This window comes from Vigna unguiculata, chromosome 7 (genome assembly GCF_004118075.2).
Source record: "Vigna unguiculata cultivar IT97K-499-35 chromosome 7, ASM411807v1, whole genome shotgun sequence".
NCBI classification, from domain to species: Eukaryota; Viridiplantae; Streptophyta; class Magnoliopsida; order Fabales; family Fabaceae; genus Vigna; species Vigna unguiculata.
The window spans coordinates 23,354,889-23,426,977 of NC_040285.1; the positions used below are offsets into that span (position 1 = coordinate 23,354,889).

General features: G+C 32.5%; 2 protein-coding genes and 1 pseudogene across 3 annotated transcripts; 2 read left to right on the forward strand and 1 right to left on the reverse strand.

The window, feature by feature from the left end:
• The first annotated feature begins 986 nt into the window (after positions 1-986).
• Positions 987-2,897, forward strand: LOC114192503 (annotated as a pseudogene).
• Positions 2,898-4,371: 1,474 nt separating this feature from the next.
• On the reverse strand, positions 4,372-14,651 carry LOC114191546. The gene is made up of 8 exons (XM_028080771.1): positions 14,048-14,651; positions 13,881-13,948; positions 13,410-13,476; positions 13,113-13,267; positions 12,923-12,999; positions 7,128-7,196; positions 5,542-5,642; positions 4,372-4,843 (listed from the first exon to the last, which is right to left on the reverse strand). Exons 1-8 carry the CDS (start codon positions 14,297-14,299, stop codon positions 4,532-4,534), a joined length of 1,101 nt encoding a protein of 366 aa, XP_027936572.1. The 5' UTR covers positions 14,300-14,651; the 3' UTR covers positions 4,372-4,531.
• Positions 14,652-34,331: 19,680 nt separating this feature from the next.
• On the forward strand, positions 34,332-35,220 carry LOC114190794. 2 transcript variants are annotated; one of them, XM_028079831.1, is made up of 2 exons: positions 34,332-34,912; positions 34,943-35,220. In XM_028079831.1, the coding sequence occupies exons 1-2, from the start codon at positions 34,470-34,472 to the stop codon at positions 34,968-34,970; spliced, it is 471 nt and encodes a 156-aa protein (XP_027935632.1). In that variant the 5' UTR covers positions 34,332-34,469; the 3' UTR covers positions 34,971-35,220. The 2 variants fall into 2 exon arrangements, with proteins under 2 accessions (XP_027935632.1, XP_027935633.1); XM_028079832.1 differs by having other exon boundaries at positions 34,332-34,904; positions 34,935-35,220.
• The last annotated feature ends 36,869 nt before the right edge of the window (positions 35,221-72,089 follow it).

Sequence of the window (72,089 nt, forward strand, 5' to 3'; positions counted from 1 at the left end):
GCTTCTTGAGAGTAATGGTGTGAGCATTGTTGTGGACCTTATAACTATACTTGTATTCGAGTTTCAAAGTTGCAATTCCCATTTGTTCCACTTTATTTAGTTTTGTAATATGGGAATCTAGCATTGATGGAAGCAAATTTTGTAACATGTATAAAAAAACACATGTAGAAGATATACACCATTTTGAAACTCAACAAAAAAAAATGGAAAATGGAAATGATTTCGAATACTTAAACACAACACTAGAAACAGGACACCACTGGTAATAATTATACAACTTAAACACTTCTATTTCTCTCAATTGGTGTGTTTCTTTTGAAGCGTAAAGCTACGGCAGAAGAAAATAATAATAATAATAAAGCGTAAAAGAATTTGACAAATAGGACATTGAATTGTTAAAAAGGCATAAAAAAGAAAGTAAGTTTTAAATTTAAGGTTTGTCGTACACTTACAAAATGATTTACGCAAAAAATTAACACATAATCAATTATACAGTATAATTAATCAATTGTGTCTTATTTTTTTTAATGTTACACAACAATTAATTACATTTAAATGATACTGATTAGATTATTTAATAAATTTTTAGTACAACTAATTATAATATTATTGCTATAATTTTAATTTTATTTAAAATAAATACATAAATTTAAATTTTATTATTTTAAAATAAAATTTTATCTTTCAAAATTAAATACTGCTTTTTATTTTTACATCAATTTTAAAAGAAGTTATTATATCATTGATACAATCTTTTCTATATTTTTTCACTCTTTTCCCATCCAATCAATTCTTCTTTTTTTTTCTACTTGCTCTTCAATTAAAAAAAAGCACAAAAATGTTACGGTTACATCTTGTTTCAAGTGACAGTCTAAATAACTAAGTTAGTTACTGATATAGTTATTCTCCACTGATGACGTATCTGTATCTGTCGGTTTGGACTAAGTGAAACTATAAGTTTGGTAACTGACCCTGAACTTCGGGAAAGTGATATTGTTCCAGACGAGGAGCAACAACTTTTCATGCATTATTTTCAGTTCTATTAGCAGACTTGAACCTCTTGTTGTGCTCTTCATAAGATGAGGCGCAATTTGAGGGCTTCTCCTTACACTTTCAACCACTTCTCTTTTACTCCCAACAAATTTTAAAATTCTTACTTTCTCTAATTATATCTTATTTTCTTATTTTTTACTTTTCTTTGTACAAGTTAAATATTGCAGCCCCCACTATTACTTGTTTGATAATCCATCAACAAGAGACAAATAGCACTGCCTTCGCTGTGGCATGATCCCAGATTAACTGAGATGAATCACGCCCGTCTGATTTCTGGTGGAGGATGGCTACTCCGGCGACTTTTCACGGCGCTGAGAGTCCAGAAAAAAGACCAAACCTCTATCGAATGTTATCGGAGTCGTTGTACATGACTGGAGGAAGCGTGTCGAAAATTTTGGACAACTATATAAAGCAAGGCAAAGCCATAACAGAAATAGAACTCAAAATATGTGTGGAGCAGCTACGAAGGAATCTTAGATTTCAGCATGCACTCCAAGTATCAAATATCAACTTATAATTATTTTGTAATTTTGATGTATGTTAAAGTTTGTAATTTATGATTATTGCAGATAATTGAATGGATGGAGAGGAAGAAAATTAACATTTACCGGAGTAATTATGCAGTGAAATTAGATCTTGTGTGGAAGACCAAAGGGTTGGTTGCGGCTGAGAATTTTTTCAGTGGTCTTCCTCTTCCAGCCAAGAACAAGTATACCTATGGTGCACTCTTAAACTGTTACTGCAAGGAACTCATGAAAGACAAGGCATTGAATCATTTTGATAAAATGGATGAATTGGGTTATGTCACTTCTCTGGCTTTCAGCAATTTGATGAATCTGTATATGAGAAGTGGTGAACCCCAGAAAGTGCCTCACCTGGTGGAGCTAATGAAGAGGAGAAGCCTTCCCTTGTGTTCAGTCACGTACCAGCTCTGGATGAACAGTTGCGCCTCTTCGGGTGATCTTGATGGGGTGGAGAGAATCTATGAGGAGATGAAGAAAACCGAAGATCAAATTGATTGGCAGACCTACAGCAACCTTGCTGCTATTTATGTAAAAGTTAAGGACTTTGAGAAGGCTGAAATGATGCTTAAGGAGCTGGAGAAACAAGCGAAGCCAGGGCAGCGTGATGCTTACTATTGCTTGCTTGGCCTCTATGCTAGGACTGGTAATCTTGAAGAGGTTCACAGAGTGTGGAATTCCCTCAAGTCTGTCTCCCCTGTCACCAATTTGAGCTATCTGGTTATGCTTTGTACCCTCCGAAGGCTTAATGATATAGAGGGCTTAACAAAATGCTTTAATGAGTGGGAAGCTAGTTGTGTTAGCTATGATGTGAGGTTAGCTGGTGTCTGTGTTAGTGCTTATTTGGGTCACAACATGGTGGAAGAAGCTGCTTTGGTGTTTGAGGGGGCTAGCAGGAAGAGCAAAAGGCCTTTGTTTAAGATTGAGGAAATGTTCATGTTGTATTTCTTGGAGAAACGTCAATTGGATGATGCTGTGAGGTACTTGGAGGCTGCGTTATCTGAAGAAGTGAACGGTCATAAATGGCATCCTCCACGACAAGTTGTTGTGGCTTTTCTGAAGTGCTACGAAGAAGAGACGGACATGGATGGTGCTGATGAGTTGTGTAAGATTCTCAAGGCTAAGAATTTTGATGATTCCCGGATTAAAACTTTATTAATGCGGCCAAAGCAAATTGTGGGGAACTTGTAGGCGCAGGTTATGATGCAAGTGATTTGGCAGTTATCTTGGTTTTCATAAGATTTGGAAATAGCTTTAGTTCTTTACATGCTTCGAAGCGCCTCATAAATGAGGTGTTCCGTGTCCGACACGTATCGACACCGGCACTCGTACGATACTTGTAGGACAATGTCTAATCTGAAAAATATTTTTTTATCTTTGACATGATTTTAATGATTAAAATAAGGAACAAATCTTATTCTATCTACTTTTCGCATATTGGATATTAGATAGATTCATTGAATTCTTTTTTGTGTTAGTTGACAATGTGTTAGTTGACAGTTTCAAACTTAACATGTATATACACGACGTGTCCCGTATCCTATGTTTTTTCAATTTAGCCGTATCTCCGCATCCGTATCCGTGTCGTATCCGTACCCGTGTCTGTATCCGGGCAACAGAACTTCTTATCCTATTTTTATCGTTTCCGTATTTTCTATATCAAAATACAAGAACTAAAATAGAAAGTCATTTTTTCATTTGAAACATGCCACAAATAAAACGATTTCACTCTAATTTTCTTTTTTAATTTTTATCTAGGCCCACTAACATTTGGATGCCTTATATCTAGTTAATCTACAATGAACTGGGTCTTCGTTTTTATCAGCACTAGGCCAAACTAGTAGTACTGTGAGCACTAACGCCATCACTAGGGACTTAATTTGAGACCCTTGAAGTCTATAGTTGATCTTCCTGTTCAGTGATGTTTGAAGTATTTTTTTATTCTCGTAATGATTTTAATTTAATATGCACTATGCTGTACTTTGCTCAAGTTTTGTCTTTATTGCTGACATTCAAAACCTACAGTCTCAGTTTCTGCGAGTTAACCTGATATGATAGGGAGGCGGAAATTCATCGCTTTTTACGTTTGCTTCATAATTTTTTGAAAGAGTAGTTTATGCCATCGACGTGCTTCTCTCATTTTAAGACGATATCTAATTACTCGATCACAGTAACTTTTTTTTTTTCATCAAAGGAACCATTACAATTCAACAAATAGTAATGTAGGCATCGTTACTAAAATATTAAATTTTACAAAACAGAAAAATAAAAGACCCAAACCGTTGATACAGAAACCAACACGACTATACATTATATATATGTCAGTATTACGTCTGGCAGTGTCTTTTGATAAGTGAACATCTTCTAATTTCCTTTATGCAATTTGAACCTTAATACAGTAATAAGCAAAGGGTTAAGTTCAATTATATATCACCTATGCCTCATATTATGATATCAAGTTAACTTCCCTTTTGTATGCCTTTTGTATTGAACAATGTATCACTTAATTGAGACTAATTGAAGTGAAGATATACCACAACTTCAGGTAAAGTTTGTCTGAAATGTTAAAATTTTCAAATTGTGAAGTTGTTACCTAAAGAACATCACTTTCAACTAGAATCAGTCTCGAGAGTTATGCAACCATGTACCAAAAAGAAAGGAGTCATGCTTCCACTTTTTTCCCATTTTGTTTTTATTTATACCCAAAATCATCCTCTTCCTTTGAACGGGTTCCAATTGCAAATAGTACTGCAATTGCAACAACTAAGCCGAAGAGGATGGAACTCCATAATGCAGATAATGAATTAATACTTTTCTGACACTGCTTAAAATAACTAAAGTAATGCTTCAGTTACAATAAAAAAATAGAGCAAAGAGAAAGCACTACACAGTACAAACCTATCTAGTACAAACGTAATGAATAGTACAATCTCAAACTTAAGCTGTTGGTTCAATATTTAAAGGTTGTTGCTCTCTAACGGTGTAAAGGAAACAACACTCTTGGGATTGAACACCCGATAGCTCACAAACACAGACACACAAAGTGCTGCTACTGAGAGTATAACGGAAAAGGCACTAGCCACATTCCACGAGCTACTTGATGCTGCATCTACTGAGTTGCCACTCAAAGAACCGCCAACAGATATGTCAACGGGAACCCAATCACAATTAACAGAGTAGTGTCCAGAACCATGCCATGGCTGACCATCTACTGGATACCAGAAACCAACAGACATCTTACTGGATCCACCGATGTTAAATTGCACGTCCTGCAAGGTATTATTTTGCATCATTTTACTTGCTACTTATTTTATGAATGAAGTTTTGGAATACAGATATTATTACGTACAGAACTATTGAAACAAAAATACATTGGGTTTCCAGTTCTCTCTAATTAAGCTATAAAATGGGTTCTTAGCTAGTAAGAAGCTAAAAGTAAAAACACAATTTGTCAAAACAAAAACCACATGATTCAGAAAAATTCCTTCAAGCACATATATTTGAAAAGATCTTTTTCATCAATGCTCCCACCCCAAACAAAACCCAAAAAAGAGAGGCAGTGATCTAAATCCGATATGTTTTAGTTTTTGGCCATAGCCAATAAACATGTATTCAGAAGGCAAGTTTGCATTGTGAAGAATGTAAAACAAACAATACAGTATAGCAATCTCATCCAAAGCCAAAGTTGTTTCAACAACAAAACAGCATAGAAATCTATTGAAAAAATATTGTGCATGGCATGACCTGACCTGGGATACACCTTGCCAGAATTGATCAAAATCGATAAAAAATAAGTTCTTATGTTTTTCATCCACAAACCAATATTAGATTTACAAATGGCTCAAAGATTAATTGAGAGAGAACTTGAGAACAAAGAATTGAGCTGATGGGAAAAAAAATCAATTAATCATTGCAAGTTCTTAGCAAATAAAACTTGTGAATGTCATATTACTTTCTAGGTTCTAACCTGTTGAAGATGATCCATAGTCCTCAAAGGCCTGGAAAATTCAAAAAAGTATGTGCCCTTTTTTCCATTATCTGTATATGGACTCTCATCCTCTACGAAACCTGTTATAGACAAGCATGTGAGTACCAATACATAAAATAGAAGGGAAAAAAGATGCTAAAAAACTAAATGATAGGGTAAAAATAAAGCACAGTGATAAGATTTAAGATAATGTAGTTAAGGTACTCTAATAAAATAAAAACAGCTCGACCCAACAAATCAGAGGCGGTGATTGAACTGGTCTGAACCAGCAAGAAAAATAACTGAGGTTAATAAATTTTACTGGTTTCGTAAAATATTTAGTGTTATCCATAGGTAAAGAATAACGTGTGAATCTGTGAGCTAATAATTTGATCTTATTACATAATATAAACAAGAATTACACCAAAACTATGTTAGTTATTATGTTCCTGTTGTTATACTACCTCAGTTTTAAATTAACAGTCTTTTAAGGTACCCTGACTAAGAAACAACTAATTACTAATCAAATCATCTCACAAAGCAGTGGTATATCTATTGCTGTTTTTCATCTGTATAAAAAAGACATCAATTACACGAGACGCAGAAATAAAAATTTAGTAAAAAAATATCTTTAATTCTTATTTACTGTCATCTCTCTTTCAATATAAATAATAATATTTAGTTACTTTTACTTATATGAGTAGGTATTACTGGAAAAAATAACTTCAAAAGCTAAAAACACTGTTGTTTTGATATAGGGGAAGTATTTAGTACACACATATGGTTCAACCAGATAATCAATTATTATTCTTACCGTTGACCCAGCACCTAATTGAGTCCACGACTGAGTTTCATACACTAGAAATATAGAATACAAAATATGCTTTAACATAAAAGAGAGAATAAATCCCTACTTTTGTCCCACGAGAACATAGGTGTCGTATTTTTTGTACTCAACATTTATCATCAAAATAATCCCCTCAATAGTACAAAAAATCATCACTTTAATACTCCTTATATTTTAACATCAACATAACACCTAAACAATGCAAAACAATTTAGTCTCTCGATCTCAAGAAAAATGTAATCGAAGAACGGCTGATTTGATGATAACTTGAATAATAGAGACTAAAGTGACGATGCTTGTAACTATTGAGAACAAAAATATGGGTCTAGTCCCCAAAAAAGGGATATTTTGTATGGCAAGATAAGAAACAAAGTGGATTTTCTTCTTAATGGATCACTGAACTTTTGGCACTTAGTGGGAGATTAACCTACATAGACGGTACCAATTGAAAGCAACCGCCACTAACATGTATGAAAAATTTTCAAGTGCTGTTGACATAGCATAAAACAAAAATTATAAATGAAGCACAGTACAAGGCATGTTTTATCTCATATATACGAACCATTTACTTCATAAGTAGCATGTATATATAAGGAAACATATTTTAACTACTGCTCAGAAAATATTGTTTTGGCATTCCTGTCACTATCAACCAAAAATTCAGTCTGAATTCTGCTTCCAACTATTATTAATTGATAGGACATACTACTTGTTTTTTAATCTAAAATGAATCAGTCACCTGAGTGAACCGTGAAACTACTATGCCACCAGGCACCCTTCCAGTCATTCTGCGCACTAGAATCATTAGCTGAAAACAGAAAAAGGGTCAATCTATATACCTTAAATGATAAAAAGTTATAAAATTACCAAGTATCAACATGTGATGGGTTGAAAATAAAAAATGTTATATATATAACCCACAACATTCCAAGTCATAATACACAAATGAAAGAAAAATTAATTGCCTGGAGGGAAGTGTCTTTCCTTTCAGAATTTTAACTCTTTGAAAATAGATGCGTTATCATTCTATTCAATTCTTATGAAATAATAGACATTTTATTGTAACTCTCAACCATAAACATTAATAGGTCAACAAAATGCCCAAGCAAATTTATGCACAAACAAAATCTACCAACATAAATTTAATTCATAATTCTTGTAGAGATTCATTTCAGATGTTAGTTAGCGAGGTAACGAGCTATATGACTTGAGCACAGAGCCAGATGATCTAGAGTCGTAGCATCAATGTCCATATACAGTGTCAAATAAGGAAGAATGCTCGTAGTTTCTAGAACATACGAAGATATGAACAGAGGAGCTAGTTCAGAGATATTTGCTACTTGGAATATTGGTACTTTGACAGGTAAGTTTATAAAGGTGGTAGGCAACATGATTCAGAAGATGATTAACATTATGTACGACGAAAGTCCAAATGGGTTAGAGAAAAAGTTGAGTTAGGTACATTGGGATTTAAACTTTGGTATACTGGGAAAATTACAGAGAATAATAGTGTGGGTATTGTTGTGGACAAGGATTGGAAAGAGAGGCTGGTGGATGTAAAAAAATTTAAACCAAATTTGAACCTTCAAACTATTGGTTCAAACGAGACCATCAATATTATTGGTAGTTATGCACCACAAGTAGGTTCTGAAGCACTTTAAAAAAAAAAAAAACTTTAGAAAGATTTGATGGGATTGGTTCAAAGCATTACACAAGAAGATTTTCCTAGGAAGACATCTAAATGGACATCTGTGAGGCAATACAATTTATAGTTCATGTGGTTCTAGTTTAAGAGAACTATATAAGGGATGACAGTTTACTTTTTATTTCTTTACAACTTAAGATTTTAGAATTATGAACATTTGTTTCAAGAAGGAGGAGGAACATCAAATCATTCATAGGAGAGGAAGTTTAAGTTCACAAATAGATTTTGTTTGGTAGCAAGCTGAAAAAAAAAAAGACCCAGAAAAGGATGGATTATAGTTAAGTTGTTGGTCTAGACAGTATTTTTGTCGAAGTTTAAAAGTGCATACGACCACAAAGTATAATTTGTCCCATGATAGGACTTTAATATTCTGGGGGTGTCTAAGTCCCATATCAAGTAGTGTCACACTTGATGAGTACTTAAGTGTTTGGTTCTCCCCTTAATAACTAGTTTTTGACGTGGATTCCCCAACTGTTTGGACGTTTATCAATTTGTATCAAACCTGGTTAACGCCGAAATGTCACCAAAATGTCACCCTTAGAATGAGATACTCGATATAGCATGTGTTTGGTTCTCCCTTTCATTGTTAGCTTTGTAGCGTAGGCTCCTCGAGTGTTTGGGTGCTTATCAAGCCCACAATGAGATTTTGAGATCTATGATGTCAATTAAGTCGGGGGAAAGAGCTTTAGTTTGTACATGCAAGAACAAGATAATATACAGGATTATGTTAACTACAGAGGATTTAACTTGTGGGTCACTGAGAAATTATGTAAAATGTGGTCAAGCATAGATTTAAGAGAACAGACAGGATTATAGAGAACAAATTTTGTTTTATATTAGGGAGGTTTACTAATGAAGTCATTTACATTTCAGAAGCTAGATGAGAAGATACTGAAGAAAGAAATTTCAAAAAAACTTAAGATCAGGTGTCAAGAGAAATACTAGGAAGGTTTACAACAGAACTCATTTATATTTTACGAGGTAGATGAAAAGATACTGAAATAAAGAGACTTGCATATAAGTTTTATTGAATTTGAAAAAACTTGTAATAGAGTATTAAGAGAAGTGTAGAGAATAACTTTGGAAAAGAAATATGTTTTGTGACCTATATCAAACCTACAAAAGAAATCTATGATATGATAACCACTAGAGTGAAAACTGCATGAGGCAATATGAGAGAATTTTGAATGGGGATTGGACAACAAAAAGGCTCAAACTTAAGTCCTGATTTGATTTACTTAGTCTTGAATGTGATTACTAGAGACATACAAAGGAGTATTCCAAATTGCCTTCCTTTCTACAAATTACGCAGTTTTTTTAATCAAGGAAAGTTGTTAAACTTAAACTTAGCTTTGAAAGTAAACTTTGAAGACAAAAGCTTTTCACTTAAGTATGAGTCTAACAAAGTATACACATAATAACTTGAACAAAAGACAATAGGAATATGACTAGGAAATTGTTGGGAATGTAATGACATAAAACACTAGGAATATATCTATCAGTGGATCAAGGACAAACTGTACAAGAGAATTTGATACCTTGTTCAATCTAAAACTTGAAGGCATTAGGTTTGCAGGTTCAATTCACTTATATGTACTTCAATTTGTTCACTCTTAACTGTAAAAACATTATATTCACACTTATGCTCCAAAAATTTCTTCTTCAAGTGAGCATTTATTTCACATGGTATGGTTTCTCTTGAGCATAAACCTTTTTTTATCCATTGACTATTCAATGATTCCTTAAAGCTTAGCCATTATTGTCAATATACTATAATACTTGCATTGTCGTGTGGCCCTAAAGCTCAATCATTATTTCCTCACATCAATTGCACACAACATTTGACATTTGTATATAGATCTATTGTGAGAAAGACTTTCAATACAAAGGATTTTTATCCATAGATCCACCACTAATTTCTTTATATTTGTATGAGTGAACCATCAACTTAACACTATATTTGAATCCAAGTGGATAAAACAATCGAAAGATTCCCTCGATCTGCCACGAGGTTAACTACATAAGTGAACATGACACCACATTCAATAAAAATCTTTAAGGTTTTTAAAATGTGAATTTAGTCCTAACTAAACCACCAACTTTCAAGGTGGTTTGCACCCGCTTACATATAATAATTAGGTCATATCTCTAGTTAAGGTAAGATCTCCAGTACACTTTCTCACGTTGAGGACTAGACATCTCAAGTATAGGACTACATATTTATGAGTGGTCAGATAGCGGGTGACATGATGGCCATAGAACCCTCTATAGGATTTACTCTAATACCATCCTAGAAAATAGACTTCAAGTCTAACTCAACCTCACAAAACTGATATGTAAGTTGAGGTTTTCACCCTCTTGTATACTATAATTTGGCTTTATATCTAGTTGATGTAGGATATTCAACAAAGGTATTAGAATTGCATTTTTTTTTTCATTCATATGATACTTCACTTGTTCATTTTTATTCAATGTGAGACTTAACATTTCAACAAAAATAAAATTGAGAGATGTCATACCACAAGATTATAGGTTTAAATATTCCATACCAATACTTCAAAATGATGAATGAATTAACAAGGTTGTCACCCACAAGATATAAATGGGTTGACTCAAATGGAGAAAGACATTGAACATCATTTGTGAGTGCAAAGTACCCTACTAGAGTTCAAGGACAACTTATATGGTACTTATATGCATCTAACTATACTTTATGATATCAATGTTGAGCTTTATAGGGATAACAAGAAAAAGGTATGAGTAATATAAAAGGACAAGATACGGAAGGAGTGTACACAAAACGATAATAATATGGAACTAACTAAAAGAAAAAACATAGAAAATAGGGTAATGTGGTTTGGCCACGTATAGAGGACATTGGAAATAATTAAAAGGGCAAGGGAGAGTACAAGGACATCTATTAATAGGATCACATGATATACAATTGTTCCAACCTCATTGCTGACATAGATAGGATCATTGCACCAAGGTTATTGTCTGCTTTGAAATTCAATGGCTCTATTGCGATTTTGTTTTGAAAAGGTGCATCAATGGTGGGTTAAATAAGAAGGGTGTTTATAACTTCCCTTAACCTCGATTTCTAACGATGTGAGAGTTTTGAGTAAAAGTAGCCTAAACTCTCATTTTAGACTGCTAAAAAGTGGACTTTAAGCCTAACTCAACCCCACAAAACCTTTTTGCAAGGTAAGGTTTTCACCTACTTATATACTATAAACTCGCCTTATCTCTAGTTGATGTGAGACTTCCAACACACTCTCTCACGCTGAGGTGTATACATCTCGAGTGTGTGACTTGACATTAAGGGTGGTCCGATAGCGGCCCAATAGCTGATGGAACAATATGCCCAACAAACAACAAATCTCGGTAGGATAAGCTTTAACATTGACTCTAATATCATGTTAAGAAGTGGACTTTAAGTTTAACTCAATCCCACAAAACCGACTTGTAAGTGAGGTTTGCACTCACTTATATACTATAAACTCGTCTTATCTCTGGTCAATGTGGGACTTTCAACAAACACCAATATTTCAATCTCATGTCCATTGATATCATTAGGGTTACCATTTCCATAGTATTACTGGCTTTGGAACTTGATGACTCCATTTCAATTTTTTTCCAAAAAAGGCCTCAAAACGGGTTAAGAGAGGTATTTTGGAACAATAATATTTTTGAAGTTTTGACTTTTAACCAAATTAAAAGACTTTTTCATGTGACTAATTTCACCTAGTAAAATAAACCTTTTTTTGCTATACTAGCTGAAATGATGCTTTTTCTACAGATAAAGAAAATAATGTAAATTGGTTTGCCATTATGAGACTGGATATGTTATGTGCACACATCATTTTAGATACAAAGAGAAAATATTATATGTTTAAGATTACGAAAATACCACTCAGTATAAAGTAACTGATGTAGGACAGATTGTGATTTCAATGAAATACTGCTTGGAGCTATTGTGTTGTGTGTTATGAACTGTGGGCCCAATAACAGCACTTGTCAATCTTGTGTCATGCCATTTTAAAACTTAATTATCACCTTTACCAGACTTAGGAACTTAAAAGTTGTCTTATGTAATCTTATACCATTAAAAGCACTTATATCTCCATCTTGTCCTCTAATATACGGATAAGAAATGCCTTAATTAATTTTGGCACATCCCTTTCTTCCGATGTGAATGAAGCCATCTTAAAGTAATTTAAGACACATCACACATATGCCAAAATTCAATCACTACTTAAATCATTTTCATATGTAAAGTTACACCAATTTTAAATTGGGATTTGTAGGGCAAAGATAAATTATTTTACAAAAACTGCTGAGAAAAAAACCAAGAAGCAAATTTAGAAGAGATTAATATCAACGTGAACCTTAATTTCCAATGCTATGCAAAGGAATAAAATAATGGACCACCTCGTGCATGGTTCAAAATAAGATATAGTTACTTTTTTTTATATGGCTAAAGTGAGTAAACTGTGAAGGATATTAATAACTAAGCAAACTAAATAAATGTACAATAGAAAATACAGACAACACTGGAAGGGGAAAAAGACAAGCAATATGGTAATAGAAAATGTATGTAGAAGAATAAAGCATGTTCCAACTTAAAGAATTGCATGAACACCAGAATAATGGGCATAAGTATGAAGGAAGATGTGGTTAGTGAACAAGAGTGAAGTCATGAAAAGCAACTACGGACCAGTAATTTCAAATTTCTGTGATAATTGCACAGGGTGTTTTAATCCTATTCTGCTGTTTTTTCAGTCATACAAGCATATAATTCTCATTAATGGTGTTGCCCTTGTACATACCAGAACCTGGAGGACCAGTTCCATCCAAGTATCTACAATGTGGATTCCAGGCATACAGATCAACCAAGTGACCAAACCTGAACCACCAAAATATAGGAAACTGAATGAACACATCCAGCAAAAAAAAAAAATAGCAATCATGAATTGTCAAACAACACAATACAAGTTAAGAAACTTTTCAACCCATCACCTGTCGCCACCATTTCCATCCCTATTGTCCAAGGGATTGCCACCATAAAGCCGGCCTGGAATAGCACTTCCTATGGAAAAGTGCATAATGTCAACTTCATGACCTTTGCAGGTCTTGTTAGTGCATGAGGTTGAATGTTCCTCACAGCCACCCATCTTATAAGAATCGACACAATCTTTATCAAATAATGTTTCATAAAAATATTCTGATAAAGGATCAGGATTATAATTGAAAGCAACAAAGACCGCAAAACATGGAAAACATTTGAACAAACTATTGTTCAGTGCATCAGCTTACATTATGATAAGAAGCACCATCTCCGATCTGAAACATGAGAGCAACAGATGGACATTTCTTGCTTTCACTGCGTTGCAAAACAAATGCACCAACCATAAAAAATCTCGTCACAAACTACCACACAGAAAAAAAAAATAAAAAGAAAAGAAGATGATAATACATATAAAGAACTTGATGTATAAGTAATATGGGTGTAAAACTTTGTTATACAGACATTACACAGGAACTCACCTTAGTGGAACATCATGTTAATAAATAGGATAAATTGATAAAATGATTAAATCGTATAAGATGTATGTAAAGTTTAAATAAAACTCATAATTATGATTTATCCTATCTTCTTTACAAACATATAACATTTAATTTCAAAACATTATCAACAGAAATAAGTTTGGTTTAGTATCAAAACAAACAAGCTAAACCAGCAAGAAGTTTTTTTTTTTTTATGCGTGTGACGGCATATATTATTACCCTTTGGAGTACGCATAATCACCGTCGACTTGCAACAGAAAGAAGATATCGCGACCATCATGCACACTCTACAAAAAAAGGAAAAAAAGAAAAAAAAAAAACAGTGAGAAAAATAACAAAGAAAAAAAAATTGGCGAAAGTTAACTGGAGCGGATGGAGTGCGATACCTTAACGCTCATCTTTCCACCTTTGAATTCATTCTCAGCGTCAGGGTCGAGGGCGGGGAGGAGGGGGAAGTAGGACCCATCAATGTCCTTCCAATCGTCGGCGTGGCCATCCAGTGTAATAACGCCGGGTTTGAAATTGGCCTCGACTCGGATCTCGGACTCGGAGTTGCAGCTCCAGGGGCCCGATTCCTCGTGTGACTCCACCCGGGCTCCCAGGCCCAATAAGAACAACAGCAAAAGGTAACGAAGCATTGTGGAATGGAGTGGTGGCGTGGCGTAGGTGTGAGCAGTTAGAAGTGATGATTGAAGAATGAAGACACGTGTTTGTTGTGAAAGATTTTACAGTTATTGTGGTAACGAAAACGGGTCGGGTATGATTGTAGAAGGTTGACTGCGTGGTGTGGTGTGGTGTGGCGGCCGGTGGGTTAGTGAAGGGAAGAAGGAAGGAAAGATCGCGATTGTCGCGGCTCTTGACTTTTCTTGTCTGTGACTATTATGCTTTATTCAAATTTTAGATTAGATCACATACCATAAACACATTTGATTTTTCTTTTTAGATGTGACGCACGGTTTTCCCCCTTTTCACCGCCACTTTCAGTAGCATCTTCTCATAACAATTCTCTCATTTTCTCTTACTTTAATTATTAAACTAATTAATGTTATATATTTGCAGTATACTACTTCAATTACTCATACAACTATGTTAAATAGACATTGATTTTTATAATGCATTTTGTGTGTACAACCATCTTACCCCATGTAAAAAGTTAATACATAAAAAGCCATATATTAACGTACTATCAAATTGTACTACCTACTCTGTACTCCTTCTCTTTCTCATATTATGTACTATCGTTAAGACGTATTAATGTCTACTTAACCAATGAAATATGTAAATACTGAATTTAGTAAGTTTGTTCATGTTACATAGAAATAACGCGTAATATGTATCATAATATATATTTTTGTCTTTGAGTCATATGGTATATTTCTCTTCAGGTATATGGTGATCCTTTTTAGTTGTGGTTATGCGATCAATCACTCCAAACCATTGGTTTTGATACCACTGATAGTTTTATATATACTTTCATATGGATTATAGTTATAGTCATATTAAGAGATTGTAATTATATATATATATATATATATATATATGGTATTAGTCTTACACATATAAACTATTTCACATCATTTTTATCCCAAAATTTTAAGATAATAATCTTATGGGTCTTTATTTTTATATAGTATTAAACTTTTTCTATTCTACCTAATATGAGATTTTGATTGACACCTTATTATTAATCATTATATCATAAAGTATGTATTAAAGTTATTTTAAATATATCTGCAAAATCTTATATGATTTCTCATTGTTCATTTCATTCTCCTTTCTCTTCTCAGTGATATCATGTCATTGTCTTATTTTCTTACCTTTTCACTTTGCATATTCTTACCAATTTTCATCTTTCTACAATGTTGTATTATTGCCACTCGTCTTGTTCTTTTCCACCCTATCCCTTTTGTTATCACCACTATTGATTCTTCTTCCATCATGAAATCAGATTTTTTACTCGTGATCTACTTTTATCAGTAAAGTTCTCCCATTAATTATAGTTCACTCGTCATCTACTTTCATTTCAAAGGTTCCTACATTAACTATAATTCACTCTTTACCTTGTGTTTGGATGGAACATTTCAACAATGCTTAGAAATTGAAATGTTTTGTATTTGAATTGCTTGTAATTAAATTCCATTCATTTTTTAAATAACTTGTTTGGAAAAGGAAATTAAAATACCTTACATTTCAATTTCTTGTTTGGAAAAAAAATTGAATTTATTGTGAGATAAAATTTAATTTTAACAATATTTATTTTACGCTTTATTATGTTTTGAGTTCATGATAAATTTGGAAATATGCTCGACAACCCAGATGGGTCGGGCAGACCCAACTACGCAACCAGATTGGTTAGACCCGATGACCCACCCGAGCTGGACCGACTGGGAAGAGCAGACAGGCTGGGTGGCCCAATGATCTAGAGGCCTAACGGCCCATACTGCACGATTGTGCCGTCAAGTTCATCAATATGGCCCGGTCCAGCCTGTCTAGGTCATTGGCCTAATGCTCCAAACGGGTCCGACGACCCGAACGGGCCCGACGATCAAGACGACTTGGACGGGCCCAACGAGCTGGACGAGCCCGACAATCTGGACGGGGCCGAATACCTGGACGATTCCGAATACCCGAACGGGTTCAACGACCCGGACAGGCCTGTACACCCAGACTAGCTCGAAGACCCAGACGGGTCCAACGACTAGGATGGGCCTGAGGACCTGGGCAGGGCCGACGACTTGGACACGTCCGACGACTCGTCGGGCTCGTTGGGGTCGTCGGGCCCGTCCAGGTTGTCGGGCTTGTTCGGGTTGTCTGGCTTATCCAGGTCATCAGGCCCGTCTGGGTCATTGGGCTCGTCGGGCTCGTCTGGGTTGTCGGGCTTGCCCGCATCGTTTCGCACTTCCGGGTCATCGGGCACGTTCGAGTTGTCGAGCCCAATGATTTGGAAGGGCCCGTTTGGGTTACCGGGCTCGTCTGGGTTGTCGGCCCGTCCAGGTCGTCGGGCCCGTTCAGGTTGTCGGGCTCGTCCAGGTTGTTTGGCACGTCCAGGTCATCAGGCCCGTTTGGGTCATCGGGCCCGTATGGATCGTCGAGCCCGTTTGGGTCGTTAGACCTGTCTGGGTCATCGGGCCCGTTTGGATCGTCAGGCTCGTCCAGGTCGTCAGACTCGTCCGGGTCATCGGGCTCGTCCGGGTCGTCGGCCCGTCCGGGTCGTCGGCCCGTCCGGGTCGTCGGACACGTCCGGGTCTTCGTGCCTGTTCGGATCATCTAGAATGTGAGGTTGAGTGAGAAGAATTTTAAATTCCACCAATTTTGAGGGTATTTGAATTTCTACTAATTTAGCTAATTGAAATCCTTCAAAAAAATGCTTGCATTTGAAATGCTTTTTAATTTCTCTGTCCAAACAAAACCTTTCATTACAAAGAAATCTGAAATCTTCAAAAAAAATAAATTGTTTCATTAAAATACTCTATCCAAACACACTCTTAATGTATGTTTGGATCTACAACTTTAGAAAGTGATGAAATATCAATGTATTATTGAAAGATGAAAAACACATAAAACAAGACAAAATAATTTTGTTAGATTTTTTTTTTTTTTTGCTGTAATGTAAGGATTTATGAAGTAAATCACAATATTATATGTTATGTAACTATAATCTATTTTGTGAACATAAATAATAGTTAAATATTTAAGAAATATTATACTAAAATATAATAAATGAATAATTAAAATAAAAAATATTAAAACACTTGATAAAATAAAATAATTTTTTAACATATATTTTATATTGTAAAAATATAATAATTAAAATAATAAATTGAAATAATAAATAATTAAAAATAATAATTTAAATTTTTATTATTTATCAGGATTTTTTTTTAAAATATAATTTTTTGTTTGTTAAATTTTATAGTCATTTTTATTTTAGCTTAGTTTTCTTAGCTTTAATTTATATTCTCAAAATTTAATTTTTAACATTAATTTATTTTAAATTTATAGTTTATAAATTATTCTTTAAATGTATACAATTAAATGTATTCTATCAAGTCAATACATCTATTTAAAACTTTTCGATCATATTCTCTTAATGTAATAAGTGGCTGAACTTAAGTGTGACGGGGAGAGTTGTATTTTTTTATATATATATTTTAAAAATATATTTATATATTATTATATTATTTATATAATTTAGTTTTAAAAAATTTTGTTCAAATTTAAAAATCACATTTTTTTTCTTTTTTGTAATTTATTTGCTTCTTTATTTGATTTATTTCTCTATTTTGTTATCTATTTTGTTATCCATATTTTATTTCGTAGTAGTAATATATTTTTTAAATTAATTTTACTAATTTTATTTTTAAGTAATCTTTTTTTCTTTACTTCAACCTTTTCTTTATTTGACATTTTTTTTTAAATTTAAGCATTTTTAAAAATTAAAATAACTGATAACATAATATCTATAGAATAAATAAAAATTATCTATAACTAGTGTAAACACAGGCGCTATCGCGCCTGCGTGTACGCATTTTTCGAATTATATTTATAATTGATGATATTGTAATGTTATTAAGTTAATGAACAAAATAAAAGTATATTTATAAAAATTAAAGTGAAATGTATGGAAAAAATATGAAAAAAATAATTGTTGATGAATAGTATGAGAAAAAAGAAAAAGGAGATAAATAAATATTTTTATAAAAACTTGTAAAATTAACCGTTAATTTTTAAAATTTTAATAAATAATTAAATTGTAAAGGGTAAAATTGGAATTATGAAATGTGGACACAAAAGAGGGAATCCCCTTTATATATAGTTATAGATATTTTAAAAATATATTTATATATTATTATATTATTTATATAATTTAGTTTTAAAAAATTTTGTTCAAATTTAAAAATCACATTTTTTTTCTTTTTTGTAATTTATTTGCTTCTTTATTTGATTTATTTCTCTTCGATATTTTCATCTCTTTCTCTATAATTCTTTTTATTTAAATTTTTACCATCAATTTTTTATCATTTTTAAAATCAAACGGCACCGCAATAAAATTGAGGAGTTAAAAAATATTTTGAACTGAACAATTTGTTCTTTTCAGTAAGTTCATTTTTTACCTTTTTTTTAAATAATATGTTTTCCTCTTGTATGTGACTTTTCTACGCTCTAGGCATATCTTTATGATCATAAAATCATGCTCCAATTGTTTATCAAACTCTTTGTGTGTAGATAGAGCTATTTTAGCTTTTAAAGTTGCATAAGGGAAGAGCAATATTAGGAATCTACTTTAAGATAAAGGAAGCTAATCATTTTTTCTTAAAATATTGAGTCATGGTTTTGAGATTTAATTTGCGATATTCATAATTTTATCTTTTCATAAATAGGTGAGAGATGACAAATTTATACCATCAATTTTTTATCATTTTTAAAATCAAACGGCACCGCAATAAAATTGAGGAGTTAAAAAATATTTTGAACCGAACAATTTGTTCTTTTCAGTAAGTTCATTTTTTACCTTTTTTTTAAATAATATGTTTTCCTCTTGTATGTGACTTTTCTACGCTCTAGGCATATCTTTATGATCATAAAATCATGCTCCAATTGTTTATCAAACTCTTTGTGTGTAGATAGAGCTATTTTAGCTTTTAAAGTTGTATAAGAGAAGAGCAATATTAGGAATCTACTTTAAGATAAAGGAAGCTAATCATTTTTTCTTAAAATATTGAGTCATGGTTTTGAGATTTAATTTGCGGTATTCATAATTTTATCTTTTCATAAATAGGTGAGAGATGACAAATTTATATTAGAAAATTATGATGAAGAGTAGAAGAATTGATTATTTTTTCAAGAGGAATGCTTGTGATGAAGATGAAAAAAATGCATTTACGTTATCTAAACTTGAGAAACTTCACAATAATCCAAAAATTGATGAAAATGAAAAACAATTCTCTAAAGTTCCTAGAGTTACATATAATGAATTTGAAAATATTTTAGAACGTGATACGAAGAAACGTCCTCAAATTTGGTAATACCCACCAAATCAAATTGATGAAGTACGAATGACTGATCTAAAATGGGGTTCATATCAAATGTATCTAGAAAATTATCCATTGTCTATTAAAGATGGTTATTTAAGAAGATTTCAATACACATGGTTTTTTTAGCTTATTTCCTTCATAGTTACAGTATTCGATATTTGTCATTTAAATATGTTGCATATTGCTTACCGTGCTATCTTTTAAGTAAAAAACCAAGCTGATGACCTCACTCAAATGTTTTCATTGTTACATGTAATTGAGTTGATTGTCATCAACATTTTTAACTGTTTTGAGTGTTTTTTTTATAGGTTTTGAAAGTTTTTTATAGCAAGCACTATGATAATATACATTGCAAGGAATATTGCAACAAACTTCAGTTCTCATTCAAAATTTTAAGTCATTGAAAGAGCATTGAGAAATACTATGATTAAAGGTAACTTTTACTTTTTTAAATATATGATTGTTGATAATAAATTTTATGTCATACTTTCATATATATTATTATCATTTTTTTTATTTAATTATCGTATGTGATTATTTTGAATAGAAAGAATATGTAAGGAAATAAATTTTTTTAATGTAAAAAAATTAATTTATATAAAAAAGTATAATTTGACCCCCTAAAATTTTGGTCAAAGTTCTCCCACTAAATCTAACAACTTCATTTTTCATTATCTTTTCCTTTCTTTCTTTCTTTCATTTCTAGATCTCCCTTTAATTCAAACAAATCATATTACTTTCATTTTCCACCCTCTTACCTTATTCTCTTCATTTCATATCTACTTAGAATCCTGTATATGTATTTCAAAATTTGAGTTCACTAGTATCTTAAATAATTGTTTCTCCATGTTTTAGATTTTGAGACCTAAATTCTTTATATATATATATATATATATATATATATATATATATCTTTGGTTTAACTAGTTGGATGATACCCACTTTTGTTTATATGTGTCAGTTTGATATCCGTTTTTAAAAATGTGTCAATCTAGTCTCATCTTTGAAAAATGTCTTAATCAGGTCCCTGTCGGACAAAACTTACTACAGCCGTTAACTTAATTCATGACTTTTATCACTAAATTTTAATATAAATATCAATACTTAATTTTGTAAGTCATTTTAAATATCAATACCATTAACGGTGTTAATAATTTTTTTTGCTAAAAATGACCTAATTGAGACATCTTTTCAAAAGTTGAGACTCAATTGACACCTTAAAAACAGGTATCAAACTAATACATTTAAACAAAAGTAGGTACCATCCGACTAATTAAATATATTCTTTTCGATGCAGAAAGTTTGATTGTTGTCAACATTTTTGTAGATCTATATATCAAGTTTCTCAACATAGTTTTTTATTATTGAAATTTTTTAAGACTGTAATACTTTAAAAGAAAAACATCACACTATACTGATTGTAGTTCTCTCACCAATATGAAATATCACATTTCATCAATTAGAGTTACCAACAATATGCAAATAACATATTCTATTCAGTCACACTTTATAATCCCCTCCCTCTCTAAAAACTCATTTCCTACAATAAACTATTTACCAATATTGAAATCCCCTCACTTTCCAATAATATTATATTAGAATAGTGATCTTATGCAATGTAATAAAAATAAAAATAAAATATAAACATAAATCAATTTGTTAAATACATGTATTTGCTAAGTGAATTTAAATACGAGTAATGTATAAATTAGTAGAAATGTAAAAAGTATGCAGAGGTGGACAATGAAGATAAGTCAAATATTTTTATACAAAAAATTGTTAGAAGTATGCTAATTAAAAAAGATGTCCAAATTATCCAACTAGCCAGAATTGTCCAACAAGTTATTAAATTTCTGATTTTGAAGTTTCCTGTATGTTATTTTTGCAAAATTCTGGGTTTACTTAACGCAATAATTAATGTGAATCTTTAATATAAATTAATGCAGGGTTTAATATTGGCTGATTAAGTAGATTATTGAATTTTTAAAAATTAAGGGGATTATTTGAATTTAATATTTTTACACTTTGAATATTATTAGATAACTAATTTGTAGCTGATGAAATAGTTTTAGCGTCCTATATAAAGATAGTTTAGACCAAAAATTTAATAACCCCAGATTAAACTTAATAAAGTTTCTTAAATATTTTAGTCTTTATTTAATTAAATTGAATTTTGATCTCAATAAATTAGATAAATTATCTTTTAATGTAACTCTTGTGTTACAAATGTTATCAATATGAGCTTTATCCTATTGTAACCCAACAAACTACACTTAAACTGATATAACCCAACGCCCAACATGCCAATTAGAAAAAGAGTCTTCCTAACGAGTGTCCTAAGAGTATTGGTTAATGATAACTAATATATTAAAGACTTAAATATCTTTTTCGTCATCATTTTTATAGTGTTTGTTGTGGATGGTCCTCATTTTGATAGAATGTTTAAAATGGTTATCATTTTTACCGAATGTTTAAAATGATCATCATTTTCGCAATTCATGTTTTATTTGGTCCTTTTCTATGACGCCGTTTAAATCAGTAACAAAGCATTGTACAGGTGGCACTGTTTGTATTACGTTGCATTGGGGTGTGTTACGTGTATTGTACAGGTGTGTAATTTAGAAATGATGCAGAACATCACAACAATCCAAGCACAAATAAACCCCAAAATAAAATTACGAAAACCCTAACCCACGAGCAAACACAACCAAAAAAACTCTAAACCCACTTACCTCGTTGATGATGATTAACTGGAAAATTGAAATGAAGAGCGCGACTGCAATCCAACGATGAAATGACAAGTATTAGCTCCGTCCTCTGCAAATCCGAGCTCAAGAAAGACGAAGATGAAGAAATCGCCTCCAACGATGAAGAGTGCGACTGTAATCCAACTCATGCCCTAATTGCAAAATTTTCCCCAAATTGAAAAATTAATGTTAATTAGCCATTTGTACCATACACATAACACACCACAATGCAACATAATACAAACAGTGCCACATGTACAGTGTTCTGTTACTGATTTAAATAGTCACAAAAAAGGACCAAATAAAACATGAATTGTGAAAATGAGGACCATTTTAAACATTTAGTAAAAATGAGGACCATTTTAAACATTTTGTCAAAATGAGGACCATCCGCAACAAACACTACGAAAATGAGGACGAAAAAGATATTTAAGCCTATATTAAATCTACAAAAGTTTATAATTAACTGTAATATTAAATAAAATCTGACCTAATCACAATTAATGTAGTTTTATTTTATTTAAAAGACAAGAATACCACCCATAAGTATTGTACAATTGTTATAATATTTTATTTAATATTTATCGATAAAAGTTAAAAAATAATTAAATAATAAATTAATCATATTTTAATATTATTAAAAATTAAAATATAATTAAACATAAAAAAGTTTAAATTAACAGAAAAATAAAAAAATAGTATTAAACATCTAAAAATTTACAAAAATAAAAATAAAAATTAAAGTATCAATTTGAGATTAATTGAGTTTCTAAAATACTTATTTTTATTACCTAAAAATTTTAAAATATATTTTTGTCTTTATAAATCAACATCTATATTATTTTAATAAATAGAATTAATTATTATAATTTTTAATATAAAAATGATAAAATTAATATATATTTATTATTCCTTTGACCAGTAAAAAAAACTGAATAACATTCTTGTTAAAATAAATTGAAACAACTTACACATGTGTATAGCTTGGTGGGAACGGTTAATATTTTATTAAAAAATGCTTTATCTTTTAAAAGCACTTTCAGGGATTTATATACAAATGAAACATTGTTTCTTTAAAATAAGTGGAACGTGATGCACACTAATTAATGAAAGAGGTTATAAAAGAATTAATACAAGTAAATTTTAAGTGTGAAGTTTGCACGAGATAATAATAAGATAACATAATTATTCGTTGAGGGACTGACTTTCATTTTATGTTAAAGACTGTATAACATTCAAAACAAAACAAAAAAAGAAAAAACAATTTTTTTTTAAAGATCAATGATGCAAAAGTAAAATTAATGGAACGTGATATTATCTTTATAACAATGTGGTCTTCATAGTTGAAACACATCATGAGAACATGTTTGTGTATTTTTTAGTACAATAATTAGTTTTGTCGTAAATTAAAATATTTTGCTTCTTTTGTTTTGCTGTAGCACTTTCAAATGTTTTCATTAGCTCGATCTGTTCCTAAGTGCGCAAGACATTTCCTCGTTATGAAAGCTTTGTTGGATCTTGTTATAAAGGCGTACAGAAAGTTTATTTCAATGATTTAACAATTACGATGGTCACAGCAGAATTCAATTATATTCATCGTGTAAACTAGAGAAAGCTTATTGGGTTGAAGGTGTGCATCATCTTATCCTGCATTGATTATAAAATGAAACAATTGGATACTTCTCCTTGTTGGGAGAAGTGCAATTAAGAACATTATTATATTTATTTTTAATAATCATTCTATTAAAAATCAAACACTAGCTCAAAGTGTTTTTGATTTAAAACAAGAGACACTATGAACTTAGAGTTCATTATATAGTCACCAACACCTACTCCCTAATTTATGTTAAGCCATGTGAGACTTTTCAAGACGTATTATTTTCATTAGTCCAAAAATCTTCACCCTAATTAAAATAAACACATCTTCATCGCCTATACTATCAATCATACTCCACCATAGAAAGTCTACTCACTTGGAATTAAACCATCTAAGAATTTACATGCACCTTGCATCAATGCTAACCAATGCCCGTGTATAATCACCACACACCTTGTATCAATATTAGTGAATGGCCATGCATGATCCCCATACACCTTGCATCAATATTAGTCGATGCTTGTGTATAAAATTACCCATAGGAAATACTCATTCTAGCATTCACAATATGTCAAACCAGGAGCTTTTACGTGTCACAGTCCTCCACTTTAAAATCTTACCAATAGGAGATGCCAAAAATCACAATCCTTCACTCACAAATTTGACCAACCAGGAACTGCCACGTCATTATCTTCTTCCTCATACAGATATGAAATATCACATAGCCAACCTTCATCTTTTCTGCACAACCATCGTAGGACACCACGAACCATCGTGTCACAACCCACATAGAGCAGAATAGTTTTGTTCACCATCACATTGATGTCCATCGAAAAGCATCATCGGAACCACAGTGAACCAACGCGCTCAGATCTGAAACGAAACTTCATCATCATCAGACAACCACTAACCATCACAACACAACCCCTCCACGCACCATCAACTTTGCACCGCCCTTCACACCTCGGATAAGACGACGCACAAGCCACGCGAAACGATTCCTCGTTGTGCATTGAACGCATGACTCACCACGAGCTCAACCCTTACACCCGTTGGAGACCTTAGAGCTCCACCTTGCTAAAGTATATCTGAAACAACATGCACTCGCCACACCGCATATCACCGGATCTACAATGCACTTATAGCTTCATCCATCGCGAGCTCTACCCAACCGGAAAACGAAGATGCCAACCATCACATGTCAATCACCGCGCTTGTAACATCCCATCCAGATATTACGGATTTAACAAAATAAAACTGAAATAATACATCAGCATCATTTATTTAAAATCTCATTTAATAATAATGCCTCATTTCCCAAGACACGGGAAATGTAAAACTTCATTAAATTACCAACAAGTCCATGAATACAAAATGGTGAGTTTAGTCAAATAGGCCATGAGCCTTTACATCATATATTAAAAATAGAGTGACAAAAATATGAGCATAAAAATTCTCATAATCAGCCCCTCTCCGTAGTTAAGCCTTACCAGTTCCACCTGCATCATCACATGCTCATGTGTACCGCGTACACGATCATCGCCAAACACAAGCAGATAGGGTGAGCTAACAGTTAAAACATACAAAAATATATACCAAATATACATATACATGTTTAACCAGTACAAATAATATAACAACAACACAAAATTCTTTCTTTATACTGCATGGCCACAACCATATCAAGTATCCTTTCTTTTCCTACAGAATCTTACTCTATTTCCATCACATGGCCACCACCATGTACACCGATGTACCTAATGGAAGTCACGTTACCTTCCCTCCACATGGCCACCACCATGCATAGTAGGTACTTCAGGAAACCTCGTTCTCATTCTTCTCATGGCCACAACCATGTTAGCAGTGTTATATATCTTCTATTGAGTATCTCCAGGTGCCTTGCTGCCACACCTATCGGCCACAACCGATAGAGCACGTGCGTAAACCATGCTACGGATCACACACCGTAACGCCAGGTGGAGTTCCCAAATACGAACATAGTCCGTAACGTCCCAAGACTACCAAACTCGTCAGCAACCACTGAGGAGGGCAATCCATCTGGACCCATCCGTACTGGCCACAACCAGCACACTCACACCGGCACACTCGCCAACCCGAGCCACAACTCAAGGTTCCTCGTGTTCATCCGCTATCCCAAGCCACAACTCAAGGGAACTCATTCCGGGCCACAACCTATAGAATGCCACATGCTTAACCCCTATCCTGAGCCACAACTCAAGGATACGTTCCGGGCCACAACCCATGGAACACCAGCAAGCCCACCATTGAGATATCTTAGGAGCCTTATAACCCAACATCACCATTCAACTCCCATCCATCCCATACCACCAAAATTTGGTTACCCTTATGCCACATCCATCCAACCTAGGCTTAATCTCCCAGTTCTTGCCTAAGCACTCCAGTTCATCTCGTTTAGGCTGGGTTATCTCGCTTGAGCGAGCACCATACACAAAACTTGCCACGAACCCTCGCTTGGCGAGTCACACTCGCTTGAGCGAGTTCACGTTTCACCCAAAACTCGCATCTCTCGCTTGGGCTGCGAGTTAAACCCTCATTAGAATGCCCTTCGAACTCTCGCTTAGGCGAGAGACTCTCACCTGGGCGAGACACATGTTTCACCTAAACAACAAACCCCGCCTACGCGAGATAGGCAACCAACACACTCGAAACACACACGGATTCTCGCTTGGGCGAGTCACACTCGACTAAGCGAGACGATATGTCACCCAAGACTAAATTACCCCGCCTGAGTGAGATGCTCGAACAGAGCCTGAAACTCATGCCCTGCAACTCTCGCCTAGGCGAGTCCGGCTCGCCTGAGTGATAATTGCAGGTTTGGGCGCTGTTTTACACGAACAACAGTAGCAATCGGACCCAAAACACACTCCAATTTCATACCATTCATGCAGAACAATTACATTAGACTTGTGAGCATAACTGGACCCTAAACATAAGCCCCAACAACCCAATTTTGCACAATTATAGTCTATACCGTTCTTAACCCCAAAATACTCATGCATTTAAGGCCATCATTCAATAGAACAGTACCAAAACCCAAAACCCTTAATTCCCTCAGGTGCAACACGACATTCAAAACACAAATTCATCACAGATTATGCAAAACGACACCATAAGCATAGAAATTCGGCTTAGCTCCCCTAACCTTGAAATTTTGACTTAGTAGTGAATTACTTGGAGCCTCAAAACACCAACAACACCTTTCTCTGTCTATCCATATTTAGCCACACAACCTTTTAGCAAAAAGAAAGTTAAATTTGAGTCTACCTAGGTTCGAACCCACACCATGCCAAAGTTAAATCAACTCTAAACCATCAAGCCAACCCATGTTTCTTACTAACACATACAATCAAGCAGAGTGTGGCCCAACATATTATTAAAACATTAATAACAAAAATACACACAATTTGGCATACATAGGACTCGAACCCAAGTCCTCTCACACAAACCAAGTACTCTCAACCATTTGAGCTAGTACTTTTCCACGTCATACATAACAGAAATTAATGTCATAAATGCACAACTTACTCGCATTTATTAATTAATTATTTATTTAATTAATTAATTTCCGCGGATCTTACAGCGCTAGATCTCATCACCTAACGCAAACCACAAAATTAGATCCACAAACTCAACTACTGCCAGACCTCCAAGCGCACACTACGCAAGCCCATATCTACAAGCTACATCACACGAACAATCAGAGTATATCTATAAACAACAGAGAACTCCATCCTTGGAACAGCCACAAATCGCGACTCATTGAACCACATGAGCACCACCAACGACCTCTTATGCAGATCCAAGAGCACATTCAACACAAAACTCAAACTCCACTACAAATCAACACAACACACAGTCCTTGCACCTCCATGAACCTAGTGATAATGTTAAGTTTTACCATTGTCTGAGTTGTATTTGATTAACATAATCAAATTTTCAATAGATTTTGTCCTACTTTATTGTCAATTTTACCTTGCTTTTGTAAATAAATATATTTTAGGTTACGTTGATCTAATTTTACTACTAATCCCCATTTTGGTGTCTAATATTAGACAAGAAGACTTGTTCCAACAACCAGACAAGTGAGTGATCTTGAGCAACAAGAAAAAGATCAAAATTTTGAGAATTTGGAAGACACAGCCACCGTCGGGTGACACAATACTAGCGCCAAAACGCCAAACGCCTAGCAACAAATGTTCAGCGCTAGGCGCCATGCATTCCAGTAGCTCAACGCCTGGTGACACTCGGGATCGTCAAGTGACTCACGAAGAAATTCCTTTCACCTTTCAAGGTGTCACCTAGCGATGGACAACTTCTGTCAGGCGCCACTTTTGTTGATGTGGCAAGTTGACCCTTTATCTTCTTGTTTTCATGAGGGAAACACATATTGGATGTTTTAGAGCTCGAAATACACCTTGGAAGCGCTTGGAGGACTGTCAGGGCTTGTGGGAACCATCCTTCTTCCTCTTTGTATCTCTTTCTTCTTCCATTTCTTCGTTTTATAAGCTTGTGTACTCCATGACAATGGAAAGCTAAACCCATTTTGTTGTGGGTAGATGTAGCCACTGAACTTTCATGTATTTGTGAATGTTTTGAATATATACATGTTTCTTCCATTAATTGCTACCATCTTATTTTCTTTCCTTACTGCTTGCTTTATTTTGGCCCTCATTACATGATATTTAGGTCATTAGGTATTGAGAAATATCTTTTGAAACCTAGACTTGGAACAAGATACCTAATTGAACTCGTATTTAGGAATGAAGTTTGACCCATTAGTTGTCTTAAACCCTAGTTCGTAAAGCGGGTTCATTTATTTGGGGATTCAAGGAATTGATTCTCAATAAGAAAACCTAGGCTCATTCAACTAAGGAATTAGGGCTTGAGCAAACTTGTGGGTTGACATTAGAATTTAATGGAGAAAAGTTTGAGTGTTTTATATGCCTAAAAATGATGTTGGTGAAATCTAACCCCAACAATATCACTCCATTGTTTTTCTTGTCTTGTCCATTCTCTAAGTTTCAAATCCAAACTCACCTTTTATCTTTTATGCAAAATTTACTTTCTTGCACAAAAACTCGAATTATGGATTCATTCTTTAATTGAAATTAGTATTACACAAGTCTCTAGAAACGATATTTTGGTATTACCAATTACTACTTGCACGACTTGGTATGCTTGTTAGAGTCATAACAAGTTATTGGCGTCATTGTGTGCTTTTTAACTTATTTTTAACTCAATTATCGACTATTGTGTGATTATATATATACCTCATCCGAATTACTTAACCCATTTCTCATTTTTAATTGTATTTATACCATGAAGTACATAGAAAACCTTATTCTCATACCCTCTATGAGACTAACACATTTCAACCATGCACTTTGGGATTCCATATGCTTCCACGAATTTGTCCGCTTGTGGTCCAACTCTACGAACCTCCTCGTTCGTAGTCCAACACGCATGAACACCACCTGTTATGAACCTTCCCGCCCATAATAGTTTAAAGTGTGAGCATGAAACATACAAACATCCCCGCTCATATCCCTACACAAGAGTACATCTAATACAACCTCCTCGTTCGTATTAATCACGCATTTCCAACTCCATTACGAACCTCCCCGCTCGTAATCCATGCAAGCATATCCCAGACCCAAAACCATCACCACTAAACATTGCAAAACACTTAAAATCAACAACCTTCCCCTGGAGCATCTTCTGGCGTAGCCTAAGCGCCGCTAGGCGATGTCACGCTATAGATCGTCTAGCAGCCCAACTAGTGCCGCTAGGCGCTGAGCTACTGACTTCGCTCTCGCCTAGCGGTTCTAAAGTGCGGTCAGGTGCCACTAGGGATGGCAATAGGGCTGGGCGGGTACAAGTATCATAATTTCATCCATATCCTCATAATAAAAATTCATCCTCATCCCCAAACCCAACGAGTATTCAACTTTTGACTCATCCACATCCGTGTCGGTAATAAGTATATTCTTATATCCATACCCATACCCATTTTTTTATTGTTCCAAATATCAATTAAATAACTTTTATAATAAAATTTAAAAATCATACCAAAGGAATCATGATACTATCGAAATATTCAATATTAAAATAACATATTCTTTTTTCTTTTCATGATGTCAAATATTAAGAAATATATAGTAGTATAAATCTCAAATTAAAGTATTAAATAACAATTAGAGAAAATTCAAATAATTATATAAAAATTAAACAATTACACATTACTAAAATTTTATAATAACCAAAATATTTATTAATTTTACAAACGATTAGTGGTTTCATTTGCATTCGATCCACCTACACATAGAAAAAAAAATGAAAAATTAGATATGATATAATAAATGAAATTGAAAATTTTAATTACTAGAATATAATGTACCTTTTTCATCAAATTCATTTTCACTCAAGAGAACATATTTTTCTTTTAATTTTTTAACACCTACAAACACCAAATGTAGAATATTAAATGAGAATTCATAAAAAATACTAACAATAAATATTAATAAATTTGAGTAACTTACCTAGATGGTTTGAGTTCCATATCCAACTTCTTGTACACATCAAAGCCTCTATAATAATACAATGAAGTTGACTACTGTAAGAAGTTAATATCTGACCACTAATACTAAAAGCAGATTCAGAAGCTACAATTGTTATTGGAATAGCTAAAACATCAATTTTAATTGCTTGAAGGGTTGAAAACTTTATCCCATTTGTTTTCCACCATGATAGGATATCAAATTTCTGTGTAAGTAGCAAATTATCTTCTTCCAATTAATAATCCAACTTTATTTTCATAACTATAGTTCTAGATTTTTTCTTTTTTGCCATAAACTCTAAAAACTCATTGGCATCATCATTAACAAAAAGAAGAGCTACACATTAAGAGTCAAACATTCTCATAAATAAATATATATATATATATATATATATATATATATATGTTATAAGAAGTAAAGATAATTAAATGTGTGACCTAAATATTATTTGATAAAATGAAATTGAGGAACAACTATTTGAACATAACCATGTACGAAAGAAAAAATTGTATAATAATAAGAAGAAAAATTATCTTAAAGATTAAATCTTGAAAAAACAAGCTAAATAATTAAGAGAGAAAAAAAGTGTATAACCAAAAATTAAGAGAGGAAGAAATATATTATGTTTAGATATTTTTACTTCTTTTCACATACGAAAATATGAAATTCATACTCATATGACAAGCTATGATTATGAAAGAATCACTAATAAAATTTCACATCTAGAAACCAAATTAGTCCGAAATTTAGACAAAAACGAAATCGTGATTCTCGGATCGTGGGTCGAAACAGACGATGTTTTTGTGGGGAAATTAACACCTCAAATGGCAAAAAAAATCCTCGTATTCCCCCGAAGATAGATTATTACGAGCTATACTTGGCATTCAGGTATCCACCTCAAAGGAAACTTGTCTAAAACTACCCATTGGCGATAGAGGTCGAGTTATTGATGTGAGATGGATAAAAAAAGGGGGTTCCAATTATAATTCAGAAACGATTCGGATATATATATATATATATATATATATATATATATATATATATATATATATTATTATATTATATTATATTATATTATATTATATGTATATAAGCAACTATATGTAGTCACCAAATCCTTCCTTACCTTTTCGTAACCACAATTTATTATAAAAGAAACTATTGTATCCAACTACATGAATTTTTATCCCAAATAATACATTTCTCGGCTAATATAATTTTATCATGAAATGCATTTGAAACATCAAATAAATTAAACAAAATTTTGATTAAAATGACTAAATTTATACATTTTTAAAATAAGGAGAATAAATTAGGTTAAAATTTTAAAAATGAACTAATTTCAATTTTCATTAGAAGTTAAGAGACTCAAAACATATTTAACTTGTGATATTATTAAATTTGAATATTGAAATTAATTTTTTTTAGAGTAAAAATAAGATTAAAGTTATAATTTATAAATATAGGAATAATAAAAATTATAGAGACTAATTAATTATTGTAGTCTCGTGACTTTAATCCTTTAGTCACTATTTCTTTTTAAATGATTTGGATAAAATTGTAGAAATTTTTTCAAATGTAGTTTAGATTGATAGTAGAAATAAGATATACATTGAACATGTTAGGTGATATTCTTTGTTTTTGTTCCATTAATTTTATTATTTAAATTAAAGACTTAAATACCTTTTTCGTCCTCATTCTCGTAGTGTTTGTTGTGGATGATCTCATTTTTACCAAATGTTTAAAATGGTCATCATTTTCGTAGTGTTTGTTGCGGATTATCCTCATTTTTACCAGATGTTTAAAATGGTCATCATTTTCGTAATTTGTGTTTAATTTAACACCTCTAGTACAATGTAATATAAACAGTGACACTGCTTCGTTACTGATTTAAACGACGTCACAGCAAAAGAACTAAATTAAACATAAATTGCGAAAATGAGAACCATTTTAAACATTTGGTAAAAATGAGGACCATCCGCAAGAAACACTACGAAAATCGTGTTTCGTTACTGATTTAAACAACGTCACATAAAAAGGACTAAATTAAACACAAATTGCGAAAATGAGAACCATTTTAAACATTTGGTAAAAATGAGGACCATCCGCAACAAACATTACGAAAATGAAGACCATTTTAAACATTTGATAAAAATGAGAATCATCTGCAACAAACACTACGAAAATAAGAACACAAAAAAGTATTTAAGCCTAAATTAAATATCCTATCCTTTCGCACATTGATTAACGTCCCTTTTACATCGACCAAAAACCTACCGTCCACTTTCATAATCTTTTCTTTTTTTTTCCACAACCATTATCATTTCATATTCATCATAACAATTAGCACTATATCATAACAATCTCCCATATTAGAATTAAGATAGAGTCAGTATTATCATAATAATTATTTCTGAACTTTTAATCATTTCATTTTCGTCATAACAACCAGCACAATATCATAACAGTCTCCCGTATTAGAATTAAGATCGAGTCACTATTATCATAATAATTATCTCCGAAGTTTTATTCATAAACCTTACTCTAAGCGTCAAAGAAGGGGGACAGATTAAGTGACGTAACTGTTAATTTTCATTTGATTTGTCGAATAACCAACCTCAATTTTTCAATATATATATATAAAAGAAGTTAAAAATTTATATTTGAAAGTATTAACATAAAAAGAACAAAAGAACGTGCAAATTTAGCATGCATACAAAACCATAAAAAAGGGGAAGAGAGAAAGAATTTGATTCCCACCAATACCAAAAAGAATAAGTAGATGACACTTAACCAAACAAATTAATTTGTCATAAAATAGAACTTGATTGAGATAGAAATGTTTCTGAGAAAGCAATGTCCGCTATGTAAAACTGATAAATTTGTCTCTGTAGAGAAGTTTAAAAATGTGGAATTGAACTAGCAATCACAAAATTCGTAACAATCTTCTTATGATTAATAATGCAATCAATAAAATATATGGAGAAATTTAACAAGATTGGAAATATCAATTAAAAAAGGCATCAACCAACTGAGGGAAGTAAAACAACTGGTTGAGAGAATGACAAGACAGTTCAAAAGAAGTGGAGCATCACAACATATCAGAGAGAGATAACATTTAGGAAAGAAGGCTTACTTTATGTTAATATCAATAAGATAATTACATCAACAACATTATATTTACCCACAAATTGAGCTGTCAAAACGGAAGTGAAACTAGAATGTCAAAATTTACAGCTTGTTAATGCCAGGTATCGCAACTAATTGCAAGGGAATGGGAGACAGATAACAACAGAAAAAAGCTTTGTAGAGTATTCTAGAACACAATAGTAAACTTCTTCTAACAATTTCAAATAATAGTTAAATCTTACCAAAAACTAAGTGCTTAAAATATACAGCTGACCAATAATCAATGATTTATGTTGCAGCAACATTCAAGTAAAAAAATATAAGGTGCTGCTTCAATACATTATCAACTCAATAAGATAGATTTGCATAACAGATACTTCAATGCAGACTGATTTTATTTTAAAAAGAAATAACAACACAAGAAATAATAGTATATATACCCTGGTCATACTTTTTACCAATAGGGTCTGCATCCTCAACCTTGAAAATGTCATAAAAATAAGTTCACTCGTCCTTCAAAGCTAATTTGGTGCAGTTAATCAAACTCCAGACCAGAGCAGAAGCCAGACACTGAGAATGATAAAGAAACACCAGAATTTAGAGGATGAACATTATTTCTTATTTATGAGCATTATCCAATTAATATTCAAACAATGGCCAGAAATGAATAAAACAGAGACAAAGAGGGGAAACCGTGGCCAATGACTGTTTATGGATTAGGTTTTTCGGTATCACCCTCACAGAATCAATCCCCAATTTCTCATTCTTCTTCACCGTCAATTCTTCGTTGGATCATCGCCCGCCATCACGTGCCACTTCTGCACCACCAACGTTCTCCACTGAGCCGTCATCTAGCTGGTCATCTTCAACAGAGCTCACCCCCATCGTTGAATTTTGAAGTCGCCTCTGCTATTCACCTTCGCCGGAACAGACATCTCCGATATCGCCTCTGGATTTCCTTCCTATGTCGAACTCGCTGTGATGGTAGAGAACTAGTTTCGCCACTACCGGAGCCCCATCGGATTCCATCGTCAACTCTCTCCAATGTTCGTCCCTCCTCTGTGTCAGCCATCATAAGGGTTAGCAAGGAGAACCAAGGCTGTTTCAGCCAGTGTTCACGGCAATCACCCTATCTCTCTTTTTGTTATGCGATTTCCTGTTTCTTTTCTTTTTGGAATCATGGCTGGAATGATTGGTCCTGATAATATTCTTGTTTCACTGATTTCTCTTTCGATGTGGGTTTGAATTGTTGACGTCCTGTATGTGCCTATGGAGTTTGGGGAGAAACAGTTTTGGTGGAGTCTCAAGGAATTGGTGTTTTCGGTTGATGATCGGAGGAATTGGGGTTCATTTGTTCATGTAAATTAATTTTTACGGTTATTGTGTCATCTGTGTGATTCTAGTTTTGTCTATCTGTTTGATCCCTTGGGGAGGCTCTGTTTATTTGTTTAAGGAATGTGTTTCAACTGCATCGCTTTAATTTGGACACCAAGAGTGAAGGAAGCATTGATCCTAAGTTTTGGAAAGTTTTTGGGTTCCTTGTGTTTAATTGCTAATTGTTTCGTATGATCTATTTCTAAAAATTAATATATTCATTTAAATTTTGAGCTTCTCTTGGTAAACCGATGAAGTGCATGGGATGTTAGGACCAAGTTTAGGCTCATTTTTTACACTAAAAATCCTACCTTAGTTTACTAGCATTTTGGGATAAATAGCATATGGTTTCCTTTCTCTGCGTGCACTCCCTAAATGTTATTCCCGCTCCCATTGCTTTTATTCAAGTTTTTAGATTTTATTTTATTTTATTTTTTAAACAGTTGTTTTAAACTTTTATATCCTTCTCACACGTTCCCCTATTTTTAATCAATAAAATTTATAAAATTAAAATTGAAAGGTGATTATTCGCATCTTAAAAGGTATGAGTATTTGATCGTCTGTATCCTTGAGCAATCGATCGTCTGCATTAGACTAATACTTAATGTATTTTTAATAAATAATTAAAATATATCTTTAAGAGATATGAGTACCCAACTGATTTTTCGTACCAACCTATGCCTTTTATTTTTAATAAATAATAGGCTTAATTGTAATTTTTGGTGTGGTTCATTTTGATCTTCTTATTATTTTTTTGGTTCAATTTGGTCTTTTAATTCTTTAAAAAGGTTCAATTTGATACATGCCATTAAGTTGACGTTAATACCGTTTTATGTACATGTCACGTGTCATTTTGTGAAATTTTTAATCTTTTTAAGGTTTTTTTTTATTTTTTTTTAAATTAAACTGCCACATGTCACGTCATAGTTGTGCCACATGTCAACTTGATAAAAAAATTGAATTTTAATTATTTTAATTAAAAAAAGTGTCACATGACAGGTCATGATTGTGCCACGTGTCAAATTAACATTGATTGTTTTCAATTTAGTCCCCTATTTACAATTTTGATTCAATTTAGTCCCCCAATTTTTTAAAATGAATCAATTTTGTCCTCTCTAATTTGAGATCAAATTAGTAATTAAGCTTAATTAAAACTTATATATACATGTTAAAATAATTTTTATTATATTTATAGATCAAATTACTCCATCTAACTATTTAAATTTTTTTTTACATATGTACAAAATTTTAAGTGTAAAAATTTATAAGTGAAAAATGTAAGAAATAAAATAACATGAATATTTAGGGAGTGATTTGATGTATGAATGATAAAAAATTATTTTAACATGAATGTACAAATTGTAATAAAGCTTAATTATTAATTTGGTATCAAATTGGAGAGGACAAAATTAAATTATTTTAAAAAATTAGGGAACTAAATTGAATAAAAAATTTAAATAAAGGGACTAAATTAGAAACAACCAATAATAGTTTGACACGTGACACAATCATGACCTATCACATGGCAATATATTTTTTTTAAATAAAAAAATCTCAAATTGACACATGTCACAATTATAAAGTGACACATGGCATTTTAATTTTCTTTAATAAAAATAAAAAAATTTAAAAAAATAAAATAAAAATTACAAAATTCTACAAAATGACACATGACATGTACGGAGAGGGTGTTAACGTCAACTTAACGGTAGTGACCAAATTAAATCTATTAAACCTTTTTGAAGAATTAGAAGACCAAATTGAACCAAAAAATAATAAGGGGACCAAAATGAATCAAATCGATAAATTAGGAGACCAAAATAATAATTAAACCTGAATAATACAAATATTTACGAGGTATATGAGTAGTTGAGCTCAAGCGATTATCCGCATTAGCTTACCTAGTATACCTTTCAATCAAAATAAAAATACCTTCTTAAAAGGTATGAATACTCGAGCTATCGCCAACTGCATCCTTTTAATAAATAATCAAAATTGTGTTTTTTTTAAGGTATGAGTAGTCGAGCTCTTGCCTACATCAATGCCTTTTGTTTTGTTCAAAATCTAAGTCTCTTTTTAGTTTTTTTTTTCCGTTATTTACATTTTTTGTTTGTATTCGATTTGTTACGACAACATGTAAATATAATTCTATGTAACGTGCAATTGGATAATAATATATGGTTTTTTACCTTTGTTTTTTTAATATATTTTTTGTATTAAAATTGTATAATAATAACTTAATAAATTTAATTATTTGTGTTTTTATAATTATTGATTTATTTTATCAATAACATCAATTTTATGTATTTTACTCCTAATAATTATTGATTTATATTTTTTATTTATTAAATGAAAACTAACTAGATTTATTCGGATTCTACTCTTGACAAGAAAGTCCTAATTAAAAAGGAGTACTACAACCCCAAAGCAGTTTACAAAACTGAAATACAAGAGCATAGGAAGACGAGAAATGAGACTCTTAAACAGGATCATCGTAGAACTATAGCTTTAGAACTAAACAAAGAAACATTCGGTTTGATCTATGGAGAACTCCACAACGGTCTCAGTACTAATCTCTGTTTCGATTTTTTATCCCTTCTAGGCAAATCACTCTGCATTATTACGAAACTAGGCAGTTTTTTAAAAAATTACGGAAATGGACAAACCGTTTGGGGGGTGCACGTTTTCATATGAAGAAATCGTGTAGCCCCCAAACGTTTTCTTCGTCAAGCGAGTCAAAGGGCGAAATCGTGTGGGGGGTGAACGTTTTTGGTGCAGTAATCGATTACCGTAAGCTGTAATCGATTACTACATGCTGTAATCGTGCAGGGGGGTAACGTTTTTGAAGCAGTAATCGATTACCATATGGTGGTGTAATCGATTACTGCATGTGTTGCAGTTTTTTGGGTGTTATGTAATCGATTACGCACGAACTATAATCGATTACATGCGTAATTTTTTGAAAAAAAATGTTAACAAACATTTTACTGGATAGGAAAGCAATGACATATGATATAATTGAATATCAAACTAAAAGCAGTGATAATAATGAGAAAAAAAAAACATTACAATCAATTAAAGTACTAACATAATAATGTCAAGGTGAAAGTGCATTAAACAAATACAAAGTTTTTGAATGAAATAAACATCAAAATTCATCTAAGAAGGAGGAAATTGGCGCCGCACATAAGTCATGTCTTCCTCAAGTTGACCAACCCGAGCATCTATACTGTCAAATCTTGAACCAACAAAAGCCCGGAGATCGCGAATTTCGTGGATAATATCATTAAGCATAGCAGCAGATGCATCCTGGGTAGGCTAAGGCGGTGGAGATGGTGTGCGGTCATCATGAATAGGTGCATCCTGCATATCACGTTTATGAATCCATTCACCATCTTAGTTTTTTACAAAACCAAAGGAATGAATAACTTCAGCACCAATTGGACCTGTTCTCCAATTAACCTCCTCAAATGGTTCATCTTCTAGAGGAACATTAAACTTAATCAAAATGTCAGTAATGTGATTAGCATATGGTAAAGGGGCATTGTCTCTTAATGCCTTTTTCATGCGATATCTAATCAGATGATCCCAGTTAAGCTGCCTTCCGATCAACATTGCCCACATTAAGATAATGTCTTCTTCAGTAGCTTGGGCAATGTTAGTTGATCGGGGCACCAGGCATCGACATAAGATGTAGTGCAGGATACGTGTTTCCACTTTCATTTGGCCTGCCAGTAATCTTCCTCCAATATTTACATTGTCACGACAAATCATTAGTTTTGCATTGTGACTCGAATAATCATCTCTCCATTCCTCCACCATGTTTCCCTCAAAACAAACCCCTTGAGTGCCCAACTGGGGTATACGATAAAACATATTTATATCCATTCTAATCTTGACATGCTTAACTTCACTAAGAATAACCCCTTGATCAGTAATTTGTAAGTTAGAATAAAATACTCTAACTAACTCCGGATAATAACATTGACGATTAGTCAAAAAAGGTAATAATCCCAAGTTGTGCAGTATATCATAGCACTCAAAGTTTTGCTCAGCAATAAAATCATCAGGATATCTGGATTCAATAATATCTCTACCAAAAATTTTTGAAGTATACCTTTCATATTGTGCTACGGAAGAGAAGAGTCTTTGTGGTTGTGAAGGTGCAATCATTTCTTCAGGTTCGTTAACGGCAGCACCACGGCGACGAGCACCGGTTTGAGTCTTGCGTTTCCTTGAAGATTCAGCCATTTTTGGGTGTTTCTGAAGATTTTAATCAGTGGGTTTTGTAGAGAATTGAAAATGAGAAAGATTGCAACGAACGAGAGGTGATTTGGTTAAGAAATGAAGGCACAATAGTGAAATCACGGAGGAGGGAAAGGGGGCACGAGTTGGGATTTTGGTGTGCAGCAGTGGAGAGAGAAAATATTGTATTTATAGTGGAAGACGAGGTGTATTCGATTACAGGGTTTGTGTAATCGATTACCACGTTAAAAAATAAGTTTCCAGGGGCTCCTGATAGAGGTGTAATCGATTACAGGGTTTCGATAATTGATTACCAAGGCAAAAAATATTTTCCAGTGGCTCCTGTTATAGGCGTAATCAATTACAGGGTTTCTCTAATCGATTACCAAGGCAAAAATAATTTTCCAGTGGCTCCTGTTAGAGGTGTAATCGATTACAGGGTTTCTGTAATCGATTACCAAGGAAAAAATAATTTTCCAATGGCTCCTGCTAGAGGTGTAAGCGATTACAGGGTTTCTGTAATCGATTACCAAGGCAAAAATTATTTTCCAGGGGCTCCTGTTAGTTCGTTAATCGATTACAAAAGTTGTAATCGATTACCAAGTTAGGATTTATATTCCAGGGGGCTCCTGTTACTTCAGTAATCGATTACAGGCTTTGGTAATCGATTACATTTTACAATTTTAGACTTGTGTAATCGATTAAGGTCACTCGTAATCGATTAACTTACGATGTAATCGATTACCTTCGCATCAAATGTCCAAATTTTGTTGATGGTAATCGATTACACTTTGATGGTAATCGATTACAGTACGCATTTTTGCAGCAAATTAATTGTGGTGATAGATAACATGATCCATATAATTGATTACACCATAACATATTTATTTTTATAGCATTTCTACTCCATTAATAAAATAGTTTAACATATTAGTTGGTGAAGTTGGGACAGAGTTTGAGGATGATGATGATGGGGTGTTTGTAGTTAGAAGAGAAAGGATTTCTTCAGGTGATCTTGTGAAGGTGACATACAATTCAATCATTGTGTTGAAATGGAAAGAAGACTTACATTGCAACATTTGAAAAACATGTTCATCTGTCTTTATTTCAAATGTGTCATAGACAATATTTCCTTCAGAAGTCATGGTGGGTCGTCTGAAGTATAGGTTGTGTTCGATTGGCATGGAATGGCTGCACAAACTCTTTGGTTGAGCATGTTGTATGTGCAGTTGTATGAAATGCGAAATATCTACGGACTTTGGCATATGAACTTCACCCCATCATCACAGAGTTTCATTTCACCGTTTGTGTATAAGGCAGCTATGTAAGAATTGGTGAAATCTCGAGACTCTGTGATGCCAAACATTTCTGGGGAAAAATGTTCCATCTTACGGTTTTCAATTAAGAAAGAAAAGGAGGAAGGAGATGCCAAGCAATTGATGTGTTGGACACTTGAAAGTTTGCAATTCATGTAGTGTAGGGATGTGGTATTTATAAGCATAGTAGTTACACCATTATTGAGTGAATAAAGATAGAAAAAATTATACGGCTTCAATTCATTACGTACATATGCAATTGTCATATTCAAATAGTACACATACATAGTACAATATTCTCCCATAATGTGATAACTTTATTTTACAATAACATTGTTCAACGATGGCTGCCTGTGCCGCATGGTGGCCTCCGTGTGGGTCGTCGAGGTCGTCTCTCAGGTTGTGGGGGAGGAGGGGTGACTTACTTTCGTCATCAGTATCTTCCACAGATTGAAAACCTTTTTCTGAAACATTAAATGGAATTTTAGGTATGTAGTATGGTTGTGAAGATGAGGGGCCTCGGTATGCAAATGGTGGAGTTAGTGATGATGTCTCAAACATTTGTGATGGAACACCCCCATAGCTGGAAAATTGTGGGCCAGATGAACCACCATAATATTGCGATGGACCTGCTCCAAAGTTTGATGGCAGTGAGAAAAAACCATATGAAGTCGGGACCTGCTGAGATGACGATGGAGGATGCATTCTTTGATCCCAATTCCCAAAACCAGGAGTTAGATTTTGTGACTAAAGGAGGCCTGAAAAGGGTCTATCCGGACGAAGCTGTTGATGTGAATGCGGATTCTGATATTGCCCGGGCATATCATACTAAAAGAAAATTAAAAATTAATTGATATTATTGAAAATCAATTATAATAAAAAGTTTAATTAAAATGTTGTGCATGAAAAAAAATATTTTCACTTCATCATCGGATGATTGTGCAAGAGCCGTGATATACCGGATGGTATGATTTATGTACCATTGCATGTAGGGCGAGTTATCACGCAGATGGCCACTTTTGGTGAAAGGTCCGCCCTGAACAATGGAATTATGACGATTATTTCATAGCATGATAAACCGATGGTGATATTGCCTCCAATTAATTTCCCCCTTCCTCGGAGATCAATTCGGTGAACCTCATCCAAGTTCATCGGGTCGGATGGGATGTTTTGTCGCCAACCAAACTGTCTGACTACCGGGTCAACTTGGTGAAATTCAACAGTCGCAAAACATATAAGAGGAACCAATGCCCGACTAATGAGAGAAACATTTATGATTATCATGCGACTAACATGGTGTTGTCGATATGGTGTCCATAAAAACTGCAAAAATTAATGTTAATATTAAAAAAAACAAAGGGAATTTCAAGAAACAAAATAGTCGAGCATTGGTGATAATGAACCTGCTTTGGTTGAATTTGATCAAATTTTTTTCGGAATTCCACCACAATAGTTTGGTCATGGAACACGGAATGTGTTTGCCGACACCACCTCACACTTAAGGGGAGCGCAAGGCCAGCCACAATCTCGTCCTCCGTGACTGGTTGTATTTCTGGCGAGACTGCAGCAATAACATGCATCCACCAATGTTGTCTTGTTGGAGTTTTGTGCTGTGATCCAGTGCACGATACAGGCATGCCAATACTGCGGACCCCTAACTAAAATTTGGAATATGATCTAATTCTCTTAACAATGGCAAGAACATAAAATGCACGAGACTGACTAATGTATCTAGCATCAACATGCTGCCAATCAATATAAGGATGTGTGCTTGTGCATACTATCCAATGGTAGCCAAGGTTGCGTCATCCGATAATTCTCGAAATCTGCTATTTAGCCATGATAGCTTTATGCGGTTCCCTGTAATCATATTTTCGGGTGGAATATCCCCCAATAAATCTTGACACAATTGCAGCAGGTTTCCAGAACTTCCACTAGTGACGGGTTCACCATCAATTGACACCCCCAGTTGTAGTGAAACATCTTCCAGGGTAACAGTTGTTTCTCCTAGTGGCATGTGGAAGGTGTGAGTTTCAATCCTCCACCTTTCACATAATGTTGTTACCATGAGGTGGTTAATCTCCACATTTCTCACTTTTAAAACGTGACCAAAACCAGCTGCATCAATTAACATTCTGACCCTAGGATCAATAAGATATGTATGTTTTAAAATCCAGATAGAATGGCGTCGTGGCCGGAGGACCCTCTCGTTTCCTTCCCAAATCTGGTTGGTGATGTGATCGTCTTGATGACGCAATACGGACAAGTTTGCTGGGAGGTTGTTGTTATGAGCCATAATAAACTACGTAAAAGTATATGAAAAGATTACCAGAATATCATTTAAAGTTAATCAATAACAAAACAAACACAAAAAAGATTATCAAAAAATTGACCGAACCTGTTAGATTAACGGATGAGAAATTAATTTTGATACGCTGCAAATCCAACTACAATGGTAAAGCAATGAAGTATTATGTGATGTGAAATAACTCTTGCACCTAACATGGTTATTTAAACTACATCACCATACTATTCATTCACATGTCTCACTTTTCATATTTCTCTCTCTCACGTACCAAATGACTTGTCTCAAAAGTAGCAGCCTATTGTCCTACACTTCCATGCACACCACCATATGGCTTCTTCTATTCACCACACACACCTTTCTTTCAATAATAATAATTTTCTGAAAGATTCTCATACTATTTTTCAAAGTTGTAGATGCATGAAAGATTCTCTCTCACACCATTATTGTGAATAGTATTATATAGAAGAGAAATGGTGCATTATTTTGAATAGCAATGTGCAGAAGCGTGAAGTTGAAATAGTATTATGGCAGGTGCAGCCGTTCAGGAATCACGCTGAAGCGGGAGAATCAAAAGGTGTAAAAAGAAAACGTCATGGGGGTGCACGTTTTTTAAATTGAAAGTGTATGGGGGTGCACGTTTTCTATTAGAAAACGTGTGGGGGTACACGATTTCTCTAACAAAACGTGTAGGGGGTGCACGTTTTCTTTAAAAGAGATTACCATTGCTTCTTCTATCAATACTTCTCTGCATACCAAGCTTCACATCTCAAATATCCTGATCTATATTTTCATACCAACGTGTTCATAATGAGTTCGTGGAATTATGGAGGATCTTTTTTTGTCTAATCCAATCGAAGACCAACTTGTCATTCCAAACATTGTCGAAGAGTTTACTTCCGATGATTTTTATGAAGACAATGCAGACGATTAAGAAATTGTTCCAGTTCCTACTATGGATTACAATCCGTATGGGGAAGTCGAACTACAAGAACACATGCAATTCGATCCAAAAAGAGGCAACGGTGTCTGCCATTAAACATTATCACATCACCAATGGATATAGCTTCAATGTGGTAGAATCAAAACCGCATCTTTATGTTGCACGATGCATCCATTACAACAATGGATGTCAATGGCGTCTGAGGGCTAATTATAGTAAAATCAGACATCATTGGGAAATCAAGTCCATTGATGGTACACATACTTGTTTCTCTACAATAATTTCACAAGATTACTGCAATCTGGATTCAACCCAAATTGCTTCCATTGTTTTTCATTTGGTCTGCACAAATCCAAGCATTCGCATCAAAAGCTTGGTCGCTGACATCAAAAGTCGTTACGGATACACGGTCACATATAGAAGAGCATGGATTGCGAAGGAGAAAGCAATTACAATGGAGTATCCGTAACGACTTTTGATGTCAGCGACCAAGCTTTTGATGCGAATGCTTGGATTTGTTCGGACCAAATGAAAAACAATGGAAGCAATTTGGGTCGAATCCAGATTGCAGTGATCTTGTGAAATTAATGTAGAGAAATAAGTATGTGTACCATCAATGGACTTGATTTCCCAATGATGTCTGATTTTACTATAACTAGCCCTCAGACGTCATTGACATTCATTGTTGTAATGGATGCATCGTGCAACATAAAGATGCGATTTTGATTCTACCACACTGAAGCTGTATCCATTGGTGATGTGATAATGTTTGATGGCAGACATTGTTGCCTCTTTTGAATCGAATTGCATGCGTTCTTGTAGTTCGACTTCCCCATACGGATTGTAATCCATAGTAGGAACCAGAACAATTTCTTGATCGTCTGCATTGTCTTCATAAAAATCATCGGAAGTAAACTCTTCGACAATGTTTGGAATGACAGGTTGGTCTTCGATTGGATTAGACGAAGAAGATCCTCCATAATTTCACGAACTCATTATGAACACGTTGGTATGGAAATATAGATCAGGATATTTGAGATGTGAAGCTTGGTATGCAGAGAAGTATTGATAGAAGAAGCAATGGTAGTGTGCATGGATATATAAGCGTTTTAGTCTGCAGAATCGAAAGGAGTGGGTTGGAGTGCGAAAGGAGTGGGTTGGGGGTGCAAAAAGAAAAAAAAATCTCTTTTAAAGAAAATGTGCACCCCCTACACGTTTTGTTAGAGAAATCGTGTACCCCCACACGTTTTCTAATAGAAAACGTGCACCCCCCACACGTTTTCTATTCAGAAAACGTGCACCCCCCAAACACTTTCAATTTAAAAAACGTGCACCACCATGACGTTTTCTTCTTACACCTTTTGATTCTCCCGCTTTAGCGTGATTCCTGAACTGCTGCACCTGCCATAATATTATTTCAACTTCACGCTTCTGCACATTGCTATTCAAAATAATGCATCCTTTCTCTTCTGCATAATACTATTCACAATAATGGTGTGAGAGAGAATCTTTCATGCACCTGCAACTTTGAAAAATAGTGTGAGAATCTTTCAGAAAATTATTATTATTGAAGAGAAAGGTGTGTGTGGTGAATAGAAGAAGCCATGTGGTGGTGTGCATGGAGGTGTAGGACAATAAGCTGCTATTTTTGAGACAAGTCATTTGGTACGTGAGAGAGAGAAATATGAAAAGTGAGGCATATGAATGAATAGTATGGTGATGTAGTTTAAATAACCATGTTAGGTGCAAGAGTTATTTCACATCACAGAATACTTCATTGCTTTGCCATTGTAGTTGGATTTGCTGCGTATCAAAATTAATTTCTCATCCGTCAATCTAACAGGTTCGGTCAATTTTTTGATAATTTTTTTGTGTGTTTGTTTTGTTATTGATTAACTTTAAATGATATTCTGGTAATTTTTTCATATACTTTTACGTAGTTTATTATGGCCCAGAACAACAACCTCCCAACAAACTTGTCCGTATTGCGTCATCAAGACGATTATAACACCAACCAGATTTGGAAAGGAAACGAGAGGGTCCTCCGGCCACGATGCCATTCTATCTGGATTTTAAAACATACAGATCTTATTGACCCTAGGGTCAGAATGTTAATTGATGCAGCTGGTTTTGATCACGTTTTAAAAGTGAGTAATGTGAAGATTAACCACCTCATGGTAACAACATTATGTGAAAAGTGGAGGACTGAAACTCACACCTTCCACATGCCACTAGGAGAAACAACTGTTACCCTGGAAGATGTTTCACTACAACTGGGGGTGCCAATTGATGGTGAACTCGTCACTAGTGGAAGTTTCGAAAACCTGCTGCAATTGTGTCAAGATTTATTGGGGGATATTCCACCTGAAAATATGATTACAGGGAACCGCATAAAGCTATCATGGCTAAATAGCAGATTCCGAGAATTACCGGATGATGCAACCCTGGCAACCATTGGACAGTATGCACGAGCACACATCCTAATATTGATTGGCAGCATGTTGATGCCAGATACATCAGCCAGTCTCGTGCATTTTATGTTCTTGCCATTGTTAAGAGAATTGGATCATATTTCAAATTTTAGTTGGGGGTTCGCAGTATTGGTATCCCTGTATCGTGCACTGGATCACAACACAAAATTCCAACAAGACAACATTGATGGATGCATGTTATTGCTGCAATGTTGGGCGTTGGAGAGATTCACATGCATCTCTCCAGAAATACAACCAGTCACGGAGGACGAGATTGTGGCTGGCCTTGCGTTCCCCCTTAAGTGTGAGGTGGTGTCGGCAAACACGTTCCACGTTCCATGACCAAACTACTGTGGTGGGGTCCGAAAAAAATTGATAAAATTCAACCAAAACAGGTTCATTATCACCAATGCTCTACTATTTTGTTTCTTGAAATTCCCTTTGTTTTTTTTTAATATTAACATTAATTTTTGCAGTTTTTATGGACACCATATCGACAACCCCTGTTAGTCGCATGATAATCATAAATGTTTCTCCCATTAGTCGGGCATTGGTTTCTCTTATATGTTTTGCGACTGTTGAATTTCACCAAGTTGACCGGGTAGTCAGACAGTTTGGTTGGCGACAAAACATCCCATCCGACCCGATGAACTTGGATGAGATTCACCGAATTGATCTCCGAGGAAGGGGGGAAATTAATTGGAGGCAATATCACCATCGGTTTATCATGCTATGAAATAATCGTCATAATTCCATTGTTCAGGGCGGACCTTTCACCAAAAGTGGCCATCTGCGTGATAACTCGCCCTACATGCAATGGTACATAAATCATACCATCCGGTATATCACAGCTCTTGCGCAATCATCCGATGATGAAGTGAAAATATTTTTTTTCATGCACAACATTTTAATTAAACTTTTTATTATAATTGATTGTCAATAATATCAATTAATTTTTAATTTTCTTTTAGTATGACATGCCCGAACAATATCAGAATCCTCCTTCACATCAGCAGCTTCGTCCGGATAGACCCTTTTCAGGCCTCCTTTAGTCACAAAATCTAACTCCTGGTTTTGGGAATTGTGATCAAAGAATGCATCCTCCATCGTCATCTCAGCAGGTCCCGACTTCATATGGTTTTTTCTCATTGCCATCAAACTTTGGAGCAGGTCCATCGCAATATTATGGTGGTTCATCTGGCCCACAATTTTCCAACTATGGGGGTGTTCCATCACAAATGTTTGAGACATCATCACTAACTCCACCATTTGCATACCGAGGCCCCTCATCTTCACAACCATACTACAAACCTGAAATTCCATTTAATGTTCCAGAAAAAGGTTCTCAATCTATGAAAGTGGAAGATACTGATGACGAAAGTAAGTCACCCCCTCCTCCCCCACAACCTGAGAGACGACCTCGACGACCCACACGGAGGCCACCATGCGGCACAGGCAGCCATCGTTAAACAATGTTATTGTCAAATAAAGTTATCACATTATGGGAGAATATTGTACTATGTATGTGTACTATTTGAATATGACAATTGCATATGTACGTAATGAATTGAAGTCGTATAATTTTTTCTTTCTTTATTCACTCAATAATGGTGTAACTACTATGCTTATAAATACCACATCCCTACCCTACATGAAATGCAAACTTTCAAGTGTCCAACACATCAATTGCTTGGCATCTCCTTCCTCCTTTTCTTTCTTAATTGAAAACCGTAAGATGGAACATTTTTCCCTGGAAATGTTTGGCATCACAGAGTCTCGGGATTTCACCAATTCTTACAAAGCTGCCTTATACACAAACGGTGAAATGAAACTCTGTGAGGATGGGGTGAAGTTCATATGCCAGAGTCCGTAGATATTTCGCATTTCATACAACTGCACATACAACATGCTCAACCAAAGAGTTTGTGCAGCCATTTCATGCCAATCAAACACAACCATAAACAACCTATACTTCAGACGACCCACCATGACTTCTGAAGGAAATATTGTCTATGACGCATTTGAAATAAAGACAGATGAACATGTTTTTCAAATGTTGCAATGTAAGTCTTCTTTCCCTTTCAATACAATAATTGAATTGTATGTCACCTTCACAAGATCACCTAAAGAAATCCTTTCTCTTCTAACTACAAACACCTCATCATCATCATCATCAAACTTTGTCCCAACTTCACCAACTATTCTTTATTATGGAGGACCTTTAAGGGGTGATGGTATCACAGAGAGTCCATCTGGTTTTGGTCTTGAGTTTGGTTCGGATGCCACGAAAACCTTCTCCATCAGACATGATTGCACCTACAATGAATTATTAGAAACCGTAACTCAATTAGTCGAGTGTGGTGATCGTAGAGTTGTCAAACAAATTGACTATCGTCGCCCTTCAACAATACGCATCAGGCGACTATTTCATGACACCGCAGAAATCAAATGTGACTTTGATGTTTCACAGATGATCAGTCGTTGGAAACACATACAAAGTCTAGACCAATCTGTCAAAAAACTGCGTATCTCTTCCTATATCGAGCTTTTCATCCAAACTAAAGACATCAGACCACCAACACCTGCCGAAGAATACGAAGATATCAATTCTGGATGGTTTGTGGATCACCGGAGAAGAAGAAGATACAGATGGTTGTCGTAATTCATTTAGTTTTTTTCCTTTGCATTCCATTTTAAGTTATGTGCAACTTGTTAATCATTTTATTTTTCTTTATTTAATGGAATATGTTAAACTTTTTTATTAATGGAGTAGAAATGCTATAAAAATAAATATGTTATGGTGTAATCAATTATATGGATCATGTTATCTATCACCACAAGTAATTTGCTGCAAAAATGCGTACTGTAATCGATTACCATCAACAAAATTTGGACATCTGATGCAAAGGTAATCAATTACATCGTAAGTTAATCGATTACGAGTGACCTTAATCGATTAAATAATCGATTACACAAGTCTAAAATTGTAAAATGTAATCGATTACACAAGTCTAAAATTGTAAAATGTAATCGATTACCAAAGCCTGTAATCGATTACTGAAGTAACAGGAGCCCCCTAGAATATAAATCCTAACTTGGTAATCGATTACAGATCGATTAACGAACTAACAGGAGCCCCTGGAAAATAATTTTTGCCTTCCTGTAATCAATTACACCTCTAGCAGGAGCCACTGGAAAATTATTTTTTCCTTGGTAATCGATTACACCTCTAACAGGAGCCACTAGAAAATTATTTTTGTCTTGGTAATCGATTACAGAAACCCTGTAATCGATTACGCCTCTAACAAAACCCTATAATCGATTACACCTCTATCAGAAGCCCCTGGAAACTTATTTTTTAACGTGCTGTAATCGATTACACCGTCTTCCACTATAAATACAACATATTCTCTCTCTGCCGCTGCACACCAAAATCCCAACTCGCGCCCCCTTTCCCTCCTTCGTGATTTCACCATTGTGCCTTCATTTCTTAACCAAATCAGCTCCCGTTTCGTTGCAATCTTTCTCATTTTCAATTCTCTACAAAACCTACTGATTAAAATCTTCAAAAACACCCAAAAATGGCTTAATCTTCAAGGAAACACAAGACTCAAACCGGTGCTCGCCACTGTCGTGGTGCCGCCGTCAAGAACCTGAAGAAATAATTGCACCTTCATAACCATAGAGACTCTTCTCTTTCGTAGCACAATATGAAAGGTATACTTCAAAAATTTTCGACAGAGATATTATTGAACCCAGATATCCTGATGATTTTATTGCTGAGCAAAACTTTGAATGCTATGATATACTGCACAACTTGGGATTATTACCTTTTTTTGACTAATCGTCAATGTTATTATCCGGAGTTAATTAGAGTATTTTATTCTAACTTACAAATTACTGATGAAGGGGTTATTCTTAGTGAAGTTAAGCATGTCAAGATTAGAATGTATATAAATATGTTTTATCGTATAACCCAATTGGGCACTCAAGGGGTCTGTTTTGAGGGAAACATGGTGGAGGAATGGAGAGATGATTATTCGATTCACAATGCAAAACTAATAATTTGTCGTGACAATGTAAATATTGGAGGAAGATTACTGGTAGGCCAAATGAAAGTGGAAACACGTATCCTGCACTACATAATGCATTAACCATGTAATCGATTACACTTCGTCTGTAATCGATTACATTACACCCAAAAAACTGCAACGCATGCAGTAATCGATTACCGTAATCGATTACTGCATGAAAAACGTAACCCCCTGCACGATTTCATGTAAAAACATGCAGCCCCACAACGATTTCCTTTAAAGATCGTTCACCCCCACACGATTTCGCTTGTTGACAAATTCTGAACACAAAATGTTTGGGGACTACACGATTTCTACATACGAAAACGTGCTCCCAAACAATTTGTCCATTTCCGTAATTTTTTAAAAAACTGCCTAGTTCCGTAATACAAAGTGATTTGCCTAGAAGGGAAAAAAAAACCCTCTGTTTCACATAGAGATAGTAAATGAAGCGAGAAAATAGGTGAAAAGTGGATGAATAAGGAAAAGTTGAGAGGAAAGCTGCATAGAGGAAGGAAAAGGACCGACTCCTTTCTTTTTCATTTTTGTTGAAGAATAGGGTTTTACATATGTAATGCATATTAACAAACAACAACTACATATTAACATTGAACTATACTATACTATATAAAACTAAATATTACAAAATCTTGAATACCGACTCAAAGTTTTCTATTTTAAAATTTTACAATAGCAGAATTGTTAAAGTTGACACTTCATATGCATTATACGATGTCAAGTTATACATTCATCTCAAACAAATATTATTTATAAAATACAACACAATTTATAAATGTAAAACAATTATGACAAGCAATAATTGCAATGCAAAACTTTGTTACGAAAATAGACAATTTTTGAAATGTTTTTCCAGCAATATAAATAAATAAAAAATTGTTATCCCAAACAAGTATTATTCATAATGAATATATCACAAATATAGACATTTTTCAAAAGTTTCACGGTTCTCCTAAAGTAGATATCGCATAAGGCTAACCGTATAAATAATACTCAAATCTTATCTTATAACTAGAATCAATTATTTCATTATTAACAAAATCAACGTGACAATCCTATCTCCAATATTATCTGTAATATATTTTATTATATAACAAAATGACATAATTTAATAATAGATAATCATACAAACAACTAGAATATATCTCTCAATAGGTGTCTCTGATGATCAAACTGATGAACTAAGGATCAAAGATTTATATATAATCTCACCTATCATAGGAGATTGATTTATTACTCTTGTTTACATGCTAACATGTACAAATGAACCTCCATTCACTATCATGTTTTCTTCTAATTATTGTCTATGATATATACTAAGAAATTGGATGTTCAATGTCATAATGGATTTCATTCACACAAAAATAAAGTAAATTAACCCAACGAAGAATCAAATAAAAATCCGAATAAATCAAAAAGTCCCAAATGCTATTGAAAAAATATGAGCAGGAAAAAAAGATTTTCAAAGTAAAAATAAAATAAATAAACTCCCAATCCAATAAACAGATTTATATTAAAGTTCAACAAAATAGATTTTCTTTACACGCCACACTGTTCCTGAAGACTCACCTGTTGTATACCACGCGGGTTTGATAAACAACAAAGCTTTTCATAATAATTATACTTTTTTAAAATAAACATGTACTTAGTTAGATGTTCACTAATTAGAATGTAAAATAAAAATTAATTATCAAAAGCATTTTCAAACCCAGCAAAATAAACAGCGGCAAATTGAAAGATGACACATACCGCAGCACAAGTAGAAACCCAGCTTCGACATCATCGTTTGAGGAGTGGTAAAGAGAGAAATCCGAATCCGAAGTCGAATGCACGAAAGCAAGTTCTACATAGGAAATGAAAGTTAATAAAGAAAAGAGAAATGACAAGTTTGTGCGTGAATCTAACGCGAAAGAGAGGAACGCAGGTAATGAAGAAATTCCGTTAGATTCACGCACAAACCTGCAATTTGCCTCTGCAATCTCTCTCGTCTGATACAGATATGTAGAGGCAGTAATAGTATCTGTATTTGAATGAGAGTGGGAAGGAGCGACCGTTACACCTAGAAGCTTCTATCGGCTCTCACGCCACAAATAATTGTAGCCGTTGGATCTTATCAAACCCTCAATTTTTTTATCCGTTGTGCGAAATGAAACTACACGGAAATATATTTTGCACACCAAGACCGCTCTGTAGAAACAAATTACAACAAATAATTTACCAAGTGTTGTTGGAATTTGTTATTCAAGAAAAGGAAAAAAATGTGTTAAAGAAATTTACTGTTATCATGGAAACGCGTGTTGTTAACGGTAACTTAAACTGGAATGCTCTACAGTGACGAATGCAATAGTGGAGCAACGGGGGATCCAATTAGGTATTAATTACTTTTTATCAGGCCTTTACAAATATTTTGAGTAAAAATACTCAGATAATATCTTCTAAAATAGTAAAATATAGACCACATTTTTTTATTATTTAAAAGTAATCATCAGATAATATGTGCAAGCGATTTAAATTTTAATATTTTTTATTAGCAGTGAAGCCCTATACTGGGCTGGGCATATTAGCAGTATTCCAGATTTTGTTAAAGGTGTATTTGATTTTATGATATTTTTTAATGATTAATCAATTATAAACATGTTTTATCCTTTGAAATCACTTATTAAGCTTTAGAAGAAAAAAATGTTTTTATCAATGGTTAAACAAGGAAGTGAATTTTAAAGTCAGGCTCCAAACCAGCTATTTCCCAACTTCATTCTGATCCACATCGAGCTACATTTAAACATTGAATTCCACTTACGGTTCTGTTTTATTCAATAATTTCCAATGTATAAAATAATGTATTAAAAAGACTGTATCGAAGAATACGTATTTTAATTTTAATATTAATTTTCAAAACTTAAGTGTGAGATTAACTTGTTCTTACAAAAATAAAAGTAGAATAAAACTGTTTTGAGATTTTTTTTTTGGTTTAATTAATCGTAAGGTACCCAGTTTGGTACTAGAGTGTCAAATTGGTACCCGCTTTTAAAAAGTGTCAATTGCATCCCAACTTTTGAAAATTGCTTCAATTAGGTCCCTTTCAGACAGAGTTGACTAACATCGTTAGTCAACGTGCCACGTGTCAATATGTGGTTTTTTTGATTTTTTTTTAAATTTTTTTTTTTTAAAAATTTTTTAATTTTTTTTTTAATTTTTTAAAAAAAAATTAAAAATGCCACGTGTCAAGTCCCTGTGTGTGCCACGTGGCATTGTAATGCCACGTGTCAGTGTCACTATTAGATGTCATTGTTTTGATTTCGATTTGATCCCCACATATGTCTTTTTGTTTCAATTTCGTACCTAAGTATGAGTATCTGATTCAATTTTGTCCCAATTTTTTTTTTAATAATTAAAATATTTTTGTAATCCATTTTTTATAAGATTAAAAATAATTAAGTATAAATATTTTTACAAAATTAAGTACTAATATTTATAATGTTTCTCTCAATTTCAGACCAAATTTATTATTTGTATGAATGTTATGCTATTTATAAGTACTAAAATGACTTTTACCACTAAATTTTAATATAAATATCAAATACTTATTTTTTTTTAAACTTTTATACTTAATTACTTTTAATTTTATTAAAAAATATTTTAATTATTAAAAATTATTAGATCAAAATTGAATCAAATCCACATAAGTAGGTACTAAATTGAAACGAAAAAAACATAAATGGGGACCAAATCGAAATTAAAACAATGACATCTAATAGTGACACTGACACGTGGCATTACAATGCCACGTGGCACTAACAATGCCACGTGGCACACACAGGAACTTGACACGTGGCATTTTTAATTTTTTTTTTAAATTTAAAAAACAAATTTAAAAATTAAAAAAAAAAATTTTTTTTAAAAATCAAAAAAACCACAGATTGACACGTGGCACGTTGACTAACGACGTTAGTCAACTCTGTCTGAAAGGGACCTAATTGAAGTAATTTTCAAAAGTTGGGATGCAATTGACACTTTTTTAAAAGCGGGTACCAATTTGACACTCTAGTACCAAACTGGGTACCTTACGATTAATTAAACCTTTTTTTTTTTGAAAAAAAGAACAAAATAGGCCCAGATGTATTTTAGTTAAAAAAAAAAAAAAGTTAAGCTAAGGCAGTTCATCATGGGTTTTTCTTCCTGCATCCCCAATTTTTCTTCCTACACCCCCAACTTTTTTATAATTTCACTGCTACCCTTTTTGTTTGTAGTTACTGACTTTTAGAAACCGGAGTTACCGGCTTTCAAAACCCGGTGTTACCAGTTTTCAGAACCCGGTGTTACCAGCTTTCAGAATCCAGTGTTACCGGCTTCTGAAAGTAGAATAAAACTGTTTAGATTTTTTTAAAAAAAACAACAAAATAGGCCCAGATGTATTTTAGTTTAAAAAAAAGTTTAGCTAAGGCAATTCATCATGAGTTTTTCTTCCTGCACCCCCAATTTTTCTTCCTACACCCCCAACTTTTTTATAATTTCACTACTACCCTATTGGTTTGTAGTTATTGGCTTTCAGAAACTGGAGTTACCAGCTTTCAAAACCCGGTGTTACCGATTTTCAGAACCCGGTGTTACCGACTTTCAGAATCTGGTGTTACCGACTTTCAGAAATCGGTGTTACCGGCTTTCAGAATCTGATTTTATCGATTTTCAAGATACGAACAGTGGCCAAACATGAATAAAAATTTTATGGGTGCCAAATTTAATTTTTTTATATATAAATTAATTTTCTAGTTAAATAAAAAATTCTTCATTTTCTTTACTTAAACCATTTTCATAAAGTGATTCACGTATGCACTTTTCAATTTCTAATATTTCTAAATCATTGAATTCACGCAACAGAGGTATTCTAATTTCTATTCTAAATCAAGGTTATCCAACTAATTCATTATGTGTAGTAGAATTTGTAATGCAACCCAAGATATATCTATAAATTTTACCATTTCAACAGAAATCACAACAACCTTTAAATTTCATAAATTAAGATTGTACTAATTTGGGTAAAAATATAATTAAGGTTCATGTCAATTTGATAAAAGAATTCCAGGAATCATAATTAGGGTTCATACTAATTTGGGTAAAACTTAATTTGGAAGAAATATTATAGGAGAATCATAAATTTAAGATACATAAATCATAAATTTACTGGTTTTCAGAATTCAGTGTTACCGACTTTCAAAAACCGGTGCTACCAATTTTCAGAATCCAGTGTTATTGATTTTCAGAATATGGTGTTACCGGCTTTCAGAAACCGGTGTTACCGACTTTCAGAAATCGATGTTACCTGCTTTCAGAAATCGGTGTTACTGGCTTTCAGGAAACGGAGTACCAAATTTCATTCTTGGGGGTGCGGGCTACAGAGATATTTAGTTTATAATTTATTTTTATTTTTTTGAAGGATATAATAGTCTTCACAGTCAAACTTGGAGGTGTGGGAAGAAAAATTGGGGGTGCAGGAAGAAAAACCCGTTCATCATATATGGCCATTTGGGCATGGACTCGGGGTGGTTTCCAAAATAATCTGAATTTAATCCAGGTCATTTCTTCCTACACTTCCAAAATTGTATATTTTTTTTTTTTGCATTTCAAATTATATATTCAAAATACAAAGTAAAAAAATAAATTTTTAATTGCATAATCTAGAATCTAAATATATTTTGAATTCTATAATTTGAAATATAAATTTTATATTCAAAACACAAAAAGGTTGTATTATAATTATGTGTTCCGAAATATATAATATAAAAAATATATTTTAAATTGTACAATTTAAAATACAAGAATTTATAGGGTGCAAAAGAAGTTTATGGAAGGGTAGAAAAAAAAACTGCCTTTAATTCACTTTGTTTGTGAGATTTAATAGGTCATATTGGGTTGATAGCTTTCTTATTGGGCCTCTATTGTGTAAATGACCAGGCTGCAAGTCTGTTTCTGTAAAATGATTAACTCTTTCTTCATGCAGCTCAATAATTTCTAACTCCCCTCCCTTGTAAAAGTGATTTTCTAGTTGTCCGTTTCCAAAATCTCTTTGAACAAACTTTCCAAAATTTCTGGAACAGAGTTTTCCAAATACATGAAATGCTTCTTGAAATGAGCTTTCCATAATAAAATAATGTCTCGAACAAGCTTTTCAAAGTATATAATATCTTCTAGAACCAGATTTCTAAAACGACCTTTATAGAAACTTGAGTGTTTTTTTTTTTTCAGAACAAGCTCTAATTTTCTTTTCTTCCTCTCTAGGAGTGCAATGGAAGCGACAACAGCAATGATGCAGCAGCAGTGGCTTGACTCAGTAAAGAGGGTATTTTAATCTTTTTATACTTTTATAGGGTGCAGTTAGTAATAATGAGGTGTGGAAAGAAAAAGCCGAAATTTTTCAATGAATGTTTGTGTAACGAATTTTATTCAACAAAGTATTTGAAAACAATGGTATTCATCGTGGAGTGTCTACAATAAAATGGGCTTGGGCTTGGGCTTGGGCTTGATGTTATCTTTATTATGGAGAAAGAAAAATCAAAGGAAAAGCCATGATGTTATTATATAGAGGTCGAAGAAAAAGGTGATTGTTTGTTATTGAACGACAGAAAATGATGTTTAAAAAGAGAAAGAAGGAGAGACAGGGTTAAGAAATGGAGCAGAAAGTATTGATTTAGCAGGTAGGAGCTACGTTGTATAGGTGGTAGTTGTGATTTGTGATTGAGATTAGATTATATAAATGTTAAGATTTGTATTTTCAAAGCATGGGGCATTTGTGGTAAGAATTGGTAGGTCCATAGCTCCACCTAAAAGTGATTTTTCCAAAAGGGAAATGTAAAATATAATTAAATTGTTAATTATTATTATTATTTTTGAAGTGAGAAGTGAATAAAACTGAATGTATAGACTTAACAAATTTAGGTGTTGACAAGATCACATGATCACTCTTTCTCATGATCCCTGTTTCTTTTATCTAATCTTTATCACTAAAAGCCATGGATTTGGAACATTTCCAACGCCATTCTGCATTTCAAGTGGGACTCACACAACCATTATGACAACTTTAATGCCCATAAATAATAATAATAATATTATTATTATTATTATGTCAAACCAATCAAATTGCAAGGTCATCTCATCACCAAGGTAAAAAGGGAAAATATTCCCCACACCCATATCATTTACAGTACAACTTATATTAATATTACTATGTCTGCTTATATTAATACTGTTATTATTACAATTATTTATTACTAATTTTCCCCAACACAAAATTAATAACAGAAAATGAAATGACGTGCGATGCGAGTTCATTAATTGTCGTTGATGATGATGGAGGAATACTGGTACCTTAATTTCCACACTTTTTAAACTTTGAATCAGAGCCAGTGTAGGAATTGGAACATACCGTTTTGAATTAGAAATTTCTGTTAAAAAAAAATTCCCAGATTTATAGAGGTGTCGGTAGGCACCTTTGACCGACGAAAACTATTCCAAGGTCACTGTTTCGCTCATATATAAAAATACATAAATACAAATAAAAGAAAAACACTAATACAAAATATTAATTAGGCATAGCACAACTAAGTCTTCACAAAGTTCGATTCTTTAACCACTGTTAAGAGGTAAAACGCATTTGATTTTTTTTTTTTTCAAAAGTGAAGATAGTTAAGTTAAATCTAAAATAAAAATTTGCCTGGCCTAGCCGAAAGAAGACAGTGATAGATAGGATATTGAAGACGTATAATGAAGAAAAAGGAGATAATTAGTGATAGTATATTTTAAAGTGTTTATGGATGTATGTTTGTCTCTTATACTTGACTCAGCAAGGTGTTACTCTTTGGCAAGCAAAAGATATTTTATATATTATTTCCTTGAGAGGGGGTTGAATTTGAATGCTGGTGAGAACAAAAGCAGTGTTACTTTTTATTTATTTATTTATTTATTTTAATTTTGACTTGACTCCATGTGGAAGGAGCACCTTGAGGGTGTGAAAACTGATCCAAACGCCAAAATAATTTAAAATGTTGGTTGTTGTTTTCTTACTAAAGAAAAAGGAAAGAAATCGGAACGCGGAAGCTTCATGGGCACTCACGAGTAGGATTTGGCTAAATGCCGGAGCTTCTCTTGCCTTAAATTATGTCAATCTTCTAGAAAGTGTTGTTGTTCCCACAGATTGAGAGGGAAAAGAATAAAGATTTGGTTGATTTAGTTTTTAAATTGGGTCATGAAAAAGGATAAGTTGAGCACTCTAAGAGGGTGATTTGTGAGGAAAAGTAACGGTTAGGTGGGGTAAGAAATCTTATATCAAATATACATGAATCATGAGGGTTTGAGCAACCACTAATGCCACCAATTAACCATTTTTTTTCAGCTTATGACCCGCCAATAATGGACCTCCTGTAACTTATCACTACACCAACCAATGGTACGGCTTCCACACCCTATCATTTTTTCTAATATTCTATTTGTTTTCATTTCTTTTTATACTATACCAAAGAAATTTTTTTATAAAGTACTACCTACCCAACACCAACAACAAAAGCTCTTGTCACCCTATTCTCATTTTTTTTTTCTTTTGATATAAAACACATTAAAACTTAGGAATTGTTCTAATATAGTGTGGAAACTAATGATGATTGCAATATGCAAGGAAATTAATAACAGTTGAATAATATATAGTGGGGGTTCTGGTGCATCCTCATCACATGCAATTGAGGAGAAAAGAAACGATGTGGCATGCAAGAAGAGCATTGCATTGGCAAGAGAATAATGAAGAATAAAATAAAATAAAAAGTGGGAAATATTTATAGAAAAATAGAAATTTAGGCATGAAAATGGGATAAGTAGCGTGGACCAGTGACAGTGGTCAATTCTAGGGTTGGGGGACCTGCTACTGCTACTGTTGCTGCTGCATATTGGGCTTGCAAGAGAAGACGGTGACGTATCGCGACAAGACAAAATTAGTTTTTATTATTTATTTTGTTTGTTTTTGTCCCTACATTGAGCACCCCAAACGTATCCCACGAGCAACCAACCCCAATCAAACACAGTCCCAGATTGATACTTGTGTGTGCAAAACCAATGATTTACCAATTATTTTATCTAAACATCCCTCAATCACCGTAACACTCAAAATTTAGAAATCAAAAACCCCGCCCCAGAAACAAGCTCCATCAAATTCCAAACTAATCATAATTTTTAAACAATAATGTATCATGTTTTTTTTTTCTATTATACAGGGAGTGTTCGTACAAAAAACTACATTATCTTCACCGGTTTATTATTTCTAACTTGCATGACCCATTTATTGTTTCTTCTACAAGTAAACTCATAGGTAATAATAATAATTCCTCTTTTATTATGATTAATCAATATAATCTTATGATTATCTAAAAACATAATATTCATTTTATGTATTTAATTATTATTTTAGTCAAAGTACATTTTATATAGAGTTGTCTTTAAAGAGTTGCCATAATATTACTTTTTGTTTGCTAAAAGTGATTCATTTAAGTCACATAAAAGGACCCTTTTAAAAAATAGTAAAAGTTATTTTTCTTCACAAAATTCCTGAACTAAACATTGCAACCTTTGAGAGAACTGTCTACTTTGTATGAGATATATGTTTAATAGAAATCAATGGGGCGATGGTCCCCAAAAAATTTTTATTTATTTTTTAAATGTTTTTAAATTTTTTTTAATTTTTTTTAAATATTTTTTATAAAATATAATATTTAATATTAATAAATAATAAAATAAAAAATTAAACATAATAAAGAATAATAAAATTTATTGAGAAATTTTTTTTTCTTCCTCATCTTAAGTTTCTCACATATTATATTCATCTATTACTCTTGCATCTTTTCTTTTCTTTTTTTTTTGTTTTAAAAAAGAAATAGAAAGTTAGATATAAATTTATTCTTCTCCTGGCTCTTAGTTCTCATCCATTCTTTTTTAAGATAAAAAAGATAACTCTCTCCTTTCTATAGGAAAATATTAGTTTGACATTTAGTTTATTTTTTTTCATCTTATTAGTTTTTTGTATATTTATTTTATTATGAATATAAAAAGAAAAGTGATGTATTATATGTTTTTTCATAACCATTTCTTAAATGTGATTTGATTATCATATTTTTTTTAGCAATTACGTCTCTCAATTCTTTATTAGATTTTAATATATTATTTTTTAGTCTTAATTATTTTAAATAGGTATATTGATGAAAAATAAAATAATAGGTTCGTTTTTTTAAGTGGTAAAAGGAAAGATACTTTGAGGATAAAAATAATACAAATTTACTTCTTCACCTATTTTCAGGCATAATATTAAGAATTCAATTGTTGAATTAGGGAACCATTTCTTAAGATTCAAAGAATTACAAGTGGGAAGTTTCATATTAATTCTTCTGAATTATATAGGCGGAATATTTCATATTAATTCTTTGGAACTTATTATAAGAAAACGTTTTCAAATATGGAAATATCTAGGAAAAGAGATGAAATTAAAAAAACTTATTTAAAATGAGTTTCATATCAAATACAATTTCAAAACTATAATTTTTTTAAGGAAAAACATACAAAAATACAATTTCAAAACTATAATTTTTTTAAGGAAAAACATACAAGGATTTCAATACTAACTTATATATACTTTTTTTATATTAGTAATAATAATTAAATATATAAAATTTGAGTATATTATTTTGGCCCCTTCATATTTTTTGATCAAGATCCATCACTACTTGAAGGGGAAGAAAACATTCATTGTTGTGGGAAGTACATTTAATGCATCCATAATTATCAAACACATCAAACAAAAAAAGAAAGATATTGAAAAAGAGTTAAAGTTGTTCAACGACCCAATTTTTTTTTTTAAATAACTACTTTCTTCAAAATTTGTATAAATCTATTTAAGAAAAACAATAAAGAGACATACCATGTTTTATAATGCCAAAACGCTACAAAACGTTTTAAGCAAAACCAAAGCTTCTAAGCAGAACATTGTTTGTGTTCAATTAGCAAGCTAGAAGAAAGTAATTTTATAGGATACACCCATCAACATCTTATTGATTTTTTTTCAACTAAACAATCTCTTAATTCCCATGTCTCATTTATTTGCAAGAATCTCAATTGGAGTTAGCTAAAACTTCCAACACACTATTAAGTATCAACACTAGATAATTGACTTATAAATGCGACATCTGAGTTAGACAAATTTTTGTTACAAATATAATTACTCTTAGGAAATATGGTATTACTAGTGAGTCTCAAATTGATTGAAATAGAGAAGATTCCTTCTCTAATGATAATGAATGTATTGTCCTTAGTTATGGAAATATTTTTTTGTGAGGAAGATTTAAAATTGTTAATTTTTCTAGCATCAAAAAGTCATGTGATAAGGACACACAAAATTAAGTATCCATGCATATATAGTAGTGGACATGCTTATTAAAGCCTTATCATTGTAATCATCACCACTATAGTTGTATCATGTCTTTCTCATCCTTTTCTTATTGGTAGTTACTGTAGCAATTGAATTTTTTGTGAGTTCTTCTTTGATGTCTGGTTATGATCCTGCCACTCTGAATATTTTATGATTTCATAGCATCATTCATTTATGTGGTCATCCTTATTACATTGAGTATACTTGTAGTTACATTTTTTAGAATATTTTGATTACTTTGCTTGCTTCCTTGTCATTAGATATGTGAAATCAAAAATCACATCTTCTGCTTTCAAATTTGTTTGTCGAAATGTGTCTTTTCGGATCAAAGCATAGCATGCCTCTAAATTAGACACCACTTTGCTTCTCAAGATTTCTCCACAAACTTGCTTAAAATCACTATCTAGTCTAGTCAGAAATATATGCGTCTTGAATCTTTCAATTCATTACTTCTAATATGACTTCATATTATCAAGATCCTTCGTGAATATTTTGTCATGATGGTCTAAATCCCTAAAATTGTCAACCAACTTTCCAAAATATTCAATTGAGGTTCTATTATTTTGTTTTGTAGTGAATATCCTTTGATTTAGCACAAACACTTGTACCTTAAGATAATGGGTTAGCGGAGACACATTTTCATAATGTTTGGCTTCATGGACACGACAAACATCTTTTTGTTTCTAGCATACCATTTTTCATATCCATTATCTTCTTCTATCGAAGGCTTCACCTTCCACCCACGATGTAGAACAATTTTTCTCTTTCTTTAATGTGCATCTACCTTAATTGTTACCATACATCATAATTGGATTCATTTGAAATAATGTGTATGTTAAACTACTAGTGTAATTGGTTTCTCTATCATCTCTCCAATTAAGATCTCCAAGACCTTAGAGAAAATAATTCTAACCTCTCGTATCAATTTGAAAAATAAAACACATTTAATAATTTCCATTCATATATTTTTGTATACAAATACTCTATTTTTACAATATTTTATTCTTACAACTAATGATTGAATTAAGAAACAATAGCTTTCAGTTTTTTAAAGAATTGATGCCTATAGTTGTGAAAATATTTACAACAGTGTCACCGGTGACATCTTTGAAAATATTTGCACAACTATATGCTTTAGTTCTTTAAAGAAATTAATAGACTTCAATTATTTTATAACCGAATTGTGCAAATAATTTCAAAAATATCACCGCATTTTGAAAGACTTCATTTTTTCATGAAACCGAAGTCTATACACTAATGCAGGAAAGGGTTTTGGTCACAGTTATTTTGACCATTTCTCTTCGATTTAAGAACCGAGGCATATCCAACAGAGGTAAAAAGGGGTGATCTTTCTGCTTCAGTTGTGAACCGAGGCATGAAATTGAGCATTACTGCCTAGTTTTGGAGGCAATCGAGATATAATAGTCATTAAAAATTAAAAAAAGTAGAATCAGAAACTCTAGAGCTTCCACTATCTGCAATCCCACAACCACTGTGTTGCCACCATCTCCACCTCGCGGCACCAGATATGTTCAGACCAGTATGTCAACAATGCACCTGCAATCACCGTGCCTAAACGCAAAACGCTCAACGTTGCATCTGTTTGAAGCAAAAATTGATGGTGCAGGCATATTCAACCAAAAACGAAGAAAAAGGCAATAGAATACCGCAAAATAGTGGGATTAAACATTGGACGACAAGGGCAACAAAGTGGCGATTCGTTAGTGACGCAACTGGTACGAAACTGGTGCAGAGGTGTTGCAGCACAATGAACTCACGATGATTTCGAACAAGGGAACGCTACTTCACGAGGAAGAAGAACGAAGAACAATGCAATCTGAGTTGAATTGGGGATTTTTAACCTAACTTTTTGCCTTAATTATTTGAGCAATTGAGGCATAAAGTCCAATTTTGCCTTAGTTCTAAGGAAGACTGAGGCATAAAGTCCAATTTTGACCATTCTGCCTATGTTTTGAGACCACTTGACACCATATATCTCGAATAGAATACCTAAAACATGTTAGCTTTATGCCTCAGGTGACATGCAACTGAGGCAAAATAGCTTTTATGCCTCAATTTGGAGGGAATCGAGGCCCAATCCCTCTGAATTCAAATAAAAAAATTCAAAGAGTGCAAATTTAAAAAAAAATTGGAGACATTATGTCTCGGTTATGTTAGAACTGAGGCAAAAAACCCTTTATGCCTTGGCTTTTATCGAAACATAAATGTTCGCTAAAATTGTAAAAATGTCACCACATCTAAATATGTTTATGTTAAATAAAGATATTGTAAAAACTCAAATATGCGTAGTTGATTAAGTGATTTCAATATATTTTCTTCACTAATAATTAGATAATTTTCTCTTACATTCCAGAAAAATAGTACCATTAAATAATAATTGAATTTGTAAGGCTGAATTATAATAAATATTAGTCTCATTATCTCTTTTATTTGACTCCAAAGAATTATGTGTGTTCAAGTGATCATACGACCAATGAGTCAATAACGTTAAATACATCAACGTCTTAACATTGTTATTAAAGAAAATGATTTCTAATTATATAAGTTGTTTTATGAATCACAACTACCTAAATTAAAATTTCCAAATATTTAAGAACAAAAAAAATTCTTCGGAACAAAAATTAAGAATACTTATATGAAACTTTTAGGTTTACCTATGTGACACAAATCTTTAGTAATTTTTGAAATTCAGTTGTTAACCCTATGAGGTCTTTATGTTTCAATCTAGTCATGGTAAAATCTCCATTCTTTGATTTTAATATCTACTAAAAGTTTAAATTATATATGTTGTATTCCTTGATTAATTTTTATCATTCTTTAATCATTTCAAAACTTTTAATATCTTTCTTTTCTCACTTCATCTCACAAATATAAAAGAATCTAAAACAGATGATTAACTAAAAGAAATTATTTGGCCCTAATAATAATAATAATAATAATAATAATAATAAAAAAAAAATCCCTTACAACTTGCCGATGGACATGAGTAGGTAGGACCCATCACCCCTTAAAGACCGGCCACCGTGTATCTTGCTTTGTGTTGCTTTTATCCCAATCTTTTCAGTTTTCTACGTAAACAAACCCTTTTGCGTCTATCCTTTCCCTTTCATTTTTCTTACCTTTTCAAATTTTCAGTACTTATTTCTATGAAAAATATATAATAAATAGAATCTCACTTAATCCTAGAGCTTATTATTTTAAACAGTGTGTGGATTGGACCTTAAGTTAAGGAATTCTTTCTTACGTATTTTTTGGCAGTCAAAATTTGTGTACTACGTACGTACATTAATTAATCACGTGGGTGGTATGTTTATGTGTTCAAAATTAAGTTTTTTTTTTCTTTTCTTTAAAGATGTTGAAAATGACACTGAATTTATGAAAGAACTACCAAAATATATCCTCTTCTGCAAAACTGTCTCTTCAGTACAAAATAATAAAAGAGAAAAGGAGGAGAGAAAGAAGAAACCAAATGAAAAAATAAATAAATTAGAAAGGTTGTAAAGATAGTGATGTAAAGAATCTAAGAACAATTGGATGACGAACGTATGTGTTGCGCATGATGTAAAATTAGATTATTTTCCTAATTAGTTACCTATGATTAATTATAACTAAAATAATTTTTTATTAAGATATGTTTGTTCAAACAGGGTTTTAAAATTATTAATTTTATTTCAGTATATAAAAGGTAAATTTTTTATTTACAAAATTATGAAAAAATCCTGCATATTGTTATTTTGGAAGATACAATAATTAATGAAAATTTTGTAATTAACTAAGCTGTGTTTGTTTGGTACGATGAATTGAACGGAGAGTGTGAAGATGAATTAAGTCGATGAATATGTGTAGTTTTTTAATGGATTTAAAAGATAAAATGAGTGGATTTGAAAATAAATTTTGTGAAAGTTAGTGAGTAATTTGAGTGATGTGATTAGAGATGGCAAATAAACCCGTCCCCGTGGGTATTGTCCGAACCCGTCCTGTTTTGACGGGGAATCCCCGCATTGACTGGGTATGGGTATGGGTATGGGGAATCCCCGACTTTTTCAGTTGGGTATGGGGATGGGTATGGGGATGTACATATACCCGCCATAATACCCGTTCCCGCCATATCTTCATTCTCGTTTAAATTATCAAAATATTCACAATTAATCAAGTAACCCATATATATATATATATATATTCTATTTTTTATTTCTTTTAATTATTTCATTTGTCATTAAACTCATTCTCATCTCCAATATATTTTTTATCTTATCATAACCTTTATGTAATTATGTTAAAATAATGTATGTTAATAAAAAAAATTATGCCTTACATTTGAATATTTATATTATTTTTTAATATTTTTATTTATTATAAATTTTCCTTTCACATGAGAATGTTTATACTCTCAATTTAAGGTAATATAAAAAAAATTCTTTACTTATTATTATTATTAATTTTTGTTTAATTTGAAGAACTCTTTTGTTTCATTAAAGTAATTTTCGTTATTTTTCAACCATTAAGTATATATGTTGATATTTGAAAAGTTTTCTTTGTTCTCTGAGATATTTTTCGTCTTATCATACCTTAGTTATACATTTGATTTCCTTTGTGTGATTTTTTTCGATAGTCTCTCAAATTATTTCTAAAACACACATTTGTTAGTTTTTTAATATTTTTATTTATTGTTTTTATTTTCATCATGTAGAATAATATATCATAATGTAATTGTTTCACTTTAAATTCTGTTTGAAGTGGTTAAAATTATATATATATATATATATATATATATATATAATGATATTTAGGAATAGTATATGATAATTCACTACAAGAAAAAATGAAATGGTGACTGATTTAGTCAGTAACCCATATCAGTCACTATTTTTCGTCATTGGTGGTAGTAGTTGATTTATTGTCTAAATTAGTGACTGATTCAATGATCGAATCGGTACTTGATTTAGTGACCAATTTAATTACTAATTTATTTGTAATTTAATGATAAATTTTTTGGTCACTAATGATATTTCTATTTATTTTTAACCACTTCAAACATAATTTAATAATTAGTTCTCTAAGGTTTTTTTCATTTTATCATACCTTAATTATACATTTGATTTCCTTTGTGCGATTTCTTTCGATAGTCTCTCAAATTATTTCTAAAACACACATCTGTTAGTTTTTTAATATTTTTATTTATTGTTTATTTTCATCATGTAGAATAAAATATTTCGATATATTCTATCTAATTATTTGTTATTTTATAACTCACTATTAATCATACTGTAATTTTTTTTACTTTAATTGTATAAATAACTTTTATTTACTACAATATAAAAATTTAATGTAATTTCTATGAATATTTTTTTGTCATTATGCAACATATATTGAAGTTCAAAAGATACAAAATCTATGTCAAAATTTTATTATTATGTTTATTATTTGTTTTTTGTGTTATTTTGATCAAGTGATGTATTATAACTTTTTATTAGTGTATAAAAAAGAGATTCATTATAATTTAAAAAATTGAAGTAAACAAATATTTAAAATATATTTTAATTTGAATATTTGTTCTTTGTGTCATTTTGATCAAGTGATATATTATAACTTTTATTAGTGTATAAAAAAGAGATTCATTAGAATTTAAAAAATTGAAGTAAACAAACATTTAAAATATATTTTAATTTGAATATTTGTTTTCCTTTTATACTTTTTTGAAATATTTTTTAATTTTATCAACTAAGTTCATTAATGTTGTAGTTTGCAAATTTAATAAATGTTTTGGTTCACATGAAATTTTATTTGGTATTCTAATATAAAATATAAACAATTATAATTTATTTTAATGTATTTGGCATCGAAGAAAATCCTCCTAATATTGAATATTTCATAATATTATGTTTTCTTTACCGTAATTTTTTTTCTTTTATAAAAATTAATATTGAAGTAGTTAGAACATGGGTACGGGTATGGGTACGAGATTATACCCGTTACCCGGTGGGGATGGGGATGGGAAAAAAGTTTGATACCCGTTGGGTTTGGGTATGGGGATGGGGATGAATTTTTTATGCGGGGATGGGTATGGGATAGTGAAACCCGTCCCCGCCCCGCCCCGTTGCCATCCCATGTGATAGATTAAAAAAATGTTTTAATAGAGAATTTGAAGATTACTAAAATACCCTTGATGGTAAAAATATATAAAATGATTTCTTATATATATTACTTTTATTATTTATTTATATTTAATTACTATATATATAATTTGATATATTAATATTATATATATATATATTTAATTATTATTATTATACATATTTATATATATTTTTATTATTAATAATTATTTTATACAAATATTATAATAATAATTAGATATATATATATATATATATATATTATTACACACTAGCAACATAAACGTAATCGATGTCACTCTCTCACAACACCATCACTAGTTACGTAACTGGTGTCACATACACATACAACATCCCACCGGTTATGTAACGGGTGCTCTCTCACTCATACACCACCTTCTTCCACTATTCACACACACAACCAAACATCTTGCTTCATGTTCCATAACTTTCACCATCCATAATACCACTGCACTCACCTTTAAACTTCAACGAGAGAGATGACAATGGGGAATGTCCACTCCAAAACCTTCCACGATCATTCATAATGAAAAAGATGTGCAAACCTTCCCATTTGATGGCAAAGTCCAAACCCAAGCAACCCAAGCAAATTCAAATGCGAAATCTTGAATCTGTATGTCATCAGGAATCTTCAGGTAGTGGTGCAATAGTTAGGAATCTTGGCAACACACAAGGAAAAGCAATTGCTCAATCCACAGATAACACTCACGTGATTGCATAATATGAACCACGTGCAAGGTTATATTTGTAAAATGTGAAGTATCACTCTCAAATCCTCGCTTGGTAGCAAGGATGAGATAACGCTACGATCCCGCAAATTTGCGCTTCCATTTCTCTGCATATCGAATGAAAAGAACACGCATTTGTATTCAAATTCGTCGTCTTAAATAATTGCAAACAGTGGTATCACTTCAAGCGAACATTGCATAATACTTTTTAGGAAAACAAATTATCTGCAAAAAAATAGTTCAGTTTGTAAATATACCAAAAATATTAAGGCCATAGAAACTCTGTATGTTGGTTATAGACTCAACAGACATAGAAAACCGCATATGACATCCTTGCATCTTTGGCCTCATCCATCAATCTTAGAACTCAAAGTTTGGGTTTTTCAGTTCTAGCTTGATTATTTCTCTATATCTATCAATCTTCCAATCTTAAAGAATGTCAATCAACTTGGCACGATCCTCATCATTAGTCGAAGGTGTCTCAAACAATGTCGATGAAGGGCACTGAAGGTTGAAGTTAACAAAGGCATCATTGTAGGTCTGACGATGAGGTGCACAGACTCGAGGGTAAAATTGTAGTAGTAGAAGATGAGAGCCTGAAACGAACATGAAGAAGATGAAGCAGAGGCACGAAAGCAATTAGAGTTCATTGTCATAATATTCACAGTCAAATTATATTCGTAATAATCACCAACAAGAATAATAACAAAGATTATAGTTCAAGGTTAACCTTCTTTGTGTTTACCAAAAACCCTACAAGAAAGAAAAGCATGAAAGTAAGAGTGACGCAAAGAGCACTAGAGCCACCAAAACGAGAGGGAGAACGAGTCGACGAGAGGAGAGAACGAGTCGACGAGAGGAGAGATTTCAAGGAGACGAGGAGGAGACGAGAGGATAGATTTTAAGGAGACGACAAGGAGAGTGACAACAAGAGTGTAGAGAACGAGGACAACTGATAGGAGGAGGGTGAACTGCAACGAGAAGGAGGAGAAAAGAAGAAAATTAAAGATATCGTGTCGGTTATAATGATGAATCAACATTTTTAAAATTTAAAGTTTTATTATAAACTTCTATTTTATTACAAAATTGTCATCGTTTTCACTTACAATGGCAGTTCTAGTGATAGTCGATATAGAAAGTTTTGTATTTTGTTACAAAATTGTTTGTACTCCCACTTTCTATGTGAGCTATATCTAAAGTTGACATAGAAAGTCTCATCATATTTACAAATTTGTCATCGCTTCGCTTATTATGGCTAGTGGATTATAACCACCATAATAAGTTGTCATCAAACCCAATATTTACACTAGTGATCTATTAATTTTTGAAAACATTAATGAAATAAAGTTGATAAAATTAAAAATATATTTTTAATAAAAATCATAAAAAGAAAACAAATAGTCAAATTTAAAAATATTTGAAATGTCTCTTTACCTTACTCTTTGAATTTTAATGAAATATTTTTTTTTGTACAATAATAAAGATTATAATACACCACTTGAATGAAATTGCATAAAAAAAATTAATTAATAAGGGTCAAATATGTTTGTAGTCCCTAAACTTGAATGTGAAATTGTAATTATTGTTGCCTTAAACTTTGATATATTTGCTCCCAAACTTTAAAAATGAATGCATATAGTCCTTTTAACTTAATGATGTTAATTACTTTTTACATGTTAAATGACATTCTAAACCAACATTTGAGCTCAAACGTGTCAAATGATGTAAACAACTCAAACATCAACTTGAAACGTTGTTTGACATATAAAAAATAATTAGGATTAGAATAACTATATCTATTCATTTTTAAAATTTGAGGACCAAACTGTTAAAGTTTAAGACATGGACAAATTGTAATTTCGCGTTAAAATTTAGGAAGTAGAAGCATATCCAACTCAATTAATATTAATAATTTGAATTTATATATAAATTTTTCATCTTTTGAACTTCAATTTTATCTTGGATGATGATAAAAAAAAAAGTTCATTAAAATGACTTTAAATTATTATATTATACTATATTATAGTAAATAAAATTTCTTGAAATGATTGTGGTGATAAAATTACACTTATGAGAATATATTAAAAAATAAAAATAATTATTTAAAAATTCATCAAAACAATATTTTACATTGTAAAAATAAACAGTAAATAAAAACATTAAAAAATACGTAAAAATGATGAAATGTGTACCCTAAAAATGATTTGATATTCTATTTAATGAAATCATATAAAGAAAAAAAAATGCACAATTAAGGAAATGATAGGATAAAAACTGTATTAGATATTTGATAAAACTTTTCAGATAACAAACTAGTTTGAGATATAATGAAAATTATTTTAGTTAAACAAAAGTTCTTTAAATGAAACGAAAATTAAGAATCAAAGAGAATAAAAAATAAAAATTCTTATATTAACTAGTAAATGAAGGTTTACGCAATTGAATACTCAAAATTGATAGTCAAACACTCTCATATAAAAAAAATAAGCAATAAATAAATAAAATTAAAAAGAAATAATAATCAAATATGAGACCTAAACACTATTTGATTAACTGAAATTAATGATAAATCATTTGATCCTAATCGCACAAATGTAAAAAAAAAAAAGGAAATGTAATATTAAGATTGTGATAAAAGAAAAAGTACCTTGGCCGAGTGGATTTTATAGATTTAAAAAAGCTAAATAACTAGAAGAGAGAAAAAAAAAAGTATGTAGTGAAAGAAACACTATTTCAAACAATGTTTTTGACAATAGTTGAAAAAAACTTTTAAAAGATGGTTCTAGAATCGTTATTGATATATTTATAAGTCATAAACATTAATGATAATTACCTCTGTCGTCGAAAGTTAAACTTTTAAAAAATGTTTTTGAAAAAGAATCGTTGTCTCTTTTGCACTTACAAAACAATAATAATAAATCTATTGAGAACTTTTAAGAGTGGTTTTCACACAACCATCATTATTTTCCTTACTTTTTTACTTTTAACAACAAATACAAAAAATTTACCACCACTTCTTTTTTTTTGGATAATGGCTTTTAATTAATTATTAATTTGCCTTGTTGATGGATTTTTTGCTCTAGTGAAAAGAAAAGGAAAGAGTTATAAGATAAAGCTTAATAGAATTATATATATATATATATATATATATATATATATATATATATATATATATATATATATATAAATTCTTAATGTTACCTAATGAATTATAAGTATTTTAGTAATTTAAATGAGA

Bases quoted from the DNA above. Each gene is read 5' to 3' on its own strand.
- LOC114191546 (XM_028080771.1), bottom strand. From the start codon at position 14,299: ATGCTTCGTTACCTTTTGCTGTTGTTCTTATTGGGCCTGGGAGCCCGG. The intron at 13,268-13,409 runs GTAAGCTGATGC...GATTCTTATAAG, and splicing joins ATGGTGCTTCTTATCATAAT to ATGGGTGGCTGTGAGGAACA. The intron at 5,643-7,127 runs GTGACTGATTCA...TGTCTATAACAG, and splicing joins TAGTTTCACGGTTCACTCAG to GTTTCGTAGAGGATGAGAGT.
- LOC114190794 (XM_028079831.1), top strand. From the start codon at position 34,470: ATGACTGTTTATGGATTAGGTTTTTCGGTATCACCCTCACAGAATCAA. The intron at 34,913-34,942 runs TTATGCGATTTC...CTTTTCTTTTTG, and splicing joins TCACCCTATCTCTCTTTTTG to GAATCATGGCTGGAATGATT.